Here is a 71103-nt window from a genome sequence, read left to right as displayed (position 1 = left end):
AGACATGAGTGGGGGCCTGGTGGAGGGTGCCCCTGCACTGCTGGGGGGGGTGGTGGGAGACATGAGTGGGGGCCTGGTGGAGGGTGCCCCTGGATGCTGGGGGATGGGGGTGCAGGGAGACATGAGTTGGACATGAGTGGGGGCCTGGTGGAAGGTGCCCCTGCACTGCTGGGGGGTGGGGTGATGGGAGACATGAGTGGGGGCCTGGTGGAGGGTGCCCCTGGATGCTGGGGCGTGGGGGTTCAGGGGGACATGAGTGGGGGCCTGGTGGAGGGTGCCCCTGCACTGCTGTGGGGTGGGGGTGGTGGGAGACATGAGTGGGGGCCTGGTGGAGGCTGCCCCTGCACTGCTGGGGGGTGGGGGTGATGGGAGACATGAGTGGGGGCCTGGTGGAGGCTGCCCCTGCACTGCTGGGGGTGGGGGTGATGGGAGACATGAGTGGTGGCCTGGTGGAGGGTGCCCTGCACTGCTGGGTGGTGGGGTTGATGGGAGACATGAGTGGGGGCCTGGTGGAGGCTGCCCCTGCACAGCTGGGGGTTGGGGTGGTGGGAGACATGAGTGGGGGCCTGGTGGAGGGTGCCCTGCACTGCTGGGGGGTGGGGGTGATGGGAGACATGAGTGGGGGCCTGGTGGCGGCTGCCCCTGCACTGCTGGGGGGTGGGGGTGGTGGGAGACATGGTTGGGGGCCTGGTGGAGGCTGCCCCTGCACTGCTGGGGGGTGGGGGTGATGGGAGACATGAGTGGGGGCCTGGTGCAAGGTGCCCCTGCACTGCTGGGGGGTGGGGGTGATGGGAGACATGAATGGGGGCCTGGTGGAGGGTGCCCGTGCACTGCTGGGGGGTGGGGTGATGGGAGACATGAGTTGGACATGAGTGGGGGCCTGGTGGAGGGTGCCCTTCACTGCTGGAGGGTGGGGGTGATGGGAGACATGAGTGGGGGCCTGGTGGAGGCTGCCCCTGCACTGCTGGGGGTGGAGGTGATGGGAGACATGAGTGGGGGCCTGGTGGAGGGTGCCCTGCACTGCTGGGGGGTGGGGGTGATCGGAGACCTGAGTGGGGGCCTGGTGGAGGCTGCCCCTGCACTGCTCGGGAGTGGGAGTGGTGGGAGACATGAGTGGGGGCCTGGTGGAGGGTGCCCTGCACTGCTGGGGGTTGGGGGTGCAGGGAGACATGAGTGGGGGCCTGGTGGAGGCTGCCCCTGCACTGCTGGGGGCGGGGGTGGTGGGAGACATGAGTGGGGGCCTGGTGAATGGTGCCCCTGCACTGCTGGGGCGTGGGGGTGGTGGGAGACATGAGTGGGGGCCTGGTGGAGGGTGCCCCTGAACTGCTGGGGGTGGGGGTGATGGGAGACATGAGTGGGAGCCTGGTGGAGGGTGCCCCTGCACTGCTGGGGGGTGGGGGTGATGGGAGACATGAGTTGGACATGAGTGGGGGCCTGGTGGAGGGTGCCCTGCACTGCTGGGGGGTCGGTGATCGGAGACATGAGTGGGGGCCTGGTGGAGGGTGCCCCTGCACTGCTGGGGGGTGGGGGTGGTGGGAGACATGAGTGGGGGCCTGGTGGAGGGTGCCCTGCACTGCTGGGGGGTGGGGGTGATGGGAGACATGAGTTGGACATGAATGGTGGCCTGGTGGAGGGTGCCCTGCACTGCTGGGGGTGGGGGTGAAGGGAGACATGAGTGGGTGCCTGGTGGAGGGTGCCCCTGCACTGCTGGAGGGTGCCCTGCACTGCTGGGGGGTGGGGGTGATGGGAGACATGAGTTGGACATGAGTGGGGGCCTGGTGGAGGGTGCCCTGTACTGCTGGGGGGTGGGGGTGATGGGAGACATGAGTGGGGGCCTGGTGGAAGGTGCCCCTGCACTGCTGGGGGGTGGGGGTGGTGGGAGACATGAGTGGGGGCCTGGTGGAGGGTGCCCTGCACTGCTGGGGGTGGGGGTGATGGGAAACATGAGTTGGACATGAGTGGTGGCCTGGTGGAGGGGGCCCTGCACTGCTGGGGGTGGGGGTGATGGGAGACATGAGTGGGGGCCTGGTGGAGGGTGCCCCTGCACTGCAGGGGGGTGGGGTGGCGGGAGACATGAGTGGGGGCCTGGTGGAGGGTGCCCTGCACTGCTGGGGGTTGGGGGTGCAGGGAGACATGAGTGGGGGCCTGGTGGAGGGTGCGCCTGGATGCTGGGGGTGGGGGTGGTGGGAGACATGAGTGGGGGCCTGGTGGAGGGTGCCCTGCACTACTGGGGGTTGGGGGTGCAGGGAGACATGAGTGGGGGCCTGGTGGAGGGTGCCCCTGGATGCTGGGGGGTGGGGGTGCAGGGAGACATGAGTTGGACATGAGTGGGGGCCTGGTGGAAGGTGCCCTGCACTGCTGGGGGGTGGGGGTGATGGGAGACATGAGTGGGGGCCTGGTGGGGGCTGCCCCTGCACTGCCGGGGGGTGGGGGTGGTGGGAGACATGAGTGGGGGCCTGGTGGAGGGTGCCCTGCACTGCTGGGGTGTGCGGGTGATGGGAGACATGAGTGGGGGACTGGTGGGGGCTGCCCCTGCACTGCCGGGGGGTGGGGGTGGTGGGAGACATGAGTGGGGGCCTGGTGGAGGGTGTCCTGCACTGCTGGGGTGTGCGGGTGATGGGAGACATGAGTGGGGGCCTGGTGGAGGGTGCCCCTGCACTGCTGGGGGTGGGGGTGGTGGGAGACATGAGTTGGACATGAATGGTGGCCTGGTGGAGGGTGCCCTGCACTGCTGGGGGTGGGGTGATGGGAGACATGAGTGGGTGCCTGGTGGAGGGTGCCCCTGCACTGCTGGAGGGTGCCCTGCACTGCTGGGGGGTGGGGGTGATGGGAGACATGAGTTGGACATGAGTGGGGGCCTGGTGGAGGGTGCCCTGCACTGCTGGGGGTGGGGGTGATGGGAGACATGAGTGGGGGCCTGGTGGAGGCTGCCCCTGCACTGCTCGCTCGGGAGTGGGGGTGGTGGGAGACATGAGTGGGGGCCTGGTGGAGGTGCCCTGCACTGCTGGGGGTTGGGGGTGCAGGGAGACATGAGTGGGGGGCCTGGTGGAGGCTGCCCCTGCACTGCTGGGGGCGGGGGGTGGTGGGAGACATGAGTGGGGGCCTGGTGGAGGGTGCCCCTGCACTGCTGGGGGTGGGGTGGTGGTGGGAGACATGAGTGGGGGCCTGGTGGAGGGTGCCCCTGCACTGCTGGGGGGTCGGGGTGATGGGAGACATGAGTTGACATGAGTGGGGGCCTGGTGGAGGGTGCCCTGCACTGCTGGGGGGTCGGTGATGGGAGACATGAGTGGGGCCTGGTGGAGGGTGCCCCTGCACTGCTGGGGGTGGGGGGTGGTGGGGAGACATGAGTGGGGGCCTGGTGGGAGGGTGCCCTGCACTGCTGGGGGGTGGGGGTGATGGGAGACATGAGTTGGACATGAGTGGTGGCCTGGTGGAGGGTGCCCTGCACTGCTGGGGGTGGGGGTGATGGGAGACATGAGTGGGGGCCTGGTGAGGGTGCCCCTGCACTGCAGGGGGGTGGGGTGGCGGGAGACATGAGTGGGGGCCTGGTGGGGGGTGCCCTGCACTGCTGGGGGTTGGGGGTGCAGGGAGACATGAGTGGGGGCCTGGTGGAGGGTGCGCCTGGATGCTGGGGGGTGGGGGTGGTGGGAGACATGAGTGGGGCCTGGTGGAGGGTGCCCTGCACTACTGGGGGTTGGGGGTGCAGGGAGACATGAGGTGCGGGCCTGGTGGAGGGTGCCCCTGGATGCTGGGGGGTGGGGTGCAGGGAGACATGAGTTGGACATGAGTGGGGGCCTGGTGGAAGGTGCCCTGCACTGCTGGGGGGTGGGGGTGATGGGAGACATGAGTGGGGGCCTGGTGGGGGCTGCCCCTGCACTGCCGGGGGGTGGGGGTGGTGGGAGACATGAGTGGGGGCCTGGTGGAGGGTGCCCTGCACTGCTGGGGTGTGCGGGTGATGGGAGACATGAGTGGGGACTGGTGGGGGCTGCCCCCTGCACTGCCGGGGGGTGGGGGTGGTGGGAGACATGAGTGGGGGCCTGGTGGAGGGTGCCCCTGCACTGCAGGGGGGTGGGGTGGCGGGAGACATGAGTGGGGGCCTGGTGGAGGGTGCCCTGCACTGCTGGGGGTTGGGGGTGCAGGGAGACATGAGTGGGGGCCTGGTGGAGGGTGCGCCTGGATGCTGGGGGGTGGGGGTGGTGGGAGACATGAGTGGGGGCCTGGTGGAGGGTGCCCTGCACTACTGGGGGTTGGGGGTGCAGGGAGACATGAGTGCGGGCCTGGTGGAGGGTGCCCCTGGATGCTGGGGGGTGGGGGTGCAGGGAGACATGAGTTGGACATGGAGTGGGGGCCTGGTGGAAGGTGCCCTGCACTGCTGGGGGGTGGGGGTGATGGGAGACATGAGTGGGGGCCTGGTGGGGGCTGCCCCTGCACTGCCGGGGGGTGGGGGTGGTGGGAGACATGAGTGGGGGCCTGGTGGAGGGTGCCCTGCACTGCTGGGGTGTGCGGGTGATGGGAGACATGAGTGGGGGACTGGTGGGGCTGCCCTGCACTGCCGGGGGGTGGGGGTGGTGGGAGACATGAGTGGGGCCTGGTGGAGGGTGCCCTGCACTGCTGGGGTGTGCGGGTGATGGGAGACATGAGTGGGGGCCTGGTGGAGGGTGCCCCTGCACTGCTGGGGGTGGGGGTGGTGGGAGACATGAGTTGGACATGAATGGTGGCCTGGTGGAGGGTGCCCTGCACTGCTGGGGGTGGGGGTGATGGGAGACATGAGTGGGTGCCTGGTGGAGGGTGCCCCTGCACTGCTGGAGGGTGCCCTGCACTGCTGGGGGGTGGGGGTGATGGGAGACATGAGTTGGACATGAGTGGGGGCCTGGTGGAGGGTGCCCTGCACTGCTGGGGGGTGGGGGTGATGGGAGACATGAGTGGGGGCCTGGTGGAGGCTGCCCCTGCACTGCTCGGGAGTGGGGGTGGTGGGAGACATGAGTGGGGGCCTGGTGGAGGGTGCCCTGCACTGCTGGGGGTTGGGGGTGCAGGGAGACATGAGTGGGGGCCTGGTGGAGGCTGCCCCTGCACTGCTGGGGGCGGGGGTGGTGGGAGACATGAGTGGGGGCCTGGTGGAGGGTGCCCCTGCACTGCTGGGGGGTGGGGGTGTTGGGAGACATGAGTGGGAGCCTGGTGGAGGGTGCCCCTGCACTGCTGGGGGTCGGGGGGATGGGAGACATGAGTTGGACATGAGTGGGGGCCTGGTGGAGGGTGCCCTGCACTGCTGGGGGGTCGGTGATGGGAGACATGAGTGGGGGCCTGGTGGAGGGTGCCCCTGCACTGCTGGGGGGTGGGGGTGGTGGAGACATGAGTGGGGGCCTGGTGGAGGGTGCCCTGCACTGCTGGGGGGTGCGGGTGATGGGAAAAATGAGTTGGACATGAATGGTGGCCTGGTGGAGGGTGCCCTGCACTGCTGGGGGTGGGGGTGATGGGAGACATGAGTGGGTGCCTGGTGGAGGCGCCCCTGCACTGCTGGAGGGTGCCCTGCACTGCTGGGGGGTGGGGGTGATGGGAGACATGAGTTGGACATGAGTGGGGGCCTGGTGGAGGGTGCCCTGTACTGCTGGGGGGTGGGGGTGATGGGAGACATGAGTGGGGGCCTGGTGGAGGGTGCCCCTGCACTGCTGGGGATGGGGGTGGTGGGAGACATGAGTGGGGGCCTGGTGGAGGGTGCCCTGCACTGCTGGGGGTGGAGGTGATGGGAGACATGAGTTGGACATGAGTGGTGGCCTGGTGGAGGGTGCCCTGCACTGCTGGGGGTGGGGGTGATGGGAGACATGAGTGGGGGCCTGGTGGAGGGTGCCCCTGCACTGCAGGGGGGTGGGGTGGTGGGAGACATGAGTGGGGGACTGGTGGAGGGTGCCCTGCACTGCTGGGGGTTGGGGGTGCAGGGAGACATGAGTGGGGGCCTGGTGGAGGGTGCGCCTGGATGCTGGGGGGTGGGGGTGGGGGGAGACATGAGTGGGGGCCTGGTGGAGGGTGCCCTGCACTACTGGGGGTTGGGGGTGCAGGGAGACATGAGTGGGGCCTGGTCGAGGGTGCCCCTGGATGCTGGGGGGTGGGGGTGCAGGGAGACATGAGTTGGACATGAGTGGGGGCCTGGTGGAAGGTGCCCTGCACTGCTGGGGGGTGGGGGTGATGGGAGACATGAGTGGGGGCCTGGTGGAGGCTGCCCCTGCACTGCCGGGGGGTGAGGGTGGTGGGAGACATGAGTGGGGGCCTGGTGGAGGGTGCCCTGCACTGCTGGGGTGTGCGGGTGATGGGAGACATGAGTGGGGGCCTGGTGGAGGGTGCCCCTGCACTGCTGGGGGTGGGGGTGGTGGGAGACATGAGTGGGGGCCTGGTGACGGGTGCCCCTGGATGCTGGGGGGTGGGAGTGCAGGGAGACATGAGTTGGACATGAGTGGGGGCCTGGGGAGGGTGCCCCTGGATGCTGGGGTGTGGGGGTGCAGGGGGACATGAGTGGGGGCCTGGTGGAGGGTGCCCTGCACTGCTGGGGTGTGCGGGTGATGGGAGACATGAGTGGGGGCCTGGTGGAGGGTGCCCCTGCACTGCTGGGGGTGGGGGTGGTGGGAGACATGAGTGGGGGCCTGGTGACGGGTGCCCCTGGATGCTGGGGGGTGGGAGTGCAGGGAGACATGAGTTGGACATGAGTGGGGGGCCTGGTGGAGGGTGCCCCTGGATGCTGGGGTGTGGGGGTGCAGGGGGACATGAGTGGGGGCCTGGTGGAGGGTGCCCCTGCACTGCTGGGGGTGGGGGTGGTGGGAGACATGAGTGGGGGCCTGGTGGAGGCTGCCCCCGCACTGCTGGGGGTGGGGGTGATGGGAGACATGAGTGGAGGCCTGGTGGAGGCTGCCCCACTGCTGGGGGGTGGGGGTGATGGGAGACATGAGTGGGGGCCTGGTGGAGGGTGCCCTGCACTGCTGGGGGTGGGGGTGATGGGAGACATGAGTGGGGTCCTGGTGGAGGCTGCCCCTGCACTGCTGGGGGGTGGGGGTGGTGGGAGACATGAGTGGGGGCCTGGTGGAGGGTGCCCCTGCACTGCTGGGGGTGGGGGTGATGGGAGACATGAGTGGGGGCCTGGTGGAGGCTGCCCTGCACTGCTGGGGAGTGGGGGTGATGGGAGACATGAGTGGGGGCCTGGTGGAGGCTGCCCCTGCACTGCTCGGGGGTGGGGGTGGTGGGAGACATGAGTGGGAGCCTGGTGGAGGGTGCCCTGCTGGGGGTTGGGGGTGCAGGGAGACGTGAGTGGGGGCCAGGTGGAGGCTGCCCCTGCACTGCTGGGGGGTGGGGGTGGTGGGAGACATGAGTGGGGGCCTGGTGGAGGGTGCCCTGCACTGCTGGGGGGTGGGGGTGGTGGGAGACATGAGTTGGACATGAGTGGGGGCCCTGGTGGAGGGTGCCCTGCACTGCTGGGGGGTGGGGGTGATGGGAGACATGAGTTGGACATGAGTGGGGGCCTGGTGGAGGGTGCCCTGCACTGCTGGGGGGTGGGGGTGATGGGAGACATGAGTGGGGGCCTGGTGGAGGCTGCCCCTGCACTTCTGGGGGGTGGGGTGATGGGAGACATGAGTGGGGGCCTGGTGGAGGGTGCCCTGCACTGCTGGGGGGGTGGGGGTGATGGGAGACATGAGTTGGACATGAGTGGGGGCCTGGTGGAGGGTGCCCTGCACTGCTGGGGGTGGGGTGATGGGAGACATGAGTGGGGGCTGGTGGAGGCTGCCCCTGCACTGCTGGGGGTGGGGGTGATGGGAGACATGAGTGGGGGCCTGGTGCAGGGTGCCCTGCACTGCTGGGGGTGGGGGTGATGGGAGACATGAGTGGGGGCCTGGTGGAGGCTGCCCTGCACTGCTGGGGGGTGGGTGATGGGAGACATGAGTGGGGGCCTGGTGGAGGCTGCCCCTGCACTGCCGGGGGGTGGGGGTGATGGGAGACATGAGTGGGAGCATGGTGGAGGGTGCCCTGCACTGCTGGGTGTGGGGGTGATGGGAGACATGAGTGGGGGCCTGGTGGAGGCTGCCCTGCACTGCTGGGGGTGGGGGTGATGGGAGACATGAGTGGGGGCCTGGTGCAGGGTGCCCTGCACTGCTGGGGGTGGGGGTGATGGGAGACATGAGTGGGGGCCTGGTGGAGGCTGCCCCTGCACTGCCGGGGGGTGGGGGTGATGGGAGACATGAGTGGGAGCATGGTGGAGGGTGCCCCTGCACTGCTGGGGGGTGGGGGTGATGGGAGACATGAGTTGGACATGAGTGGGGGCCTGGTGGAGGGTGCCCTGCACTGCTGGGGGGTGGGTGATGGGAGACATGAGGGGGGGCCTGGTGGAGGGTGCCCCTGCACTGCTGGAGGGTGGGGGTGGTGGGAGACATGAGTGGGGGCCTGGTGGAGGGTGCCCTGCACTGCTGGGGGGTGGGGGTGATGGGAGACATGAGTTGGACATGAATGGTGGCCTGGTGGAGGGTGCCCTGCACTGCTGGGGGTGGGGGTGATGGGAGACATGAGTGGGGGCCTGGTGGAGGGCGCCCCTGCACTGCTGGGGGGTGCGGGTGATGGGAGACATGAGTTGGACATGAGTGGGGGCCTGGTGGAGGGTGCCCTGTACTGCTGGGGGGTGGGGGTGATGGGAGACATGAGTGGGAGCCTGGTGGAGGGTGCCCCTGCACTGCTGGGGGGTGGGGGTGGTGGGAGACATGAGTGGGGCCTGGTGGAGGGTGCCCTGCACTGCTGGGGGTGGGGGTGATGGGAGACATGAGTTGGATATGAGTGGTGGCCTGGTGGAAGGTGCCCTGCACTGCTGGGGGTGGGGGTGATGGGAGACATGAGTGGGGGCCTGGTGGAGGGTGCCCCTGCACTGCTGGGGGTTGGGGGTGCAGGGAGACATGAGTGGGGGCCTGGTGGAGGGTGCGCCTGGATGCTGGGGGGTGGGGGTGGTGGGAGACATGAGTGGGGGCCTGATGGAGGGTGCCCTGCACTACTGGGGGTTGGGGGTGCAGGGAGACATGAGTGGGGGCCTGGTGGAGGGTGCCCCTGGATGCTGGGGGGTGGGGGTGCAGGGAGACATGAGTTGGACATGAGTGGGGGCCTGGTGGAAGGTGCCCTGCACTGCTGGGGGGTGGGGGTGTTGGGAGACATGAGTGGGGGCCTGGTGGAGGCTGCCCCTGCACTGCCGGGGGTGGGGGTGGTGGGAGACATGAGTGGGGGCCTGGTGGAGGGTGCCCTGCACTGCTGGGGTGTGCGGGTGATGGGAGACATGAGTGGGGGCCTGGTGGAGGGTGCCCCTGCACTGCTGGGGGTGGGGGTGGTGGGAGACATGAGTGGGGGCCTGGTGGCGGGTGCCCCTGGATGCTGGGGGGTGGGGGTGCAGGGAGACATGGGTTGGACATGAGTGGGGGCCTGGTGGAGGGTGCCCCTGCACTGCTGGGGGGTGGGGGTGCAGGGGGACATGAGTGGGGGTCTGGTGGAGGGTGCCCCTGCACTGCTGGGGGTGGGGGTGGTGGGAGACATGAATGGGGGCCTTGTGGAGGCTGCCCCCGCACTGCCGGGGGGTCGGGGTGATGGGAGACATGAGTGGAGGCCTGGTGTAGGCTGCCCCACTGCTGGGGTGTGGGGGTGATGGGAGACATGAGTGGGGGCCTGGTGGAGGGTGCCCTGCACTGCTGGGGGGTGGGGGTGATGGGAGACATGAGTGGGGTCCTGGTGGAGGCTGCCCCTGCACTGCTGGGGCGTGGGGGTGGTGGGAGACATGAGTGGGGGCCTGGTGGAGGGTGCCCTGCACTGCTGGGGGGTGGGGGTGATGGGAGACATGAGTGGGGGCCTGGTGGAGGGTGCCCTGCACTGCTGGAGGGTGGGGGTGGTGGGAGACATGAGTGGGGGCCTGGTGGAGGCTGCCCCTGCACTGCTGGGGGTGGGGGTGATGTGAGACATGAGTGGGGGCCTGGTGGAGGCTGCCCTGCACTGCTGGGGAGTGGGGGTGATGGGAGACATGAGTGGGGGCCTGGTGGAGGCTGCCCCTGCACTGCTCGGGGGTGGGGGTGGTGGGAGACATGAGTGGGGGCCTGGTGGAGGGTGCCCTGCACTACTGGGGGTTGGGGGTGCAGGGAGACATGAGTGGGGGCCTGGTGGAGGGTGCCCCTGGATGCTGGGGGGTGGGGGTGCAGGGAGACATGAGTTGGACATGAGTGGGGGCCTGGTGGAAGGTGCCCTGCACTGCTGGGGGGAGGGGTGATGGGAGACATGAGTGGGGGCCTGGTGGAGGCTGCCCCTGCACTGCCGGGGGGTGGGGGTGGTGGGAGACATGAGTGGGGGCCTGGTGGAGGGTGCACTGCACTGCTGGGGTGTGCGGGTGATGGGAGACATGAGTGGGGGCCTGGTGGAGGGTGCCCCTGCACTGCTGGGGGTGGGGGTGGTGGGAGACATGAGTGGGGGCCTGGTGACGGGTGCCCCTGGATGCTGGGGGGTGGGGGTGCAGGGAGACATGAGTTGGACATGAGTGGGGGCCTGGTGGAGGGTGCCCCTGCACTGCTGGGGGGTGGGGGTGGTGGGAGACATGAGTGGGGGCCTGGTGGAGGCTGCCCCCGCACTGCTGGGGGGTGGGGGTGATGGGAGACATGAGTGGAGGCCTGGTGGAGGCTGCCCCACTGCTGGGGGGTGGGGGTGATGGGAGACATGAGTGGGGGCCTGGTGGAGGGTGCCCTGCACTGCTGGGGGGTGGGGGTGATGGGAGACATGAGTGGGGTCCTGGTGGAGGCTGCCCCTGCACTGCTGGGGGGTGGGGGTGGTGGGAGACATGAGTGGGGGCCTGGTGGAGGGTGCCCTGCACTGCTGGGAGGTGGGGGTGATGGGAGACATGAGTGGGGGCCTGGTGGAGGGTGCCCTGCACTGCTGGAGGGTGGGGGTGGTGGGAGACATGAGTGGGGGCCTGGTGGAGGCTGCCCCTGCACTGCTGGGGTGGGGGGTGATGGGAGACATGAGTGGGGGCCTGGTGGAGGCTGCCCTGCACTGCTGGGGAGTGGGGGTGATGGGATACATGAGTGGGGGCCTGGTGGAGGCTGCCCCTGCACTGCTCGGGGGTGGGGGTGGTGGGAGACATGAGTGGGAGCCTGGTGGAGGGTGCCCTGCTGGGGGTTGGGGGTGCAGGGAGACATGAGTGGGGGCCTGGTGGAGGCTGCCCCTGCACTGCTGGGGGGTGGGGGTGGTGAGAGACATGAGTGGGGGCCTGGTGGAGGGTGCCCCTGCACTGCTGGGGGGTGGTGGGAACCATGAGTTGGACATGAGTGGGGGCCTGGTGGAGGGTGCCCTGCACTGCTGGGGGGTGGGGGTGATGGCAGACATGAGTTGGACATGAGTGGGGGCCTGGTGGAGTGTGCCCTGCACTGCTGGGGGGTGGGGTGATGGGAGACATGAGTGGGGGCCTGGTGGAGGCTGCCCCTGCACTGCTGGGGGGTGGGGGTGATGGGAGACATGAGTGGGGGTCTGGTGGAGGGTGCCCTGCACTGCTGGGGGGTGGGGGTGATGGGAGACATGAGTTGGACATGAGTGGGGGCCTGGTGGAGGGTGCCCTGCACTGCTGGGGGGTGGGGGTGATGGAGACATGAGTGGGGGCCTGGTGGAGGCTGCCCCTGCACTGCTGGGGGTGGGGGTGATGGGAGACATGAGTGGGGGCCTGGTGGAGGGTGCCCCTGCACTGCTGGGGGGTGGGGGTGGTGGGAGACATGAGTGGGGGCCTGGTGGAGGCTGCCCCCGCACTGCTGGGGGGTGGGGGTGATGGGAGACATGAGTGGAGGCCTGGTGGAGGCTGCCCCACTGCTGGGGGGTGGGGGTGATGGGAGACATGAGTGGGGGCCTGGTGGAGGGTGCCCTGCACTGCTGGGTTGTGGGGGTGATGGGAGACATGAGTGGGGTCCTGGTGGAGGCTGCCCCTGCACTGCTGGGGGGTGGGGGGTGGTGGGAGACATGAGTGGGGGCCTGGTGGAGGGTGCCCTGCACTGCTGGGAGGTGGGGGGTGATGGGAGACATGAGTGGGGGCCTGGTGGAGGGTGCCCTGCACTGCTGGAGGGTGGGGGTGGTGGGAGACATGAGTGGGGGCCTGGTGGAGGCTGCCCCTGCACTGCTGGGGGTGGGGGTGATGGGAGACATGAGTGGGGGCCTGGTGGAGGCTGCCCTGCACTGCTGGGGAGTGGGGGTGATGGGAGACATGAGTGGGGGCCTGGTGGAGGCTGCCCCTGCACTGCTCGGGGGTGGGGGTGGTGGGAGACATGAGTGGGAGCCTGGTGGAGGGTGCCCTGCTGGGGGTTGGGGGTGCAGGGAGACATGAGTGGGGGCCTGGTGGAGGCTGCCCCTGCACTGCTGGGGGGTGGGGGTGGTGAGAGACATGAGTGGGGGCCTGGTGGAGGGTGCCCCTGCACTGCTGGGGGGTGGTGGGAACCATGAGTTGGACATGAGTGGGGGCCTGGTGGAGGGTGCCCTGCACTGCTGGGGGGTGGGGGTGATGGGAGACATGAGTTGGACATGAGTGGGGGCCTGGTGGAGGGTGCCCTGCACTGCTGGGGGGTGGGGTGATGGGAGACATGAGTGGGGGCCTGGTGGAGGCTGCCCCTGCACTGCTGGGTGGGGGTGATGGGAGACATGAGTGGGGGTCTGGTGGAGGGTGCCCTGCACTGCTGGGGGTGGGGGTGATGGGAGACATGAGTTGGACATGAGTGGGGGCCTGGTGGAGGGTGCCCTGCACTGCTGGGGGGTGGGGGTGATGGGAGACATGAGTGGGGGCCTGGTGGAGGCTGCCCCTGCACTGCTGGGGGTGGGGGTGATGGGAGACATGAGTGGGGGCCTGGTGCAGGGTGCCCTGCACTGCTGGGGGGTGGGGGTGATGGGAGACATGAGTGGGGGCCTGGTGGAGGGTGCCCCTGCACTGCTGGGGGGTGTGGGTGATGGGAGACATGAGTTGGACATGAGTGGGGGCCTGGTGGAGGGTGCCCTGCACTGCTGGGGGGTGGGTGATGGGAGACATGAGTGGGGGCCTGGTGGAGGGTGCCCCTGCACTGCTGGAGGGTGGGGGTGGTGGGAGACATGAGTGGGGGCCTGGTGGTGGGTGCCCTGCACTGCTGGGGGGTGGGGGTGATGGGAGACATGAGTTGGACATGAATGGTGGCCTGGTGGAGGGTGCCCTGCACTGCTGGGGGTGGGGGTGATGGGAGACATGAGTGGAGGCCTGGTGGAGGGCGCCCCTGCACTGCTGGAGGGTGCCCTGCACTGCTGGGGGGTGGGGGTGATGGGAGACATGAGTTGGACATGAGTGGGGGCCTGGTGGAGGGTGCCCTGTACTGCTGGGGGGTGGGGGTGATGGGAGACATGAGTGGGAGCCTGGTGGAGGGTGCCCCTGCACTGCTGGGGGGTGGGGGTGGTGGGAGACATGAGTGGGGGCCTGGTGGAGGGTGCCCTGCACTGCTGGGGGTGGGGGTGATGGGAGACATGAGTTGGACATGAGTGGTGGCCTGGTGGAAGGTGCCCTGCACTGCTGGGGGTTGGGGGTGCAGGGAGACATGAGTGGGGGCCTGGTGGAGGGTGCGCCTGGATGCTGGGGGGTGGGGGTGGTGGGAGACATGAGTGAGGGCCTGGTGGAGGGTGCCCTGCACTACTGGGGGTTGGGGGTGCAGGGAGACATGAGTGGGGGCCTGGTGGAGGGTGCCCCTGGATGCTGGGGGGTGGGGGTGCAGGGAGACATGAGTTGGACATGAGTGGGGGCCTGGTGGAAGGTGCCCTGCACTGCTGGGGGGTGGGGGTGTTGGGAGACATGAGTGGGGGCCTGGTGGAGGCTGCCCCTGCACTGCCGGGGGTGGGGGTGGTGGGAGACATGAGTGGGGGCCTGGTGGAGGGTGCCCTGCACTGCTGGGGTGTGGGGGTGATGGGAGACATGAGTGGGGGCCTGGTGGAGGGTGCCCCTGCACTGCTGGGGGTGGGGGTGGTGGGAGACATGAGTGGGGGCCTGGTGGCGGGTGCCCCTGGATGCTGGGGGGTGGGGGTGCAGGGAGACATGAGTTGGACATGAGTGGGGGCCTGGTGGAGGGTGCCCCTGCACTGCTGGGGGGTGGGGGTGCAGGGGGACATGAGTGGGGGTCTGGTGGAGGGTGCCCCTGCACTGCTGGGGGGTGGGGGTGGTGGGAGACATGAATGGGGGCCTGGTGGAGGCTGCCCCCACACTGCTGGGGGGTGGGGGTGATGGGAGACATGAGTGGAGGCCTGGTGGAGGCTGCCCCACTGCTGGGGGGTGGGGGTGATGGGAGACATGAGTGGGGGCCTGGTGGAGGCTGCCCCTGCACTGCTGGGGCGTGGGGGTGGTGGGAGACATGAGTGGGGGCCTGGTGGAGGGTGCCCTGCACTGCTGGGGGATGGGGGTGATGGGAGACATGAGTGGGGGCCTGGTGGAGGGTGCCCTGCACTGCTGGAGGGTGGGGGTGGTGGGAGACATGAGTGGGGGCCTGGTGGAGGCTGCCCCTGCACTGCTGGGGGTGGGGGTGATGGGAGAAATGAGTGGGGGCCTGGTGGAGGCTTCCCTGCACTGCTGGGGAGTGGGGGTGATGGGAGACATGTGTGGGGGCCTGGTGGAGGCTGCCCCTGCACTGCTCGGGGGTGGGGTGGTGGGAGACATGAGTGGGGGCCTGGTGGAGGGTGCCCTGCTGGGGGTTGGGGGTGCAGGGAGACATGAGTGGGGGCCTGGTGGAGGCTGCCCCTGCACTGCTGGGGGGTTGGGGTGGTGTGAGACATGAGTGGTGGCCTGGTTGAGGGTGCCCCTGCACTGCTGGGGAGTGGGGGTGGTGGGAGACATGAGTTGGACATGAGTGGGGGCCTGGTGGAGGGTGCCCTGCACTGCTGGGGGGTGGGGTTGATGGGAGACATGAGTTGGACATGAGTGGGGGCCTGGTGAGGGTGCCCTGCACTGCTGGGGGGTGGGGGTGATGGGAGACATGAGTGGGGGCCTGGTGGAGGCTGCCCCTGCACTGCTGGGGGGTGGGGGTGATGGGAGACATGAGTGGGGGCCTGGTGGAGGGTGCCCTGCACTGCTGGGGGGTGGGGGTGATGGGAGACATGAGTTGGACATGAGTGGGGGCCTGGTGGAGGGTGCCCTGCACTGCTGGGGGATGGGGTGATGGGAGACATGAGTTGGGGCCTGGTGGAGGCTGCCCCTGCACTGCTGGGGGTTGGGGGTGATGGGAGACATGAGTGGGGGCCTGGTGGAGGGTGCCCTGCACTTCTGGGGGGTGGGAGTGATGGGAGACATGAGTTGGACATGAGTGGGGGCCTGGTGGAGGGTGCCCTGTACTGCTGGGGGGTGGGGGTGATGGGATACATGAGTGGGGGCCTGGTGGAGGCTGCCCCTGCACAGCCGGGGGGTGGGGGTGGTGGGAGACATGGGTGGGGGCCTGGCGGAGGGTGCCCTGCACTGCTGGGGGGTGGGGGTGATGGGAGACATGAGTGGGGGCCTGGTGGAGGGTGCCCCTGCACTGCTGGGGGGTGGGGGTGGTGGGAGACATGAGTGGGGGCCTGGTGGAGGGTGCCCCTGCACTGCTGGGGGGTGGGGGTGATGGGAGACATGAGTGGGGGCCTGGTGGAGGGTGCCCCTGCACTGCTGGGGGGTGGGGGTGATGGGAGACATGTGTTGGACATGAGTGGGGGCCTGGTGGAGGGTGCCCTGCACTGCTGGGGGGTGGGGGTGATGGGAGACATGAGTGGGGGCCTGGTGGAGGCTGCCCCTGCACTGCTGGGGGGTGGGGGTGATGGGAGACATGAGTGAGGGCCTGGTGGAGGGTACCCTGCACTGCTGGGGGGTGGGGGTGATGGGAGACATGAGTTGGACATGAATGTGGGCCTGGTGGAGGGTGCCCTGCACTGCTGGGGGGTGGGGGTGATGGGAGACATGAGTGGGGGCCTGGTGGAGGCTGCTCCTGCACTGCTGGGGGGTGGTGGGGGTGGGAGACATGAGTGGGTGCCTGGTGGAGGGTGCCCTGCACTGCTGGGGGTTGGGGGTGCAGGGAGACATGAGTGGGTGCCTGGTGGAGGCTGCCCCTGCACTGCTGGGGGGTGGGGGTGGTGGGAGACATGAGTGGGGGCCTGGTGGAGGGTTCCCCTGCACTGCTGGGGGGGTGGGGTGGTGGGACACATGAGTGGGGGCCTGGTGGAGGGTGCCCCTGCACTGCTGGGGGGTGGGGGTGATGGGAGACATGAGTGGGGGCCTGGTGGAGGGTGCCCCTGCACTGCTGGAGGGTGGGGGTGATGGGAGACATGAGTTGGACACGAGTGGGGGCCTGGTGAAGGGTGCCCTGCACTGCTGGGGGGTGGGGGTGATGGGAGACATGAGTGGGGGCCTGGTGGAGGCTGCCCCTGCACTGCTGGGGGGTGGTGGTGATGGGAGACATGAGCGGGGGCCTGGTGGAGGGTGCCCTGCACTGCTGGGGGGTGGGGGTGATGGGAGACATGAGTTGGACATGAGTGGGGGCCTGGTGGAGGGTGCCCTGCACTGCTGAGGGGTGGGGGTGATGGGAGACATGAGTGGGGGCCTGGTGGAGGCTGCCCCTGCACTGCTGGGGGGTGCGGGTGATGGGAGACATGAGTGGGGGCCTGGTGGAGGGTGCCCTGCACTGCTGGGGGGTGGGAGTGATGGGAGACATGAGTTGGACATGAGTGGGGGCCTGGTGGAGGGTGCCCTGCACTGCTGGGGGATGGGGGTGATGGGAGACATGAGTGGGGGCCTGGTGGAGGGTGCCCCTGCACTGCTGGGGGGTGGGGGTGGTGGGAGACATGAGTGGGGGCCTGGTGGAGGGTGCCCTGCACTGCTGGGGGTTGGGGGTGAAGGGAGACATGAGTGGGGGCCTGGTGGAGGGTGCCCCTGGATGCTGGGGGGTGGCGTGATGGGAGACATGAGTGGGGGCCTGGTGGAGGGTGCCCTGCACTGCTGGGGGTTGGGGGCGCAGGGAGACATGAGTGGGGGCCTGGTGGAGGGTGCCCCTGGATGCTGGGGGGTGGGGGTGCAGGGTGACATGAGTTGGACATGAGTGGGGGCCTGGTGGAGGGTGCCCTGCACTGCTGGGGGTGGGGGTGATGGGAGGCATGAGTGGGGGCCTGGTGGAGGCTGCCCCTGCACTGCTGGGGGGTGCGGGTGATGGGAGACATGAGTGGGGGCCTGGTGGAGGGTGCCCTGCACTGCTGGGGGGTGGGGGTGATGGGAGACATGAGTTGGACATGAGTGGGGGCGTGGTGGAGGGTGCCCTGCACTGCTGGGGGATGGGGGTGATGGGAGACATGAGTGGGGGCCTGGTGGAGGGTGCCCCTGCACTGCTGGGGGGTGGGGTGGTGGGAGACATGAGTGGGGGCCTGGTGGAGGGTGCCCTGCACTGCTGGGGGTTGGGGGTGAAGGGAGACATGAGTGGGGGCCTGGTGGAGGGTGCCCCTGGATGCTGGGGGGTGGGGGTGGTGGGAGACATGAGTGGGGGCCTGGTGGAGGGTGCCCTGCACTGCTGGGGGTTGGGGGTGCAGGGAGACATGAGTGGGGGCCTGGTGGAGGGTGCCCCTGGATGCTGGGGGTGGGGGTGCAGGGAGACATGAGTTGGACATGAGTGGGGGCCTGGTGGAGGGTGCCCTGCACTGCTGGGGGATGGGGGTGATGGGAGACATGAGTGGGGGCCTGGTGGAGGCTGCCCCTGCACTGCTGGGGGTTGGGGGTGATGGGAGACATGAGTGGGGGCCTGGTGGAGGGTGCCCTGCACTGCTGGGGGGTGGGGGTGATGGGAGACATGAGTTGGACATGAGTGGGGGCCTGGTGGAGGGTGCCCTGTACTGCTGGGGGGTGGGGGTGATGGGATACATGAGTGGGGGCCTGGTGGAGGCTGCCCCTGCACAGCCGGGGGGTGGGGGTGGTGTGAGACATGGGTGGGGGCCTGGTGGAGGGTGCCCTGCACTGCTGGGGGGTGGGGATGATGGGAGACATGAGTGGGGGCCTGGTGGAGGGTGCCCCTGCACTGCTGGGGGGTGGGGGTGGTGGGAGACATGAGTGGGGGCCTGGTGGAGGGTGCCCCTGCACTGCTGGGGGGTGGGGGTGATGGGAGACATGAGTGGGGGCCTGGTGGAGGGTGCCCCTGCACTGCTGGGGGGTGGGGGTGATGGGAGACATGAGTGGGGGCCTGGTGGAGGCTGCCCCTGCACTGCTGGGGGGTGGGGGTGATGGGAGACATGAGTGAGGGCCTGGTGGAGGGTACCCTGCACTGCTGGGGGGTGGGGGTGATGGGAGACATGAGTTGGACATGAATGTGGGCCTGGTGGAGGGTGCCCTGCACTGCTGGGGGGTGGGGGTGATGGGAGACATGAGTGGGGGCATGGTGGAGGCTGCCCCTGCACTGCTGGGGGTGGTGGGGGTGGGAGACATGAGTGGGTGCCTGGTGGAGGGTGCCCTGCACTGCTGGGGGTTGGGGGTGCAGGGAGACATGAGTGGGTGCCTGGTGGAGGCTGCCCCTGCACTGCTGGGGGGTGGGGGTGGTGGGAGACATGAGTGGGGGCCTGGTGGAGGGTGCCCCTGCACTGCTGGGGGGGTGGGGTGGTGGGACACATGAGTGGGGGCCTGGTGGAGGGTGCCCCTGCACTGCTGGGGGGTGGGGGTGATGGGAGACATGAGTGGGGGCCTGGTGGAGGGTGCCCTGCACTGCTGGGGGGTGGGGGTGATGGGAGACATGAGTGGGGGCCTGGTGGAGGCTGCCCCTGCACTGCTGGGGGGTGGTGGTGATGGGAGACATGAGCGGGGGCCTGGTAGAGGGTGCCCTGCACTGCTGTGGGGTGGGGGTGATGGGAGACATGAGTTTGACATGAGTGGGGGCCTGGTGGAGGGTGCCCTGCACTGCTGAGGGGTGGGGGTGATGGGAGACATGAGTTCGACATGAGTGGGGGCCTGGTGGAGGGTGCCCTGCACTGCTGAGGGGTGGGGGTGATGGGAGACATGAGTGGGGGCCTGGTGGAGGCTGCCCCTGCACTGCTGGGGGGTGCGGGTGATGGGAGACATGAGTGGGGGCCTGGTGGAGGGTGCCCTGCACTGCTGGGGGGTGGGAGTGATGGGAGACATGAGTTGGACATGAGTGGGGGCCTGGTGGAGGGTGCCCTGCACTGCTGGGGGATGGGGGTGATGGGAGACATGAGTGGGGGCCTGGTGGAGGGTGCCCCTGCACTGCTGGGGGGTGGGGGTGGTGGGAGACATGAGTGGGCACCTGGTGGAGGGTGCCCTGCACTGCTGGGGGTTGGGGGTGAAGGGAGACATGAGTGGGGGCCTGGTGGAGGGTGCCCCTGGATGCTGGGGGGTGGCGTGATGGGAGACATGAGTGGGGGCCTGGTGGAGGGTGCCCTGCACTGCTGGGGGTTGGGGGCGCAGGGAGACATGAGTGGGGGCCTGGTGGAGGGTGCCCCTGGATGCTGGGGGGTGGGGGTGCAGGGTGACATGAGTTGGACATGAGTGGGGGCCTGGTGGAGGGTGCCCTGCACTGCTGGGGGGTGGGGGTGATGGGAGGCATGAGTGGGGGCCTGGTGGAGGCTGCCCCTGCACTGCTGGGGGGTGCGGGTGATGGGAGACATGAGTGGGGGCCTGGTGGAGGGTGCCCTGCACTGCTGGGGGGTGGGGGTGATGGGAGACATGAGTTGGACATGAGTGGGGGCCTGGTGGAGGGTGCCCTGCACTGCTGGGGGATGGGGGTGATGGGAGACATGAGTGGGGGCCTGGTGGAGGGTGCCCCTGCACTGCTGGGGGGTGGGGGTGGTGGGAGACATGAGTGGGGGCCTGGTGGAGGGTGCCCTGCACTGCTGGGGGTTGGGGGTGAAGGGAGACATGAGTGGGGGCCTGGTGGAGGGTGCCCCTGGATGCTGGGGGGTGGGGGTGGTGGGAGACATGAGTGGGGGCCTGGTGGAGGGTGCCCTGCACTGCTGGGGGTTGGGGGTGCAGGGAGACATGAGTGGGGGCCTGGTGGAGGGTGCCCCTGGATGCTGGGGGGTGGGGGTGCAGGGAGACATGAGTTGGACATGAGTGGGGGCCTGGTGGAAGGTGCCCTGCACTGCTGGGGGGTGGGGGTGATGGGAGACATGAGTGGGGGCCTGGTGGAGGCTGCCCCTGCACTGCCGGGGGGTGGGGGTGGTGGGAGACATGAGTTGGACATGAATGGTGGCCTGGTGGAGGGTGCCCTGCACTGCTGGGGGTGGGGGTGATGGGAGACATGAGTGGGGGCCTGGTGGAGGGCGCCCCTGCACTGCTGGGGGGTGGGGGTGATGGGAGACATGAGTTGGACATGAGTGGGGGCCTGGTGGAGGGTGCCCTGTACTGCTGGGGGGTGGGGGTGATGGGAGACATGAGTGGGAGCCTGGTGGAGGGTGCCCCTGCACAGCTGGGGGGTGGGGGTGGTGGGAGACATGAGTGGGGGCCTGGTGGAGGGTGCCCTGCACTGCTGGGGGTGGGGGTGATGGGAGACATGAGTTGGATATGAGTGGTGGCCTGGTGGAAGGTGCCCTGCACTGCTGGGGGTGGGGGTGATGGGAGACATGAGTGGGGGCCTGGTGGAGGATGCCCCTGCACTGCTGGGGGTTGGGGGTGCAGGGAGACATGAGTGGGGGCCTGGTGGAGGGTGCGCCTGGATGCTGGGGGGTGGGGGTGGTGGGAGACATGAGTGGGGGCCTGGTGGAGGGTGCCCTGCACTACTGGGGGTTGGGGGTGCAGGGAGACATGAGTGGGGGCCTGGTGGAGGGTGCCCCTGGATGCTGGGGGGTGGGGGTGCAGGGAGACATGAGTTGGACATGAGTGGGGGCCTGGTGGAAGGTGCCCTGCACTGCTGGGGGGTGGGGGTGTTGGGAGACATGAGTGGGGGCCTGGTGGAGGCTGCCCCTGCACTGCCGGGGGTGGGGGTGGTGGGAGACATGAGTGGGGGCCTGGTGGAGGGTGCCCTGCACTGCTGGGGTGTGCGGGTGATGGGAGACATGAGTGGGGGCCTGGTGGAGGGTGCCCCTGCACTGCTGGGGGTGGGGGTGGTGGGAGACATGAGTGGGGGCCTGGTGGCGGGTGCCCCTGGATGCTGGGGGGTGGGGGTGCAGGGAGACATGGGTTGGACATGAGTGGGGGCCTGGTGGAGGGTGCCCCTGCACTGCTGGGGGGTGGGGGTGCAGGGGGACATGAGTGGGGGTCTGGTGGAGGGTGCCCCTGCACTGCTGGGGGGTGGGGGTGATGGGAGACATGAATGGGGGCCTTGTGGAGGCTGCCCCCGCACTGCCGGGGGGTCGGGGTGATGGGAGACATGAGTGGAGGCCTGGTGTAGGCTGCCCCACTGCTGGGGTGTGGGGGTGATGGGAGACATGAGTGGGGGCCTGGTGGAGGGTGCCCTGCACTGCTGGGGGGTGGGGGTGATGGGAGACATGAGTGGGGTCCTGGTGGAGGCTGCCCCTGCACTGCTGGGGCATGGGGGTGGTGGGAGACATGAGTGGGGGCCTGGTGGAGGGTGCCCTGCACTGCTGGGGGGTGGGGGTGATGGGAGACATGAGTGGGGGCCTGGTGGAGGGTGCCCTGCACTGCTGGAGGGTGGGGGTGGTGGGAGACATGAGTGGGGGCCTGGTGGAGGCTGCCCCTGCACTGCTGGGGGTGGGGGGGATGTGAGACATGAGTGGGGGCCTGGTGGAGGCTGCCCTGCACTGCTGGGGAGTGGGGGTGATGGGAGACATGAGTGGGGGCCTGGTGGAGGCTGCCCCTGCACTGCTCGGGGGTGGGGGTGGTGGGAGACATGAGTGGGGGCCTGGTGGAGGGTGCCCTGCACTACTGGGGGTTGGGGGTGCAGGGAGACATGAGTGGGGGCCTGGTGGAGGGTGCCCCTGGATGCTGGGGGGTGGGGGTGCAGGGAGACATGAGTTGGACATGAGTGGGGGCCTGGTGGAAGGTGCCCTGCACTGCTGGGGGGTGGGGGTGATGGGAGACATGAGTGGGGGCCTGGTGGAGGCTGCCCCTGCACTGCCGGGGGGTGGGGGTGGTGGGAGACATGAGTGGGGGCCTGGTGGAGGGTGCACTGCACTGCTGAGGTGTGCGGGTGATGGGAGACATGAGTGGGGGCCTGGTGGAGGGTGCCCCTGCACTGCTGGGGGTGGGGGTGGTGGGAGACATGAGTGGGGGCCTGGTGACGGGTGCCCCTGGATGCTGGGGGGTGGGGGTGCAGGGAGACATGAGTTGGACATGAGTGGGGGCCTGGTGGAGGGTGCCCCTGCACTGCTGGGGGGTGGGGTGGTGGGAGACATGAGTGGGGGCCTGGTGGAGGCTGCCCCCGCACTGCTGGGGGGTGGGGGTAATGGGAGACATGAGTGGAGGCCTGGTGGAGGCTGCCCCACTGCTGGGGGGTGGGGGTGATGGGAGACATGAGTGGGGGCCTGGTGGAGGGTGCCCTGCACTGCTGGGGGGTGGGGGTGAATGGAGACATGAGTGGGGTCCTGGTGGAGGCTGCCCCTGCACTGCTGGGGGGTGGGGGTTGTGGGAGACATGAGTGGGGGCCTGGTGGAGGGTGCCCTGCACTGCTGGGAGGTGGGGGTGATGGGAGACATGAGTGGGGGCCTGGTGGAGGGTGCCCTGCACTGCTGGAGGGTGGGGGTGGTGGGAGACATGAGTGGGGGCCTGGTGGAGGCTGACCCTGCACTGCTGGGGGTGGGGGTGATGGGAGACATGAGTGGGGGCCTGGTGGAGGCTGCCCTGCACTGCTGGGGAGTGGGGGTGATGGGAGACATGAGTGGGGGCCTGGTGGAGGCTGCCCCTGCACTGCTCGGGGGTGGGGGTGGTGGGAGACATGAGTGGGAGCCTGGTGGAGGGTGCCCTGCTGGGGGTTGGGGGTGCAGGGAGACATGAGTGGGGGCCTGGTGGAGGCTGCCCCTGCACTGCTGGGGGGTGGGGGTGGTGAGAGACATGAGTGGGGGCCTGGTGGAGGGTGCCCCTGCACTGCTGGGGGGTGGTGGGAACCATGAGTTGGACATGAGTGGGGGCCTGGTGGAGGGTGCCCTGCACTGCTGGGGGGTGGGGGTGATGGGAGACATGAGTTGGACATGAGTGGGGGCCTGGTGGAGGGTGCCCTGCACTGCTGGGGGGTGGGGTGATGGGAGACATGAGTGGGGGCCTGGTGGAGGCTGCCCCTGCACTGCTGGGGGGTGGGGGTGATGGGAGACATGAGTGGGGGCCTGGTGGAGGGTGCCCTGCACTGCTGGGGGGTGGGGGTGATGGGAGACATGAGTTGGACATGAGTGGGGGCCTGGTGGAGGGTGCCCTGCACTGCTGGGGGGTGGGGGTGATGGGAGACATGAGTGGGGGCCTGGTGGAGGCTGCCCCTGCACTGCTGGGGGTGGGGGTGATGGGAGACATGAGTGGGGGCCTGGTGCAGGGTGCCCTGCACTGCTGGGGGGTGGGGGTGATGGGAGACATGAGTGGGGGCCTGGTGGAGGGTGCCCCTGCACTGCTGGGGGGTGTGGGTGATGGGAGACATGAGTTGGACATGAGTGGGGGCCTGGTGGAGGGTGCCCTGCACTGCTGGGGGGTGGGTGATGGGAGACATGAGTGGGGGCCTGGTGGAGGGTGCCCCTGCACTGCTGGAGGGTGGGGGTGGTGGGAGACATGAGTGGGGGCCTGGTGGAGGGTGCCCTGCACTGCTGGGGGGTGGGGGTGATGGGAGACATGAGTTGGACATGAATGGTGGCCTGGTGGAGGGTGCCCTGCACTGCTGGGGGTGGGGGTGATGGGAGACATGAGTGGGGGCCTGGTGGAGGGCGCCCCTGCACTGCTGGAGGGTGCCCTGCACTGCTGGGGGGTGGGGGTGATGGGAGACATGAGTTGGACATGAGTGGGGGCCTGGTGGAGGGTGCCCTGTACTGCTGGGGGGTGGGGGTGATGGGAGACATGAGTGGGAGCCTGGTGGAGGGTGCCCCTGCACTGCTGGGGGGTGGGGGTGGTGGGAGACATGAGTGGGGGCCTGGTGGAGGGTGCCCTGCACTGCTGGGGGTGGGGGTGATGGGAGACATGAGTTGGACATGAGTGGTGGCCTGGTGGAAGGTGCCCTGCACTGCTGGGGGTTGGGGGTGCAGGGAGACATGAGTGGGGGCCTGGTGGAGGGTGCGCCTGGATGCTGGGGGGTGGGGGTGGTGGGAGACATGAGTGAGGGCCTGGTGGAGGGTGCCCTGCACTACTGGGGGTTGGGGGTGCAGGGAGACATGAGTGGGGGCCTGGTGGAGGGTGCCCCTGGATGCTGGGGGGTGGGGGTGCAGGGAGACATGAGTTGGACATGAGTGGGGGCCTGGTGGAAGGTGCCCTGCACTGCTGGGGGGTGGGGGTGTTGGGAGACATGAGTGGGGGCCTGGTGGAGGCTGCCCCTGCACTGCCGGGGGTGGGGGTGGTGGGAGACATGAGTGGGGGCCTGGTGGAGGGTGCCCTGCACTGCTGGGGTGTGGGGGTGATGGGAGACATGAGTGGGGGCCTGGTGGAGGGTGCCCCTGCACTGCTGGGGGTGGGGGTGGTGGGAGACATGAGTGGGGGCCTGGTGGCGGGTGCCCCTGGATGCTGGGGGGTGGGGGTGCAGGGAGACATGAGTTGGACATGAGTGGGGGCCTGGTGGAGGGTGCCCCTGCACTGCTGGGGGGTGGGGGTGCAGGGGGACATGAGTGGGGGTCTGGTGGAGGGTGCCCCTGCACTGCTGGGGGGTGGGGGTGGTGGGAGACATGAATGGGGGCCTGGTGGAGGCTGCCCCCACACTGCTGGGGGGTGGGGGTGATGGGAGACATGAGTGGAGACCTGGTGGAGGCTGCCCCACTGCTGGGGGGTGGGGGTGATGGGAGACATGAGTGGGGGCCTGGTGGAGGCTGCCCCTGCACTGCTGGGGCGTGGGGGTGGTGGGAGACATGAGTGGGGGCCTGGTGGAGGGTGCCCTGCACTGCTGGGGGGTGGGGGTGATGGGAGACATGAGTGGGGGCCTGGTGGAGGGTGCCCTGCACTGCTGGAGGGTGGGGGTGGTGGGAGACATGAGTGGGGGCCTGGTGGAGGCTGCCCCTGCACTGCTGGGGGTGGGGGTGATGGGAGAAATGAGTGGGGGCCTGGTGGAGGCTTCCCTGCACTGCTGGGGAGTGGGGGTGATGGGAGACATGAGTGGGGGCCTGGTGGAGGCTGCCCCTGCACTGCTCGGGGGTGGGGTGGTGGGAGACATGAGTGGGGGCCTGGTGGAGGGTGCCCTGCTGGGGGTTGGGGGTGCAGGGAGACATGAGTGGGGGCCTGGTGGAGGCTGCCCCTGCACTGCTGGGGGGTGGGGGTGGTGGGAGACATGAGTGGGGGCCTGGTGGAGGGTGCCCCTGCACTGCTGGGGAGTGGGGGTGGTGGGAGACATGAGTTGGACATGAGTGGGGGCCTGGTGGAGGGTGCCCTGCACTGCTGGGGGGTGGGAGTGATGGGAGACATGAGTTGGACATGAGTGGGGGCCTGGTGAGGGTGCCCTGCACTGCTGGGGGGTGGGGGTGATGGGAGACATGAGTGGGGGCCTGGTGGAGGCTGCCCCTGCACTGCTGGGGGGTGGGGGTGATGGGAGACATGGGTGGGGGCCTGGTGGAGGGTGCCCTGCACTGCTGGGGGGTGGGGGTGATGGGAGACATGAGTTGGACATGAGTGGGGGCCTGGTGGAGGGTGCCCTGCACTGCTGGGGGATGGGGTGATGGGAGACATGAGTGGGGGCCTGGTGGAGGCTGCCCCTGCACTGCTGGGGGTTGGGGGTGATGGGAGACATGAGTGGGGGCCTGGTGGAGGGTGCCCTGCACTGCTGGGGGGTGGGGGTGATGGGAGACATGAGTTGGACATGAGTGGGGGCCTGGTGGAGGGTGCCCTGTACTGCTGGGGGGTGGGGGTGATGGGATACATGAGTGGGGGCCTGGTGGAGGCTGCCCCTGCACAGCCGGGGGGTGGGGGTGGTGGGAGACATGGGTGGGAGCCTGGTGGAGGGTGCCCTGCACTGCTGGGGGGTGGGGGTGATGGGAGACATGAGTGGGGGCCTGGTGGAGGGTGCCCCTGCACTGCTGGGGGGTGGGGGTGGTGGGAGACATGAGTGGGGGCCTGGTGGAGGGTGCCCCTGCACTGCTGGGGGGTGGGGGTGATGGGAGACATGAGTGGGGGCCTGGTGGAGGGTGCCCCTGCACTGCTGGGGGGTGGGGGTGATGGGAGACATGTGTTGGACATGAGTGGGGGCCTGGTGGAGGGTGCCCTGCACTGCTGGGGGGTGGGGGTGATGGGAGACATGAGTGGGGGCCTGGTGGAGGCTGCCCCTGCACTGCTGGGGGGTGGGGGTGATGGGAGACATGAGTGAGGGCCTGGTGGAGGGTACCCTGCACTGCTGGGGGGTGGGGGTGATGGGAGACATGAGTTGGACATGAATGTGGGCCTGGTGGAGGGTGCCCTGCACTGCTGGGGGGTGGGGGTGATGGGAGACATGAGTGGGGGCCTGGTGGAGGCTGCTCCTGCACTGCTGGGGGGTGGTGGGGGTGGGAGACATGAGTGGGTGCCTGGTGGAGGGTGCCCTGCACTGCTGGGGTTTGGGGGTGCAGGGAGACATGAGTGGGTGCCTGGTGGAGGCTGCCCCTGCACTGCTGGGGGGTGGGGGTGGTGGGAGACATGAGTGGGGGCCTGGTGGAGGGTGCCCCTGCACTGCTGGGGGGGTGGGGTGGTGGGACACATGAGTGGGGGCCTGGTGGAGGGTGCCCCTGCACTGCTGGGGGGTGGGGGTGATGGGAGACATGAGTGGGGGCCTGGTGGAGGGTGCCCCTGCACTGCTGGAGGGTGGGGGTGATGGGAGACATGAGTTGGACACGAGTGGGGGCCTGGTGAAGGGTGCCCTGCACTGCTGGGGGGTGGGGGTGATGGGAGACATGAGTGGGGGCCTGGTGGAGGCTGCCCCTGCACTGCTGGGGGGTGGTGGTGATGGGAGACATGAGCGGGGGCCTGGTGGAGGGTGCCCTGCACTGCTGGGGGGTGGGGGTGATGGGAGACATGAGTTGGACATGAGTGGGGGCCTGGTGGAGGGTGCCCTGCACTGCTGAGGGGTGGGGGTGATGGGAGACATGAGTGGGGGCCTGGTGGAGGCTGCCCCTGCACTGCTGGGGGGTGCGGGTGATGGGAGACATGAGTGGGGGCCTGGTGGAGGGTGCCCTGCACTGCTGGGGGATGGGGGTGATGGGAGACATGAGTGGGGGCCTGGTGGAGGGTGCCCCTGCACTGCTGGGGGGTGGGGGTGGTGGGAGACATGAGTGGGGGCCTGGTGGAGGGTGCCCTGCACTGCTGGGGGTTGGGGGTGAAGGGAGACATGAGTGGGGGCCTGGTGGAGGGTGCCCCTGGATGCTGGGGGGTGGCGTGATGGGAGACATGAGTGGGGGCCTGGTGGAGGGTGCCCTGCACTGCTGGGGGTTGGGGGCGCAGGGAGACATGAGTGGGGGCCTGGTGGAGGGTGCCCCTGGATGCTGGGGGGTGGGGGTGCAGGGTGACATGAGTTGGACATGAGTGGGGGCCTGGTGGAGGGTGCCCTGCACTGCTGGGGGGTGGGGGTGATGGGAGGCATGAGTGGGGGCCTGGTGGAGGCTGCCCCTGCACTGCTGGGGGGTGCGGGTGATGGGAGACATGAGTGGGGGCCTGGTGGAGGGTGCCCTGCACTGCTGGGGGGTGGGGGTGATGGGAGACATGAGTTGGACATGAGTGGGGGCCTGGTGGAGGGTGCCCTGCACTGCTGGGGGATGGGGGTGATGGGAGACATGAGTGGGGGCCTGGTGGAGGGTGCCCCTGCACTGCTGGGGGGTGGGGGTGGTGGGAGACATGAGTGGGGGCCTGGTGGAGGGTGCCCTGCACTGCTGGGGGTTGGGGGTGAAGGGAGACATGAGTGGGGGCCTGGTGGAGGGTGCCCCTGGATGCTGGGGGGTGGGGGTGGTGGGAGACATGAGTGGGGGCCTGGTGGAGGGTGCCCTGCACTGCTGGGGGTTGGGGGTGCAGGGAGACATGAGTGGGGGCCTGGTGGAGGGTGCCCCTGGATGCTGGGGGGTGGGGGTGCAGGGAGACATGAGTTGGACATGAGTGGGGGCCTGGTGGAGGGTGCCCTGCACTGCTGGGGGATGGGGGTGATGGGAGACATGAGTGGGGGCCTGGTGGAGGCTGCCCCTGCACTGCTGGGGGTTGGGGGTGATGGGAGACATGAGTGGGGGCCTGGTGGAGGGTGCCCTGCACTGCTGGGGGGTGGGGGTGATGGGAGACATGAGTTGGACATGAGTGGGGGCCTGGTGGAGGGTGCCCTGTACTGCTGGGGGGTGGGGGTGATGGGATACATGAGTGGGGGCCTGGTGGAGGCTGCCCCTGCACAGCCGGGGGGTGGGGGTGGTGTGAGACATGGGTGGGGGCCTGGTGGAGGGTGCCCTGCACTGCTGGGGGGTGGGGGTGATGGGAGACATGAGTGGGGGCCTGGTGGAGGGTGCCCCTGCACTGCTGGGGGGTGGGGGTGGTGGGAGACATGAGTGGGGGCCTGGTGGAGGGTGCCCCTGCACTGCTGGGGGGTGGGGGTGATGGGAGACATGAGTGGGGGCCTGGTGGAGGGTGCCCCTGCACTGCTGGGGGGTGGGGGTGATGGGAGACATGTGTTGGACATGAGTGGGGGCCTGGTGGAGGGTGCCCTGCACTGCTGGGGGGTGGGGGTGAAGGAAGACATGAGTGGGGGCCTGGTGGAGGCTGCCCCTGCACTGCTGGGGGGTGGGGGTGATGGGAGACATGAGTGAGGGCCTGGTGGAGGGTACCCTGCACTGCTGGGGGGTGGGGGTGATGGGAGACATGAGTTGGACATGAATGTGGGCCTGGTGGAGGGTGCCCTGCACTGCTGGGGGGTGGGGGTGATGGGAGACATGAGTGGGGGCCTGGTGGAGGCTGCCCCTGCACTGCTGGGGGGTGGTGGGGGTGGGAGATGTTAGGGAGAATTCTCTGTTTAGGCTGAATTTCCTAACCTAGTGAGTCCCCCAGCAGCTTTGCTGGATTTCCGGGGTTTGTTTTTTCCATCCTGCCAAGAGTGTGACCCTTTTCCTCTCACTCTTGGACATGTATGTGTGGAATTCCTTTGAGGTGTCAATGTGTTCGATGGGCTATGGGGTCTTTTACTCCATAGGGTCTCATAAGTTTTTCTATGTGTGTCACTCTGCACCTTACGTGTCGTGACACGGGGGCGCCCTAGCAGGTCCCCCCACCATAGACTCCATACCCGGGGACTGACTACTGTCTCCCCGGGCATGTAAAGTCACCATTGGCTTTACTAGACCTAAATTTACTAACAGAACTAGTACCAACCATCTTATTGTGGACGTGCTAGTAGGGGTAATACGATTACTCCTGGATCTGTTACTCGAGGGGGCACTGTCCCGTCCCCCCTCGTCGAGTTTTGGCTGGTGGCAGTGGAAACTACTTGTTATGTTCGGCCCCGAGCATAACCCTATGGGATTCGTCCCATTGTTGAAGATTGATACTGTTTTTCGTTAATCTCCAACGTACCACCGATCTACTTATCTTAAATAAGTTTATCGAGTGGTATTTTCTGCCAGAACTCGGGTTGTAAAATGGCGTCTGTGTTTTTCTCTGTGACTCCTAAACCAAAGGTTGAGCCCTTTGTTCCACTTTTGGCGGGCCTCTGGACAGAGACCCGCGAAGGTGGCGCCATTCTGTCTGGGTTACCTCAGGGGTGTGGGAGGGGGTTTAGACACCCTGGACCGAGTTGCCTTGCCAACTCAGGTCGCACTCTGGAGTGATTGGCCCAGGTGGTGAGCCTTCCCGCTCACCACTTAGCATGTGTTGATTGACAAGCTAGGCTGAATGAATGGGGGACGTCTGCATAAAAGCAGGGCCTTTGGGACTGGATCTTCAGGAAGTCGCCACTGGACCTAAAGAATCCGACGAGGGTAACGCTGAGCCGACCTGCACGACAAAACCTCCGGTGGAGCCCTGCGGAATCGTCTCACAATCTCCCGACGACAGAAGAGATCTCCCTGCCGGAGAGGCTCTTTCCCTGGCTGGTGGGAACAACCAGTCTTCTTCTTCTTTGTGCTTTTTGATCGCCCAGGACGCAGTGGTCGAATTGCCCGTGCAGAGCACCCGGCAACCGGATAGCCACTACTCCTGCATCGTGATCGAAAGGTGGTGCCTTGTGATGAAGCACTCCGCGGCTGGTTTCTTCCCTGGTGGTGCACCGGACATCTTCTCTTCGACGACGAGAGCATCTCTTCTCTTGGCCAAGACCCGTCGTGCATCCACCACCAGGAACAACTGCCCCCGTCGGAGCTGTCTTCCCCAACAAGGTACCGTAACCGCCTGGCTTCCCTTTTCGATCGGTTCGTGTGAGGTATCTGATTCCTCTCCGTTCCGTTGGGTTGCCTCCAAGCTTTATTCACTCTTTGTTCTGAACTGGTTCAACCTGTCGCTAAACAATTTGCTAACCAAGACTTGAGTGCATCATCCGTAGAGACTTTCCAGGATATCGTGCCTTGCCTCTCACCGAGTGGGCCTGGCCGCCGAACTGTATGATCTAGTGTGATTAATGCTTTCTTGCCTTGCATTTTTACCCGCTTCAGTACGAACCGTGTTGACTTCATTACCTGCCTTTCTCTCCTCTCACTTCCTCACTAAAAATATTCGAGTGTCATCTGGGTTTAGGTATACACCTCTGTCTGAAAATAAGTGGTGCCGTAGAACCTAGAGTTGTCGATATTGTGTTTCGGGGGGTTGAGCTTTATTCCATTCTGCAGAGTAATTGTATTTTGATTTGTTTGCCGTGGTTCACTTTAGTATTTTTTCGTAGACATTCTGTTATTAATAAATAACTTACTATCTTTATACTAAAGCCTGCTTGCGTGTTTACTCGTTTTGCTGCGAAGAATTACCCTATCTTGTATACTCCCTATACTGACCAACTTTTCTTGAGAGAAGTCTGACTGCTCAGCCACAGCTACCAATTGGATCTGTGTGGTACAGACTGCTACCAAGCGGGTTCATCGCAACACCTGTAGTCCTAAATCTTTTGCAGTGGTCCCAGAGGGAACTGCACAGGTTTCCGCCTAACACTGGTGTACAGCGGTGGGATTAGTATCGAGTATACAGTTTAGAGTGTTTTTCGACGCTGTAGGACGACTAACCACAAAACGTTACAAAAGCAACTTTCAAAAAACATGTCTACAATGGAAATGTACAGCCAAGAGTCTTTGTCGGATAAAAATACTGAGAGTCTGCGAGCTCTCTGTAGACAAGAGAATCTTCCTGTAAAAGGCAAGAAGTTAGAACTGATAGAGAGATTGCTGGCGAACCAAAGTCTGGGTACTGGTTCAGAGGAACCAAACTCTCCAGCAACTGTAGATAACAGTAATGGTGTTGATCTGAATCGTAATTCTGATGATAGCGATGAAGAGGCTGACGAGGACGGCGAGGCTAACGAAACTGTCTCACCTGTTCCTCTACCTGCCTTACCAACTGTGCCTACGGGGCCAATACCAGGTCCCACAAGTAACCCTGCTTATTTTGAACTTGAAAAAATGAAGCTCGAATTAGAATATAAACGGTTCTTGGCTCAATCTGAACGAAACCAAGAGCTCGAGTTCAGACGAATGAATGCCCAGGCTGAGCAGAAACAAGCTGAGTTAAGACTCAGGGAAATAGAGCTTAATCATGAATTACAAATGAAAAAGTTGTCTATGGAAAATGCTTCTCTCTCCTCTGGTTCCTCTAGGAGCTCCAGTCCCAAAAGACCCCGGATGCCGAAGGAATTAGTGGGTATGTACGAACCGAGATTGGATGTGTTGGATTGGTTGAAACTGTTTGAATACAATCATGGGCTCCAGGACATCACCGGGAATGCGTTGCTTCCCTGGTTGTTCTCTAGGCTTCCTCCTGTTGCGGCTGATGTGGTAATGGAATTGGGGGAGGTGGATAAGACGGATTACGAAAGTGTGAAACTAGCTTTGATAGCTAGATTCGGGAAGACCCCTTCCCAGTATCTTAAGAGGTTTAGAACCCTCAAAAAGCATGATGGTACCCCTTGGGCTACCTGGGTGAGTGAAGGGTTGAAAAACTTAGAGGGATGGATTAAGGGTTACAAAGTTGACACTTACGAGGGTATGCGAAATCTTTTTATGTTGGAGTCGATTTATGATGCCTGTTCTCCTGAGCTCAGACAGCACTTGGCTGATTCGAAGGAATTAGATTCCAGGGCTCTAGCTAAGGCTGCTGACTTGTGGGTTGCCAACAGGGCTACTCACAAGGATTCTGGGGTAACTCAGAAAAAGGACGAGGGAAAACAGCCTAAAAAAGACTCAAAGGAGAATTCGAATAACTCACATTCCAAAGAGGGCCCCAAACAAAACCAGAAGGGTAAGCCACCGGGAAAACCACAGCAGAATAGTGTGTCTTCTGGTGCCAAACCGGAAGGAGGTCAGAACAAGCCACCATTCCAGAAAGCATTCGGGAAATGCTTTGTTTGTGGCTCGACTGATCACGTGAAAGGAGATCCCAGATGTAAGGGTAAACCTTCAGGGGTCCAGCTTGTCTCCTTAGCCTTCGCTCCAGAGGAGGAAGTCCAAATGGCAAGTGGAAACTTTCTACTGCTAGCTGACGAACCCATTGGAGTCTCAGCCAGCGTTTCTTTAGTATCTCTGGGGTTGTGGGAACAACAGAATTTAGACGTCTATAATTCTATCCCCGATAATACTAAAGAGTATTATAAGGACAGTGTCCAGGTGAATGGTCAGGAGACGCCTGCCATTAGGGACACTGGGGCCAGCATAACTGTGGTGGATAAATCGTTTTTTCAGGCTGAGGATGTTGCTAAGGCACCCAAACGCCTCACCAAGTTAGCTGGAGGGCCTGTGCAGATGCTTCCCCAATTACCAGTTCTCATCCAGTGTAACGACATGACTGTAAAGATACCTGTCAGCATACAGAGTGAGGTACCAGGACGCGTACTGTTGGGTAACGATTTGAAAACTCTCGGAGTTGTATCGCATACTCCCAGACCTCCTAGTAAACGGTTACAGGAGCTAACCAGACCTGCAAGAGAGAGGACCCTGCGCGGTACTCTCGGGGAGATGATGAAGAAATAAATCACTCCTGCTCCATTGGAAATGGCGGCCGCTGTCTCTAGGAACACAGAAGTCAAAGGGAAACCTAAAACTTCTAAACCGAAACCAACAGCCCACATTCCGATGCAGCCGACACGGACTTCCCCGCGGTTGTCCAATGTCACACCCGTAACTCCACCTCCAGCTGAGGCTGAGGGGGAAGTACAACCCTGTATGGTAGAATTAGACTCTGAAGAAGAGCTAATGGAAGGCCCGGAACTCATTGGAGATCTGGATCCTGTTGACCATCCTGAGCTGCAGTCGTTACTGGCAGAAGGTGGACCCAGCAGGGCAGACTTCAGTAAGGGACAGAGAGAATGTCCAACTCTGGAAGGTCTTCGCCGTCAGGCAGAAACTCAGGCTGAAGGGCAAGAGCCTGGGAAACATAGGTTGCACTGGGAAGATGGCCTCTTCTATAGTGAACCGACCGAGTCTGCACCTGGAGACTACAAACGCCTTGTAGTACCCCAAGAGAACAGACCACAGTTCTTGCAGTTAGCCCACGAGATTCCTTTGGCTGGTCACTTGAGTTTCAAGAAGACTAAGGAAAGGCTCTCACTCTACTTCTATTGGCCAAAAATGGGGGCCGAAGTAGAAAAGCACTGCAGAAGCTGCCATACCTGCCAGATCTCTGGTAAGGTTGGGTCCAAGAATGTGGCACCGTTAGTGCCTCTTCCCGTTGTGGGAGTCCCATTTGAGAGAGTAGGGATTGATATCGTTGGTCCCCTTGATCCTCCAACCTCCTCAGGCAACAGGTTTATACTTGTTGTAGTAGACCATGCTACTAGGTATCCTGAGGCAATTCCTATGAGGACTGTTACAGCTCCGGCTGTGGCTAAGGCCCTCCTTGGTATTTTTACTAGGGTCGGATTTCCTAAGGAAGTTATCTCAGACAGGGGGTCAAATTTTATGTCCCACTACATGAAAGCCATGTGGAAAACCTGCGGAGTAACTTACAAGTTCTCAACGGCTTACCACCCACAAACCAATGGGTTGGTAGAACGGTTCAACCGAACCATGAAGAGCATGATAGGTGCTCTAGAAGAACCCCTTAAGCGTAAGTGGGACCTTCTATTGCCATGCCTTCTTTTTGCTTATAGAGAAGTCCCTCAGGAGGGAGTAGGCTACTCTCCCTTCGAACTGCTCTATGGTCATCCCGTCAGAGGTCCATTGGCCCTGATTAAGGAGGGGTTGGAGAGTGCTCCTTCCCCCAAGCCAGTCAGAGTGACTGACTACGTGATAGGTCTCCGGAGGAGAATGTCGCACCTGATGACAGAAGCAAGCGATAACTTGAAAGCTGGACAAGCATTGGTCAAGCACTGGCACGATCAAAAGGCTAACATGGTTGAGTTCGCTCAAAACCAGCTTGTTCTTGTTATGATCCCCACAAGGCAGAGGGCCTTGCAAGATAAATGGATGGGACCCTACCGAGTAGTGGGTAAGCTCGGTGAGGTTAACTATCTGGTGGACTTGGGCAACCCCAAGGAGGCTCCGACAGTCTTTCACACCAACCGACTTAAAGCGTATGTCTCACGACCTGACGTAGGAGCGTTGCTTCTAGCATCGGTCGAGGAAGAAGAAGAGAGTGAAGCTCTTCCAGATCTCCTCAGAGGCTTACCGTTAGATGAAAAAATTGAAGGAGTAAATCTCTCCTCCAATCTGACACCCGAGCAACAAGAAGAGTGCAAGTCTATGTTGAATCAGTTTGCCTCCCTGTTCTCGCTCTCACCAGGCTTGACCCCTTGGGGCCAACACGAGATACTCACTGGTGACTGTCTGCCTGTCAAAAGCAGAGGATATCGCATGTCAGAAAACGTAAGAACCCACATCAAAGGTGAGGTCAGCAAGATGCTTGATCTCGGGGTAATAGAGCCCTCTACTAGTCCATGGTCTAGCCCAGTTGTGTTAGTACCAAAGGCCGGATCTAAAGAACTTAGATTCTGCGTGGATTATAGAGCTCTTAACGCAGTCACCACGACTGATGCCCATCCTTTGCCAAGAACAGATGAGTTGGTGGATAAACTTGGCGCCGCCAAGTTCCTCAGCACATTTGACTTGAGGTCAGGCTATTGGCAAATAGCCCTGACCAACCATGCCAAGGAGAAAACTGCATTTTCTACCCCCGTTGGTTTATACCAGTTTACGGTGATGCCTTTCGGACTAAAAAATGCACCTGCTACGTTTCAACGGATGGTAAACCAGGTTCTAACCGGGATGGAGGACTTCTGCATGGCATACTTGGATGACATAGCAGTGTTCAGCAATTCCTGGGACGAACATGTAACCCACCTGAGAGATGTTTTGCAGGCTCTTGGACGAGCCAATCTGACCATAAAGGCGAGTAAATGCCAAATTGGACAGAGTAAGGTAGTCTACCTTGGGCATGAGGTAGGCGGTGGAGAAATAAGGCCTTTGCTCAGTAAGATTGAAGCTGTGCAAAATTGGACAACACCGACTACTCAGACTCAGGTGAGAGCCTTCCTAGGCCTCACCGGGTATTACAGGAATTTCATAGAGAACTATGGGACCATAGCTTCTCCACTGAATGTCATCTCCTCGCCCAAATTCCCTAAAAAGGTTAAATGGAACGAGGAGTGCAATCAGGCGTTTGAAAACCTGAAAAAGGCTCTTTGCCAAGCCCCAGTACTCAGAGCTCCTGATTACCGCCAACACTTCATTGTGCAGACAGACGCTTCCAATGTAGGGATAGGTGCCGTACTCAGTCAACTGGATGGGAAAGGTAGGGAGCACCCCGTTTGCTACATCAGCCGTAAGCTGAAGGATCCTGAAACAAGGTGGGCAACAATCGAAAGAGAATGCTTTGCTATCGTGTGGGCTCTGAAGAAGTTTAGGCCGTACTTGTATGGTTCTACTTTTGTTATTCAGACTGACCACCAACCCTTGAGATGGTTAATGCAAATGAAAGGGGAAAACCCAAAACTACTGAGATGGTCGATCTGCCTGCAAGGGTTCGATTTCACCATTGAGCACAGGTCAGGGTGTCACCACCAAAATGCTGATGGTCTCTCTAGGATGTATATCATCGACTAGAGGTATGAGATTCATCCAGGAGTGGATTAAATCCTCCTGTCCCTTAGTCTGGGGGGGGCGAGTGTTAGGGAGAATTCTCTGTTTAGGCTGAATTTCCTAACCTAGTGAGTCCCCCAGCAGCTTTGCTGGATTTCCGGGGTTTGTTTTTTCCATCCTGCCAAGAGTGTGACCCTTTTCCTCTCACTCTTGGACATGTATGTGTGGAATTCCTTTGAGGTGTCAATGTGTTCGATGGGCTATGGGGTCTTTTACTCCATAGGGTCTCATAAGTTTTTCTATGTGTGTCACTCTGCACCTTACGTGTCGTGACACGGGGGCGCCCTAGCAGGTCCCCCCACCATAGACTCCATACCCGGGGACTGACTACTGTCTCCCCGGGCATGTAAAGTCACCATTGGCTTTACTAGACCTAAATTTACTAACAGAACTAGTACCAACCATCTTATTGTGGACGTGCTAGTAGGGGTAATACGATTACTCCTGGATCTGTTACTCGAGGGGGCACTGTCCCGTCCCCCCTCGTCGAGTTTTGGCTGGTGGCAGTGGAAACTACTTGTTATGTTCGGCCCCGAGCATAACCCTATGGGATTCGTCCCATTGTTGAAGATTGATACTGTTTTTCGTTAATCTCCAACGTACCACCGATCTACTTATCTTAAATAAGTTTATCGAGTGGTATTTTCTGCCAGAACTCGGGTTGTAAAATGGCGTCTGTGTTTTTCTCTGTGACTCCTAAACCAAAGGTTGAGCCCTTTGTTCCACTTTTGGCGGGCCTCTGGACAGAGACCCGCGAAGGTGGCGCCATTCTGTCTGGGTTACCTCAGGGGTGTGGGAGGGGGTTTAGACACCCTGGACCGAGTTGCCTTGCCAACTCAGGTCGCACTCTGGAGTGATTGGCCCAGGTGGTGAGCCTTCCCGCTCACCACTTAGCATGTGTTGATTGACAAGCTAGGCTGAATGAATGGGGGACGTCTGCATAAAAGCAGGGCCTTTGGGACTGGATCTTCAGGAAGTCGCCACTGGACCTAAAGAATCCGACGAGGGTAACGCTGAGCCGACCTGCACGACAAAACCTCCGGTGGAGCCCTGCGGAATCGTCTCACAATCTCCCGACGACAGAAGAGATCTCCCTGCCGGAGAGGCTCTTTCCCTGGCTGGTGGGAACAACCAGTCTTCTTCTTCTTTGTGCTTTTTGATCGCCCAGGACGCAGTGGTCGAATTGCCCGTGCAGAGCACCCGGCAACCGGATAGCCACTACTCCTGCATCGTGATCGAAAGGTGGTGCCTTGTGACGAAGCACTCCGCGGCTGGTTTCTTCCCTGGTGGTGCACCGGACATCTTCTCTTCGACGACGAGAGCATCTCTTCTCTTGGCCAAGACCCGTCGTGCATCCACCACCAGGAACAACTGCCCCCGTCGGAGCTGTCTTCCCCAACAAGGTACCGTAACCGCCTGGCTTCCCTTTTCGATCGGTTCGTGTGAGGTATCTAATTCCTCTCTGTTCCGTTGGGTTGCCTCCAAGCTTTATTCACTCTTTGTTCTGAACTGGTTCAACCTGTCGCTAAACAATTTGCTAACCAAGACTTGAGTGCATCATCCGTAGAGACTTTCCAGGATATCGTGCCTTGCCTCTCACCGAGTGGGCCTGGCCGCCGAACTGTATGATCTAGTGTGATTAATGCTTTCTTGCCTTGCATTTTTACCCGCTTCAGTACGAACCGTGTTGACTTCATTACCTGCCTTTCTCTCCTCTCACTTCCTCACTAAAAATATTCGAGTGTCATCTGGGTTTAGGTATACACCTCTGTCTGAAAATAAGTGGTGCCGTAGAACCTAGAGTTGTCGATATTGTGTTTCGGGGGGTTGAGCTTTATTCCATTCTGCAGAGTAATTGTATTTTGATTTGTTTGCCGTGGTTCACTTTAGTATTTTTTCGTAGACATTCTGTTATTAATAAATAACTTACTATCTTTATACTAAAGCCTGCTTGCGTGTTTACTCGTTTTGCTGCGAAGAATTACCCTATCTTGTATACTCCCTATACTGACCAACTTTTCTTGAGAGAAGTCTGACTGCTCAGCCACAGCTACCAATTGGATCTGTGTGGTACAGACTGCTACCAAGCGGGTTCATCGCAACACCTGTAGTCCTAAATCTTTTGCAGTGGTCCCAGAGGGAACTGCACAGGTTTCCGCCTAACACTGGTGTACAGCGGTGGGATTAGTATCGAGTATACAGTTTAGAGTGTTTTTCGACGCTGTAGGACGACTAACCACAAAACGTTACAAAAGCAACTTTCAAAAAACATGTCTACAATGGAAATGTACAGCCAAGAGTCTTTGTCGGATAAAAATACTGAGAGTCTGCGAGCTCTCTGTAGACAAGAGAATCTTCCTGTAAAAGGCAAGAAGTTAGAACTGATAGAGAGATTGCTGGCGAACCAAAGTCTGGGTACTGGTTCAGAGGAACCAAACTCTCCAGCAACTGTAGATAACAGTAATGGTGTTGATCTGAATCGTAATTCTGATGATAGCGATGAAGAGGCTGACGAGGACGGCGAGGCTAACGAAACTGTCTCACCTGTTCCTCTACCTGCCTTACCAACTGTGCCTACGGGGCCAATACCAGGTCCCACAAGTAACCCTGCTTATTTTGAACTTGAAAAAATGAAGCTCGAATTAGAATATAAACGGTTCTTGGCTCAATCTGAATGAAACCAAGAGCTCGAGTTCAGACGAATGAATGCCCAGGCTGAGCAGAAACAAGCTGAGTTAAGACTCAGGGAAATAGAGCTTAATCATGAATTACAAATGAAAAAGTTGTCTATGGAAAATGCTTCTCTCTCCTCTGGTTCCTCTAGGAGCTCCAGTCCCAAAAGACCCCGGATGCTGAAGGAATTAGTGGGTATGTACGAACCGAGATTGGATGTGTTGGATTGGTTGAAACTGTTTGAATACAATCATGGGCTCCAGGACATCACCGGGAATGCGTTGCTTCCCTGGTTGTTCTCTAGGCTTCCTCCTGTTGCGACTGATGTGGTAATGGAATTGGGGGAGGTGGATAAGACGGATTACGAAAGTGTGAAACTAGCTTTGATAGCTAGATTCGGGAAGACCCCTTCCCAGTATCTTAAGAGGTTTAGAACCCTCAAAAAGCATGATGGTACCCCTTGGGCTACCTGGGTGAGTGAAGGGTTGAAAAACTTAGAGGGATGGATTAAGGGTTACAAAGTTGACACTTACGAGGGTATACGAAATCTTTTTATGTTGGAGTCGATTTATGATGCCTGTTCTCCTGAGCTCAGACAGCACTTGGCTGATTCGAAGGAATTAGATTCCAGGGCTCTAGCTAAGGCTGCTGACTTGTGGGTTGCCAACAGGGCTACTCACAAGGATTCTGGGGTAACTCAGAAAAAGGACGAGGGAAAACAGCCTAAAAAAGACTCAAAGGAGAATTCGAATAACTCACATTCCAAAGAGGGCCCCAAACAAAACCAGAAGGGTAAGCCACCGGGAAAACCACAGCAGAATAGTGTGTCTTCTGGTGCCAAACCGGAAGGAGGTCAGAACAAGCCACCATTCCAGAAAGCATTCGGGAAATGCTTTGTTTGTGGCTCGACTGATCACGTGAAAGGAGATCCCAGATGTAAGGGTAAACCTTCAGGGGTCCAGCTTGTCTCCTTAGCCTTCGCTCCAGAGGAGGAAGTCCAAATGGCAAGTGGAAACTTTCTACTGCTAGCTGACGAACCCATTGGAGTCTCAGCCAGCGTTTCTTTAGTATCTCTGGGGTTGTGGGAACAACAGAATTTAGACGTCTATAATTCTATCCCCGATAATACTAAAGAGTATTATAAGGACAGTGTCCAGGTGAATGGTCAGGAGACGCCTGCCATTAGGGACACTGGGGCCAGCATAACTGTGGTGGATAAATCGTTTTTTCAGGCTGAGGATGTTGCTAAGGCACCCAAACGCCTCACCAAGTTAGCTGGAGGGCCTGTGCAGATGCTTCCCCAATTACCAGTTCTCATCCAGTGTAACGACATGACTGTAAAGATACCTGTCAGCATACAGAGTGAGGTACCAGGACGCGTACTGTTGGGTAACGATTTGAAAACTCTCGGAGTTGTATCGCATACTCCCAGACCTCCTAGTAAACGGTTACAGGAGCTAACCAGACCTGCAAGAGAGAGGACCCTGCGCGGTACTCTCGGGGAGATGATGAAGAAAGAAATCACTCCTGCTCCATTGGAAATGGCGGCCGCTGTCTCTAGGAACACAGAAGTCAAAGGGAAACCTAAAACTTCTAAACCGAAACCAACAGCCCACATTCCGATGCAGCCGACACGGACTTCCCCGCGGTTGTCCAATGTCACACCCGTAACTCCACCTCCAGCTGAGGCTGAGGGGGAAGTACAACCCTGTATGGTAGAATTAGACTCTGAAGAAGAGCTAATGGAAGGCCCGGAACTCATTGGAGATCTGGATCCTGTTGACCATCCTGAGCTGCAGTCGTTACTGGCAGAAGGTGGACCCAGCAGGGCAGACTTCAGTAAGGGACAGAGAGAATGTCCAACTCTGGAAGGTCTTCGCCGTCAGGCAGAAACTCAGGCTGAAGGGCAAGAGCCTGGGAAACATAGGTTGCACTGGGAAGATGGCCTCTTCTATAGTGAACCGACCGAGTCTGCACCTGGAGACTACAAACGCCTTGTAGTACCCCAAGAGAACAGACCACAGTTCTTGCAGTTAGCCCACGAGATTCCTTTGGCTGGTCACTTGAGTTTCAAGAAGACTAAGGAAAGGCTCTCACTCTACTTCTATTGGCCAAAAATGGGGGCCGAAGTAGAAAAGCACTGCAGAAGCTGCCATACCTGCCAGATCTCTGGTAAGGTTGGGTCCAAGAATGTGGCACCGTTAGTGCCTCTTCCCGTTGTGGGAGTCCCATTTGAGAGAGTAGGGATTGATATCGTTGGTCCCCTTGATCCTCCAACCTCCTCAGGCAACAGGTTTATACTTGTTGTAGTAGACCATGCTACTAGGTATCCTGAGGCAATTCCTATGAGGACTGTTACAGCTCCGGCTGTGGCTAAGGCCCTCCTTGGTATTTTTACTAGGGTCGGATTTCCTAAGGAAGTTATCTCAGACAGGGGGTCAAATTTTATGTCCCACTACATGAAAGCCATGTGGAAAACCTGCGGAGTAACTTACAAGTTCTCAACGGCTTACCACCCACAAACCAATGGGTTGGTAGAACGGTTCAACCGAACCATGAAGAGCATGATAGGTGCTCTAGAAGAACCCCTTAAGCGTAAGTGGGACCTTCTATTGCCATGCCTTCTTTTTGCTTATAGAGAAGTCCCTCAGGAGGGAGTAGGCTACTCTCCCTTCGAACTGCTCTATGGTCATCCCGTCAGAGGTCCATTGGCCCTGATTAAGGAGGGGTTGGAGAGTGCTCCTTCCCCCAAGCCAGTCAGAGTGACTGACTACGTGATAGGTCTCCGGAGGAGAATGTCGCACCTGATGACAGAAGCAAGCGATAACTTGAAAGCTGGACAAGCATTGGTCAAGCACTGGCACGATCAAAAGGCTAACATGGTTGAGTTCGCTCAAAACCAGCTTGTTCTTGTTATGATCCCCACAAGGCAGAGGGCCTTGCAAGATAAATGGATGGGACCCTACCGAGTAGTGGGTAAGCTCGGTGAGGTTAACTATCTGGTGGACTTGGGCAACCCCAAGGAGGCTCCGACAGTCTTTCACACCAACCGACTTAAAGCGTATGTCTCACGACCTGACGTAGGAGCGTTGCTTCTAGCATCGGTCGAGGAAGAAGAAGAGAGTGAAGCTCTTCCAGATCTCCTCAGAGGCTTACCGTTAGATGAAAAAATTGAAGGAGTAAATCTCTCCTCCAATCTGACACCCGAGCAACAAGAAGAGTGCAAGTCTATGTTGAATCAGTTTGCCTCCCTGTTCTCGCTCTCACCAGGCTTGACCCCTTGGGGCCAACACGAGATACTCACTGGTGACTGTCTGCCTGTCAAAAGCAGAGGATATCGCATGTCAGAAAACGTAAGAACCCACATCAAAGGTGAGGTCAGCAAGATGCTTGATCTCGGGGTAATAGAGCCCTCTACTAGTCCATGGTCTAGCCCAGTTGTGTTAGTACCAAAGGCCGGATCTAAAGAACTTAGATTCTGCGTGGATTATAGAGCTCTTAACGCAGTCACCACGACTGATGCCCATCCTTTGCCAAGAACAGATGAGTTGGTGGATAAACTTGGCGCCGCCAAGTTCCTCAGCACATTTGACTTGACGTCAGGCTATTGGCAAATAGCCCTGACCAACCATGCCAAGGAGAAAACTGCATTTTCTACCCCCGTTGGTTTATACCAGTTTACGGTGATGCCTTTCGGACTAAAAAATGCACCTGCTACGTTTCAACGGATGGTAAACCAGGTTCTAACCGGGATGGAGGACTTCTGCATGGCATACTTGGATGACATAGCAGTGTTCAGCAATTCCTGGGACGAACATGTAACCCACCTGAGAGATGTTTTGCAGGCTCTTGGACGAGCCAATCTGACCATAAAGGCGAGTAAATGCCAAATTGGACAGAGTAAGGTAGTCTACCTTGGGCATGAGGTAGGCGGTGGAGAAATAAGGCCTTTGCTCAGTAAGATTGAAGCTGTGCAAAATTGGACAACACCGACTACTCAGACTCAGGTGAGAGCCTTCCTAGGCCTCACCGGGTATTACAGGAATTTCATAGAGAACTATGGGACCATAGCTTCTCCACTGAATGTCATCTCCTCGCCCAAATTCCCTAAAAAGGTTAAATGGAACGAGGAGTGCAATCAGGCGTTTGAAAACCTGAAAAAGGCTCTTTGCCAAGCCCCAGTACTCAGAGCTCCTGATTACCGCCAACACTTCATTGTGCAGACAGACGCTTCCAATGTAGGGATAGGTGCCGTACTCAGTCAACTGGATGGGAAAGGTAGGGAGCACCCCGTTTGCTACATCAGCCGTAAGCTGAAGGATCCTGAAACAAGGTGGGCAACAATCGAAAGAGAATGCTTTGCTATCGTGTGGGCTCTGAAGAAGTTTAGGCCGTACTTGTATGGTTCTACTTTTGTTATTCAGACTGACCACCAACCCTTGAGATGGTTAATGCAAATGAAAGGGGAAAACCCAAAACTACTGAGATGGTCGATCTGCCTGCAAGGGTTCGATTTCACCATTGAGCACAGGTCAGGGTGTCACCACCAAAATGCTGATGGTCTCTCTAGGATGTATATCATCGACTAGAGGTATGAGATTCATCCAGGAGTGGATTAAATCCTCCTGTCCCTTAGTCTGGGGGGGGCGAGTGTTAGGGAGAATTCTCTGTTTAGGCTGAATTTCCTAACCTAGTGAGTCCCCCAGCAGCTTTGCTGGATTTCCGGGGTTTGTTTTTTCCATCCTGCCAAGAGTGTGACCCTTTTCCTCTCACTCTTGGACATGTATGTGTGGAATTCCTTTGAGGTGTCAATGTGTTCGATGGGCTATGGGGTCTTTTACTCCATAGGGTCTCATAAGTTTTTCTATGTGTGTCACTCTGCACCTTACGTGTCGTGACACGGGGGCGCCCTAGCAGGTCCCCCCACCATAGACTCCATACCCGGGGACTGACTACTGTTTCCCCGGGCATGTAAAGTCACCATTGGCTTTACTAGACCTAAATTTACTAACAGAACTAGTACCAACCATCTTATTGTGGACGTGCTAGTAGGGGTAATACGATTACTCCTGGATCTGTTACTCGAGGGGGCACTGTCCCGTCCCCCCTCGTCGAGTTTTGGCTGGTGGCAGTGGAAACTACTTGTTATGTTCGGCCCCGAGCATAACCCTATGGGATTCGTCCCATTGTTGAAGATTGATACTGTTTTTCGTTAATCTCCAACGTACCACCGATCTACTTATCTTAAATAAGTTTATCGAGTGGTATTTTCTGCCAGAACTCGGGTTGTAAAATGGCGTCTGTGTTTTTCTCTGTGACTCCTAAACCAAAGGTTGAGCCCTTTGTTCCACTTTTGGCGGGCCTCTGGACAGAGACCCGCGAAGGTGGCGCCATTCTGTCTGGGTTACCTCAGGGGTGTGGGAGGGGGTTTAGACACCCTGGACCGAGTTGCCTTGCCAACTCAGGTCGCACTCTGGAGTGATTGGCCCAGGTGGTGAGCCTTCCCGCTCACCACTTAGCATGTGTTGATTGACAAGCTAGGCTGAATGAATGGGGGACGTCTGCATAAAAGCAGGGCCTTTGGGACTGGATCTTCAGGAAGTCGCCACTGGACCTAAAGAATCCGACGAGGGTAACGCTGAGCCGACCTGCACGACAAAACCTCCGGTGGAGCCCTGCGGAATCGTCTCACAATCTCCCGACGACAGAAGAGATCTCCCTGCCGGAGAGGCTCTTTCCCTGGCTGGTGGGAACAACCAGTCTTCTTCTTCTTTGTGCTTTTTGATCGCCCAGGACGCAGTGGTCGAATTGCCCGTGCAGAGCACCCGGCAACCGGATAGCCACTACTCCTGCATCGTGATCGAAAGGTGGTGCCTTGTGACGAAGCACTCCGCGGCTGGTTTCTTCCCTGGTGGTACACCGGACATCTTCTCTTCGACGACGAGAGCATCTCTTCTCTTGGCCAAGACCCGTCGTGCATCCACCACCAGGAACAACTGCCCCCGTCGGAGCTGTCTTCCCCAACAAGGTACCGTAACCGCCTGGCTTCCCTTTTCGATCGGTTCGTGTGAGGTATCTGATTCCTCTCCGTTCCGTTGGGTTGCCTCCAAGCTTTATTCACTCTTTGTTCTGAACTGGTTCAACCTGTCGCTAAACAATTTGCTAACCAAGACTTGAGTGCATCATCCGTAGAGACTTTCCAGGATATCGTGCCTTGCCTCTCACCGAGTGGGCCTGGCCGCCGAACTGTATGATCTAGTGTGATTAATGCTTTCTTGCCTTGCATTTTTACCCGCTTCAGTACGAACCGTGTTGACTTCATTACCTGCCTTTCTCTCCTCTCACTTCCTCACTAAAAATATTCGAGTGTCATCTGGGTTTAGGTATACACCTCTGTCTGAAAATAAGTGGTGCCGTAGAACCTAGAGTTGTCGATATTGTGTTTCGGGGGGTTGAGCTTTATTCCATTCTGCAGAGTAATTGTATTTTGATTTGTTTGCCGTGGTTCACTTTAGTATTTTTTCGTAGACATTCTGTTATTAATAAATAACTTACTATCTTTATACTAAAGCCTGGTTGCGTGTTTACTCGTTTTGCTGCGAAGAATTACCCTATCTTGTATACTCCCTATACTGACCAACTTTTCTTGAGAGAAGTCTGACTGCTCAGCCACAGCTACCAATTGGATCTGTGTGGTACAGACTGCTACCAAGCGGGTTCATCGCAACACCTGTAGTCCTAAATCTTTTGCAGTGGTCCCAGAGGGAACTGCACAGGTTTCCGCCTAACAGGAGACATGAGTGGGTGCCTGGTGGAGGGTGCCCTGCACTGCTGGGGGTTGGGGGTGCAGGGAGACATGAGTGGGTGCCTGGTGGAGGCTGCCCCTGCACTGCTGGGGGGTGGGGGTGGTGGGAGACATGAGTGGGGGCCTGGTGGAGGGTGCCCTGCACTGCTGGGGGGGTGGGGTGGTGGGACACATGAGTGGGGGCCTGGTGGAGGGTGCCCCTGCACTGCTGGGGGGTGGGGGTGATGGGAGACATGAGTGGGGGCCTGGTGGAGGGTGCCCTGCACTGCTGGGGGGTGGGGGTGATGGGAGACATGAGTGGGGGCCTGGTGGAGGCTGCCCCTGCACTGCTGGGGGGTGGTGGTGATGGGAGACATGAGCGGGGGCCTGGTAGAGGGTGCCCTGCACTGCTGTGGGGTGGGGGTGATGGGAGACATGAGTTCGACATGAGTGGGGGCCTGGTGGAGGGTGCCCTGCACTGCTGAGGGGTGGGGGTGATGGGAGACATGAGTTCGACATGAGTGGGGGCCTGGTGGAGGGTGCCCTGCACTGCTGAGGGGTGGGGGTGATGGGAGACATGAGTGGGGGCCTGGTGGAGGCTGCCCCTGCACTGCTGGGGGGTGCGGGTGATGGGAGACATGAGTGGGGGCCTGGTGGAGGGTGCCCTGCACTGCTGGGGGGTGGGAGTGATGGGAGACATGAGTTGGACATGAGTGGGGGCCTGGTGGAGGGTGCCCTGCACTGCTGGGGGATGGGGGTGATGGGAGACATGAGTGGGGGCCTGGTGGAGGGTGCCCCTGCACTGCTGGGGGGTGGGGGTGGTGGGAGACATGAGTGGGGGCCTGGTGGAGGGTGCCCTGCACTGCTGGGGGTTGGGGGTGAAGGGAGACATGAGTGGGGGCCTGGTGGAGGGTGCCCCTGGATGCTGGGGGGTGGCGTGATGGGAGACATGAGTGGGGGCCTGGTGGAGGGTGCCCTGCACTGCTGGGGGTTGGGGGCGCAGGGAGACATGAGTGGGGGCCTGGTGGAGGGTGCCCCTGGATGCTGGGGGGTGGGGGTGCAGGGTGACATGAGTTGGACATGAGTGGGGGCCTGGTGGAGGGTGCCCTGCACTGCTGGGGGGCGGGGGTGATGGGAGGCATGAGTGGGGGCCTGGTGGAGGCTGCCCCTGCACTGCTGGGGGGTGCGGGTGATGGGAGACATGAGTGGGGGCCTGGTGGAGGGTGCCCTGCACTGCTGGGGGGTGGGGGTGATGGGAGACATGAGTTGGACATGAGTGGGGGCCTGGTGGAGGGTGCCCTGCACTGCTGGGGGATGGGGGTGATGGGAGACATGAGTGGGGGCCTGGTGGAGGGTGCCTCTGCACTGCTGGGGGGTGGGGGTGGTGGGAGACATGAGTGGGGGCCTGGTGGAGGGTGCCCTGCACTGCTGGGGGTTGGGGGTGAAGGGAGACATGAGTGGGGGCCTGGTGGAGGGTGCCCCTGGATGCTGGGGGGTGGGGGTGGTGGGAGACATGAGTGGGGGCCTGGTGGAGGGTGCCCTGCACTGCTGGGGGTTGGGGGTGCAGGGAGACATGAGTGGGGGCCTGGTGGAGGGTGCCCCTGGATGCTGGGGGGTGGGGTGCAGGGAGACATGAGTTGGACATGAGTGGGGGCCTGGTGGAGGGTGCCCTGCACTGCTGGGGGGTGGGGGTGATGGGAGACATGAGTGGGAGCCTGGTGGAGGGTGCCCCTGGATGCTGGGGGGTGGGGGTGCAGGGAGACATGAGTTGGACATGGTTGGGGCCTGGTGGAGGGTGCCCCTGCACTGCTGGGGGGTGGGGGTGATGGTAGACATGAGTGGGGGCCTGGTGGAGGGTGCCCTGCACTGCTGGGGGGTGGGGGTGGTGGGAGACATTAGTTGGACATGAGTGAGGGCCTGGTGGAGGGTGCCCCTGGGGGCTGGGGGTGCAGGGGGACATGCGTTGGTGGGCAGTAGTGCAAGGTGACATGTGGGTTGGCTGGGGGGCATGGGCATGGTGGATGGGCTGCCTGCGGGACATGTGCAGGGTAGGCCCCTGTGGTGTGGGCCGCCTGCAGGGGCCATGGAGGATGTAGAGGGAACACCTGGGAGGACCCACACGTGCAATTCACTTGTGGTGCTCCCTGCGCACCCCTGGAATACACGTACCCTTATGGAATCGCGTGTGATACTTCCTGCGCACCCCTGAAATACACGTACCCTGCTGCTTTTGCGTGTGATACTTCCCGCGCACCCCTGGAATACACGTACCCTGCTGCTTTTGCGTGTGATACTTCCCGCGCACCCCTGGAATACACGTACCCTGATGGAATCGCGTGTGATACTTCGTGCGCATCCCTGAAATACACGTACCCTGCTGCTTTTGCGTGTGATACTTCCCGCGCACCCCTGGAATACACGTACCCTGCTGCTTTTGCGTGTGATACTTCCCGCGCACCCCTGGAATACACGTACCCTGATGGAATCGCGTGTGATACTTCCCACGCACCCCTGAAATGCACATTCCCTGCTGTTTTTGCGTGTGATACTTCCCGCGCACCCCTGGAATACACGTGCCCTGATGGAATCGCGTGTGTTACTTCCCACGCACCCCTGATGTACACGTACCCAGGACAATCGCGTGTGAAACTTCCCGCGAACCACTGAAATACACGTTCCCCGCTTGGCGTTTGCTGTTTGGCAGTTCTGTGAACTGGTCCAGGGTTAGCGCAGCCCTTTGCGATGATTTGGGAATTTTGAAGGCTTTTCCTTGCGCAAGGGCGTTCTTGGGGGCGTAACTGGTGCTGCTGCAGGGTCGCTGCGCCACTCTGCGCCACGGCTGGTTTTGGAGGCTAAAATCCATGAATACGCTGTGCGATGAAAAGGATTTTTTCGCACGCGGCTGGCGCAGTGTATCGCACGGGGACACTGTGTGCCAGCCGCGTGCGCCACTTTTGTGCGAATTTCTATGAATTACACTGTAAATCTATATGGATACACTGTTCTCCCATTTGTAGCTAGTTTTACGCTGTATGTTCCCCCATTCCATACACATAACATCGAGCAATTTTCACCACCTGAAAGGTGAGTACATCGGAAAGCAATGCAGGCAGTAAGGGTAACGTAATGGGATATTTTAAATGTGTGGGGGATGGCCGTTGGTCAATAGAAAATGACTTACATTCACTTAGGCTTGAACCCAAAGCTCTCCACTAAAAGGTCATGGACCAAGACTCGTTTACATCAGTTTCGTTTACTTGGGCCTCCTCGGCTTATTTTGTGCAGCGGCCATGTTCTTGTCATGACGTAGATGCCATCCAGCAGCGGTGCTGCGTTATCAGTCCAGCGACCTGGCAATGCCTTGAGGTACCGCCCAGTCACGTTCCCCAATGTTCAGTGCACAGTTAAACACAGAACACGTGTTTGCAAGTGAGGTGCAAATGCTGAGTGTTTGTCGCATTTGGGCCTACTCTTCCTGTGAGGCATGTTTGAAGTCGTTATGCAATCAAGTACTCCATTTGTTCCTCCAGGAACTCTTTACAAGTTGCTAGAAAGCAGCAGGCTGTTTTGACAGCCTCATGTTGCTGTCTGAATAAGCTACAGTTTGACGCAGCGTCAGGTGTCTGGCACTGGCCCCAGGTGTAACTACAGCAGACTAATTATACACCACTTTAATAGAAGCTGTTCATTTTTAATGCGACAGATAGGGCTGCATTGTGCTGGGGATTCCCTCCTGGCGGAGGAGGGTCCAGGACAAAAGGCTTCTCTTAGAAAGACAATGCAGTGCGCAGGAGCTGCCCTTGGGACTCCTCGGGCGGGAGTCCCAGCTCCTACTGTGCACGCGGATAGACTCAGCCCACACAGCCATGCAGCCAGAACGCCGGCACAGGGTGGGCCTGTACCGCGCACGTGGGCTTGATGCAGGAGCCCCCATAACCAATATATATTTAATTGGAACCTTTTCAGGACCACGCTAAAGTATGAGGTTTTATAGGCTATATTCATTGCATTGTAACAATGTTACCATTACCCAAATCATTGGAGCTCATTTTATCAGCTGTGGGTAAAAGGCAGAAAGATCAGAAAGGTTCCACAAAGATCTCTCGAGACCAACGGACGTGAACCTATACAATTCTTAATTGTCCTCCCATCTGCAGCTCCCCTTGCTGTTCTATGTTCATTCCATTTTCGTTGAACAGGTCTTGGAGACATTAGGCTCCCCCTTTAACTTAGGTTGATGACAAACAGTTGATTAATTCATGGTCTTGCAAGTCAAGGAGCTCAGCATCCTGTTATAACAAAGCCCACCTAATTGACCTGACCAGCCTTCCAGAATGTCTAACTTTATAGAGAAAGGTCTGAGGAAACCTCTGACTAGGCCTTCCAGCACGCTTATCCGGCCTCCCACCAAACAGTGAGCCCGTTCATTCAGAATACAAGTCAATCTATAATGTTCATGTGCCGAAGTGACTTATGGTGGCTTGCTTCTGGTTAAGCATAACCTGGCGGAAGGCAGGGACCTCTTCCAGAGAAGTGCTTCGGTCTTGCCTCATCAGCTGAGAGACAATGTCCTCCACCCGCATGACGACTATCGTTCTCTTGTATAGTCCAGTTCAGGCCAGTATATTCTGCTTGGCTTAGGCCTACGGCCTTGCTCTACTACCCCTGTACGGCATGGAGCTGGTATCTTTAGTCGCTGTGTGTGGGTCCTTCAGTATGCGGCAAGAACCCTGCAAGGCAGCCTACAGCATTCCTGGTTCGTATGGGCATGAGGCATGCTGTGTCGTCTTCACTCAGGCCCTGAGCATGTCTTGGAGTGAGCATAAGTCACTTCTTACAGGGGCCAGCAGAGACGTTTTTATGGGAGGGCAAAAGATGCATTTGCCCCGGGTCCCCACCTTGGAGGGGTGGGGGGGGGGGGACAAGGCTGCCTGATCTATAGAAGTAAGATTCCATTATTCACCAGACTTAAATAGCACATGTCTGGATACCTATTGCCAGTCTGTTGTTGACAAGTACATTCTGTCTTGATCAATTCATCATGTAATGCTTCCTGTGTTCACTGTGGTATACATAGTTTGTGTCTTCCTTACCGCACAACTCCTGTAGCATTCTTCCCTTCATGTGGGAATTATGCTGATCGTGTGCAATAGCCAAAGTTGAAAAGCATATTGATAAATTGAGTGCCATAATGGTTCAGTAGTTAGCTCTGTGTGTTAAGCACTCATTTGCAAGATTAGTTTAGAATAGCACATTCCAGCAAGGCTGGCTGAGCCTTTTGTATGTCTGAAGTTTATAAACCTGCCTGCATATGTATTTGGTTTTGCAGCACAAAAGGTGTTATTATCAGCAATATGCCTGCACTGAATAGGGGTTGCTATAAAACCAAACTTGTCATCCGTATGGCAAAGGTCTAGAAATTGGTTTGTTCAGATGGGGTGTTGTCAAACCAAGGCAATCACCTTCAACGATGAGCAGAAACTGCGAGTCCAAGAGTTGAATAAGTTATCCAAATTCAAGACTACAGAACCAAATAGGATGTGCTTGTATCCTGGCTTTGCCAGCAGATGATGCAGTGATCTTGGTCAAATCATCTAATATATCTTATATTGCTGTGCTGTCTTCTGTGAGGTTTGCCTTCTCGCATGCTGGTGACATTGTTTAGCCCATTACTTGATCTTTCTTCATATGTAGGCTATTTGAGTGGAAGGGGTGTTAGAAGAGAGCAGACCAGATCTTGTAGGTCTCGGACAAGCATATTCTAGTGTCTGCTCTTTGACACAAAAAGGGTTTTCTGCACATTTATAAGTCAATGTTTTGGAAGTATTTAAAGCTTTGAAATACAAAAGACAAACCAAGATTAAGGGCCTCATTACACGGTAGGCGGTGGACCAAGGTGCTATAATTGACCTGACCAGGTGTATGCTATAAGCACCTTGGTCCATGCCGGTAAAATACTGGCACCGCCTTGGAGGAAAGGGGAATTACCGCCCTATTCCAAGGTTGGTGGGGCGGTAATTCCCCCTTCCCCATTCCCATTTTTGCCCCATAGGGCTCTATGGGAATGGGGAAGGTGCTAATTAGGGTGCCGCAAATTGCGGTACCGTAATTAGAACCCTGGTCCCTTTGCGGGTTGGGTTTTAACACCTGCTAAAAAGCAGGCGTTAAAGTACCAACCCGCAAAGGGACCTCGTAGTAAGGCGGTAAGGGTTTACCGGTAGCGGTGCCCTTACCGGTACCGGTAAACCTTTACCGCACTACGTGTAATGAGGCACTAAGTCTGTTAAATCACATTGATTGGTATGCTGGTACTTATATACTTCCCTTGATGATGGAGGAAATGAAACTAGAATCATTCCCATTTTGTGTAACACCCTTCTATAATATTTTGTTTCTAAAAATTGTCACTTTTTGTGATGTGATATGTGTTCTTTCAAGTCTGTTTTATAAAATTACATTATTTTAGTTCATGGTAAGAACTTTAAATGAAAGTGTTCAAATGCAGCAATTGCAGAGTTGGCACAAATCCCAGCTTCACCCCTTAATCAATGTGTGATCCTGGGCATCACATTTACAGGGTAATTCATAGAATTTCGCAGAAAAGTGTCGCAAGCGGCTGGCGCAGAGTGTCCGCGTGCGATTGTCTGCGCCAGGTGCGTGCGCTAAAACCGATTTCCGCGCACAGCGTATTCATGGATTTTAGGCTCCCAAACCAGCCGTGGCGCAGAGTATCGCAGCGACCCTGCAGCAGCGCCAGTAACGCCCCCAAGAACGCCCTTGCGCAAGGAAAAGCCATCAAAATCGCTAAATCATCGCAAAGGGCTGCGCTAACCCTGGACCAGTTTACAGGGCTGCCAAACAAGGAATGCAAAGCGGGTAACGTTTATATCAGGGGTAGGCGGGAAGTTTTACACGCGATTAGGCAGGGTACGTGTATTACAGGGGTACGCGGCAAGTTTCACACGCGATTAGCCAGGGTACGTGTATTACAGGGGTACGCGGGAATTATCACACGCGATTTGGCTGGGTACGTGTATTACAGGGGTGCGCGGGGATTATCACACGCGATTTGGCTGGGTACGTGTATTACAGGGGTGCGCGGGAATTATCACACGCAATTTGGCTGGGTACGTGTATTACAGGGGTGTGCAGGAATTATCACACGCAATTAGGCTGGGTGGATCCTCACAGGTGTTCCCTGTACACCCTCCACGGCCCCTGCAGGCAGCCCACAAAACAGGGGACTACCCTGCACACCTGCTCATGTCCCCCAGCACCCCCACCCACCAGCAGTCATGGGGCACCCTCCACCAGGCCCCCACTCATGTCCCCTTGCACCCCACCCCCCAGCAGTCATGGGGCACCCTCCACCAGGCCCCCACACATGTACCCCTGCACCCCCACCCCCCAGCAGTGCAGGGACACCCTCCACCAGGCCCCCACATATGTCCCCCTGCACCCCCACCCCCAAGCAGTCATGGGCACCCTCCACCAGGCCCCCACTCATGTTCCCTTGCACCTCCACCCCCAGCACTGTGGGGCACCTGCCAGCAGGCCGCCACACATTTCTCCCACCACCCCCACCCCCCAGCACTGTGGGCCACCCTCCACCAGGCCCCCACTCATGTCCCCTTGCACCCCCAGCCCCCAGCACTGCGGGCCAACCTCCACCAGGCCCACTCATGTCCCCTTGCACCGCCACCCCCAGCAGTCATGGGGCACCCTCCACCAGGCCCCCACACATGTCTCCCACCCACCCCACCCCCCAGCACTGTGGGGCACCCTCCACCAGGCCCCCACACATGTCCCCATGCACCCCCACCCCCAGCAGTCATGGGGCACCCTCCACCAGGCCCCCACACATGTTCCCCTGCACCCCCACCCCCCAACAGTCTGGGGCACCTGCCAGCAGGCCCCCACACATTTCTCCCACCACCCCCACCCCCCAGCACTGTGGGGCACCCTCCACCAGGCCCCCACTCATGTCTCCCACCCACCCCACCCCCAGCACTGTGGGGCACCTGCCAGCAGGCCCCCACACATTTCTCCCATCCCCCCCCACCCCCCCAGCACTGTGGGCCACCCTCCACCAGGCCCCCACTCATGTCCCCTTGCACCCCCAGCCCCCAGCACTGTGGGCCACCCTCCACCAGGCCCCCACTCATGTCCCCTTGCACCCCCACCCCCCAGCAGTCATGGGGCACCCTCCACCAGGCCCCCACTCATGTCTCCCACCCACCCCACCCCCCAGCACTGTGGGGCACCCTCCACCAGGCCCCCACTCATGTCCCCTTGCACCCCCACCCCCAGCAGTCATGGGGCACCCTCCACCAGGCCCCCACACATGTACCCCTGCACCCCCATCCCCCAGCAGTGCAGGGACACCCTCCACCAGGCTCCCACACATGTCCCCCTGCACCCCACCCCCCAGCACTGAGGGGCACCCTCCACCAGGCCCCCACTCATGTCCTCCTGCACCCCCACCCCCCAGCAGTCATGGGCACCCTCCACCAAGCCCCCACTCATGTTCCCCTGCGCCGCCACCCCCCAGCAGTCAGGGGCACCTGCCAGCAGGCCCCCATACATTTCTCCCACCACCCCCACCCCCCAGCACTGTGGGGCACCTGCCAGCAGGCCCCCACACATTTCTCCCACCACCCCCACCCCCCAGCACTGTGGGCCACCCTCCACCAGGCCCCCACTCATGTCCCCTTGCACCCCCAGCCCCCAGCACTGTGGGCCACCCTCCACCAGGCCCCCACTCATGTCCCCTTGCACCCCCACCCCCCAGCAGTTATGGGGCACCCTCCACCAGGCCCCAACTCATGTCTCCCACCCACCCCACCCCCCAGCACTGTGGGGCACCCTCCACCAGGCCCCCACTCATGTCCCCTTGCACCCCCACCCCCCAGCAGTCATGGGGCACCCTCCGCCAGGCCCCCACACATGTACCCCTGCACCCCCACCCCCCAGCAGTCAGGGGCACCTGCCAGCAGGCCCCCACACATTTATCCCACCACCCCCACCCCCCAGCACTGTGGGGCACCCTCCACCAGGCCCCCACTCATGTCTCCCACCCACCCCGCCCCCCAGCACTGTGGGGCACCCTCCACCAGGCCCCCACTCATGTCCCCTTGCACCCCCACCCCCCAGCAGTCATGGGGCACCCTCCGCCAGGCCCCCACACATGTACCCCTGCACCCCCACCCCCCAGCAGTCAGGGGCACCTGCCAGCAGGCCCCCACACATTTCTCCCACCCACCCCACCCCCCAGCACTGTGGGGCACCCTCCACCAGGCCCCCACTCATGTCCCCTTGCACCCCCACCCCCCAGCAGTCATGGGGCACCCTCCGCCAGGCCCCCACACATGTACCCCTGCACCCCCACCCCCAGCAGTCAGGGGCACCTGCCAGCAGGCCCCCACACATTTCTCCCACCACCCCCACCCCCCAGCACTGTGGGCCACCCTCCACCAGGCCCCCACTCATGTCCCCTTGCACCCCCAGCCCCCAGCACTGTGGGCCACCCTCCACCAGGCCCCCACTCATGTCCCCTTGCACCCCCACCCCCATCAGTCATGGGGCACCCTCCACCAGGCCCCCACTCATGTCTCCCACCCACCCCACCCCCCAGCACCGTGGGGCACCCTCCACCAGGCCCCCACTCATGACCCCTTGCACCCCCACCCCCCAGTAGTCATGGGGCACCCTCCACCAGGCCCCCACACATGTACGCCTGCACCCCCACCCCTCAGCAGTGCAGGGACACCCCCCACCAGGCCCCCACACATGTCCCCCTGCACCCCCATCCCCCAGCAGTCATGGGCACCCTCCACCAGGCCCCCACTCATGTTCCCCTGCACCCCCACCCCCCAGCAGTCAGGGGCACCTGCCAGCAGGCCCCCACACATTTCTCCCACCACCCCCACCCCCCAGCACTGTGGGGCACCCTCCACCAGGCCCCCACTCATGTCTCCCACCCACCCCACCCCCCAGCACTGTGGGGCACCTGCCAGCAGGCCCCCACACATTACTCCCACCACCCCACCCCCCAGCACTGTGGGCCACCCTCCACCAGGCCCCCACTCATGTCCCCTTGCACCCCCAGCCCCCAGCACTGTGGGCCACCCTCCACCAGGCCCCCACTCATGTCCCCTTGCACCCCCACCCCCCAGCAGTCATGGGGCACCCTCCAACAGGCCCCCACTCATGTCTTCCACCCACCCCACCCCCCAGCACTGTGGGACACCCTCCACCAGGCCCCCACTCATGTCCCCTTGCACCCCCACCCCCCAGCAGTCATGGGGCACCCTCCACCAGGCCCCCACACATGTACCCCTGCACCCCCACCCCCCAGCAGTCAGGGGCACCTGCCAGCAGGCCCCCACACATTTCTCCCACCACCCCCACCCCCAGCACTTTGGGGCGCCCTCCACCAGGCCTCCACTCATGTCCCCTTGCACCCCCACTCCCCAGCAGTCATGGGGCACCCTCCACCAGGCCCCCCCACATGTACCCCTGCACCCCACCCCCCAGCAGTGCAGGGACACCCTCCACCAGGCCCCCACTCATGTCCCCCTGCACCCCCACCCCCCAGCAGTAATGGGCACCCTCCACCAGGCCCCCACTCATGTTCCCCTGCACCCCCACCCCCCAGCAGTCAGGGGCACCTGCCAGCAGGCCCCCACACATTTCTCCCACCACCCCCACCCCCCAGCACTGTGGGGCACCTGCCAGCAGGCCCCCACACATTTCTCCCACCACCCCCACCCCACCCCCCAGCACTGTGGGCCACCCTCCAGCAGGCCCCCACTCATGTCCCCTTGCACCCCCACCCCCCAGCAGTCATGGGGCACCCTCCAACAGGCCCCCACTCATGTCTTCCACCCACCCCACCCCCCAGCACTGTGGGGCACCCTCCACCAGGCCCCCACTCATGTCCCCTTGCACCCCCACCCCCCAGCAGTCATGGGGCACCCTCCACCAGGCCCCCACACATGTACTCCTCCACCCCCACCCCCCAGCAGTCAGGGGCACCTGCCAGCAGGCCCCCACACATTTCTCCCACCACCCCCACCCCCCAGCACTGTGGGGCACCCTCCACCAGGCCCCCACTCATGTCCCCTTGCAGCCCCACCCCCCCAGCAGTCATGGGGCACCCTCCACCAGGCCCCCACACATGTACCCCTGCACCCCCACCCCCCAGCAGTGCAGGGACATCCTCCACCAGGCCCCCACTCATGTCCCCCTGCACCCCCACCTCCCAGCACTGAGGGGCACCCTCCACCAGGCCCCCACTCATGTCCTCCTGCACCCCCACCCCCCAGCAGTCATGGGCACCCTCCACCAAGCCCCCACTCATGTTCCCCTGCGCCGCCACCCCCCAGCAGTCAGGGGCACCTGCCAGCAGGCCCCCATACATTTCTCCCACCACCCCCACCCCCCAGCACTGTGGGGCACCTGCCAGCAGGCCCCCACACATTTCTCCCACCACCCCCACCCCCCAGCACTGTGGGCCACCCTCCACCAGGCCCCCACTCATGTCCCCTTGCACCCCCAGCCCCCAGCACTGTGGGCCACCCTCCACCAGGCCCCCACTCATGTCCCCTTGCACCCCCACCCCCCAGCAGTTATGGGGCACCCTCCACCAGGCCCCAACTCATGTCTCCCACCCACCCCACCCCCCAGCACTGTGGGGCACCCTCCACCAGGCCCCCACTCATGTCCCCTTGGACCCCCACCCCCCAGCAGTCATGGGGCACCCTCCGCCAGGCCCCCACACATGTACCCCTGCACCCCCACCCCCCAGCAGTCAGGGGCACCTGCCAGCAGGCCCCCACACATTTATCCCACCACCCCCACCCCCCAGCACTGTGGGGCACCCTCCACCAGGCCCCCACTCATGTCTCCCACCCACCCCGCCCCCCAGCACTGTGGGGCACCCTCCACCAGGCCCCCACTCATGTCCCCTTGCACCCCCACCCCCCAGCAGTCATGGGGCACCCTCCGCCAGGCCCCCACACATGTACCCCTGCACCCCCACCCCCCAGTAGTCAGGGGCACCTGCCAGCAGGCCCCCACACATTTCTCCCACCCACCCCACCCCCCAGCACTGTGGGGCACCCTCCACCAGGCCCCCACTCATGTCCCCTTGCACCCCCACCCCCCAGCAGTCATGGGGCACCCTCCGCCAGGCCCCCACACATGTACCCCTGCACCCCCACCCCCAGCAGTCAGGGGCACCTGCCAGCAGGCCCCCACACATTTCTCCCACCACCCCCACCCCCCAGCACTGTGGGCCACCCTCCACCAGGCCCCCACTCATGTCCCCTTGCACCCCCAGCCCCCAGCACTGTGGGCCACCCTCCACCAGGCCCCCACTCATGTCCCCTTGCACCCCCACCCCCATCAGTCATGGGGCACCCTCCACCAGGCCCCCACTCATGTCTCCCACCCACCCCACCCCCCAGCACCGTGGGGCACCCTCCACCAGGCCCCCACTCATGACCCCTTGCACCCCCACCCCCCAGTAGTCATGGGGCACCCTCCACCAGGCCCCCACACATGTACGCCTGCACCCCCACCCCCCAGCAGTGCAGGGACACCCCCCACCAGGCCCCCACACATGTCCCCCTGCACCCCCATCCCCCAGCAGTCATGGGCACCCTCCACCAAGCCCCCACTCATGTTCCCCTGCACCCCCACCCCCCAGCAGTCAGGGGCACCTGCCAGCAGGCCCCCACACATTTCTCCCACCACCCCCACCCCCCAGCACTGTGGGGCACCCTCCACCAGGCCCCCACTCATGTCTCCCACCCACCCCACCCCCCAGCACTGTGGGGCACCTGCCAGCAGGCCCCCACACATTACTCCCACCACCCTACCCCCCAGCACTGTGGGCCACCCTCCACCAGGCCCCCACTCATGTCCCCTTGCACCCCCAGCCCCCAGCACTGTGGGCCACCCTCCACCAGGCCCCCACTCATGTCCCCTTGCACCCCCACCCCCCAGCAGTCATGGGGCACCCTCCACCAGGCCCCCACACATGTACCCCTGCACCCCCACCCCCCAGCAGTCAGGGGCACCTGCCAGCAGGCCCCCACACATTTCTCCCACCACCCCCACCCCCAGCACTTTGGGGCGCCCTCCACCAGGCCTCCACTCATGTCCCCTTGCACCCCCACTCCCCAGCAGACATGGGGCACCCTCCACCAGGCCCCCCCACATGTACCCCTGCACCCCACCCCCCAGCAGTGCAGGGACACCCTCCACCAGGCCCCCACTCATGTCCCCCTGCACCCCCACCCCCCAGCAGTAATGGGCACCCTCCACCAGGCCCCCACTCATGTTCCCCTGCACCCCCACCCCCCAGCAGTCAGGGGCACCTGCCAGCAGGCCCCCACACATTTCTCCCACCACCCCCACCCCCCAGCACTGTGGGGCACCTGCCAGCAGGCCCCCACACATTTCTCCCACCACCCCCACCCCACCCCCCAGCACTGTGGGCCACCCTCCAGCAGGCCCCCACTCATGTCCCCTTGCACCCCCACCCCCCAGCAGTCATGGGACACCCTCCAACAGGCCCCCACTCATGTCTTCCACCCACCCCACCCCCCAGCACTGTGGGGCACCCTCCACCAGGCCCCCACTCATGTCCCCTTGCACCCCCACCCCCCAGCAGTCATGGGGCACCCTCCACCAGGCCCCCACACATGTACCCCTCCACCCCCACCCCCCAGCAGTCAGGGGCACCTGCCAGCAGGCCCCCACACATTTCTCCCACCACCCCCACCCCCCAGCACTGTGGGGCACCCTCCACCAGGCCCCCACTCATGTCCCCTTGCAGCCCCACCCCCCCAGCAGTCATGGGGCACCCTCCACCAGGCCCCCACACATGTACCCCTGCACCCCCACCCCCCAGCAGTGCAGGGACATCCTCCACCAGGCCCCCACTCATGTCCCCCTGCACCCCCACCCCCCAGCAGTAATGGGCACCCTCCACCAGGCCCCCACTCATGTTCCCCTGCACCCCCACCCCCCAGCAGTCAGGGGCACCTGCCAGCAGGCCCCCACACATTTCTCCCACCACCCCCACCCCCCAGCACTGTGGGGCACCTGCCAGCAGGCCCCCACACATTTCTCCCACCCCCCAGCACTGTGGGCCACCCTCCACCAGGCCCCCACTCATGTCCCCTTGCACCCCCACCCCCCAGCAGTCATGGGGCACCCTCCACCAGGCCCCCACACATGTACCCCTGCATCCCCACCCCCCAGCAGTGCAGGGACACCCTCCACCAGGCCCCCACACATGTCCCCCTGCACCCCCACCCCCCAGCACTGAGGGGCACCCTCCACCAGGCCCCCACTCATGTCTCCCTCCCACCCCACCGTCCAGCACTGTGAGGCACCCTCCACCAGGCCCCCACTCATGTCCCCTTGCACCCCCACCCCCCAGCAGTCATGGGGCACCCTCCACCAGGCCCCCATACATGTACCCCTGCACCCCACCCCCCAGCACTGAGGGGCACCCTCCACCTGGCCCCCACTCATGTCTCCCACCCACCCCACCCCTCAGCACTGTGGGGCACCCTCCACCAGGCCCCCACTCATGTCCCCTTGCACACCCACCCCCCAGCAGTCATGGGGCACCCTCCACCAGGCCCCCACACATGTCCCCTTGCATCCCCACCCCCCAGCACTGAGGGGCACCCTCCAACAGGCCCCCACTCATGTCCCCTTGCACCCCACCCCCCAGGAGTCATGGGGAACCCTCCACCAGGCCCCCACACATGTCCCCCTGCACCCCCACCCCCCAGCACTGTGGGGCACCCTCCACCAGGCCCCCACTCATGTCCCCTTGCAGCCCCACCCCCCCAGCAGTCATGGGGCACCCTCCACCAGGCCCCCACACATGTACCCCTGCACCCCCACCCCCCAGCAGTGCAGGGACATCCTCCACCAGGCCCCCACTCATGTCCCCCTGCACCCCCACCCCCCAGCAGTAATGGGCACCCTCCACCAGGCCCCCACTCATGTTCCCCTGCACCCCCACCCCCCAGCAGTCAGGGGCACCTGCCAGCAGGCCCCCACACATTTCTCCCACCACCCCCACCCCCCAGCACTGTGGGGCACCTGCCAGCAGGCCCCCACACATTTCTCCCACCCCCCAGCACTGTGGGCCACCCTCCACCAGGCCCCCACTCATGTCCCCTTGCACCCCCACCCCCCAGCAGTCATGGGGCACCCTCCACCAGGCCCCCACACATGTACCCCTGCATCCCCACCCCCCAGCAGTGCAGGGACACCCTCCACCAGGCCCCCACACATGTCCCCCTGCACCCCCACCCCCCAGCACTGAGGGGCACCCTCCACCAGGCCCCCACTCATGTCTCCCACCCACCCCACCGTCCAGCACTGTGAGGCACCCTCCACCAGGCCCCCACTCATGTCCCCTTGCACCCCCACCCCCCAGCAGTCATGGGGCACCCTCCACCAGGCCCCCATACATGTACCCCTGCACCCCACCCCCCAGCACTGAGGGGCACCCTCCACCAGGCCCCCACTCATGTCTCCCACCCACCCCACCCCTCAGCACTGTGGGGCACCCTCCACCAGGCCCCCACTCATGTCCCCTTGCACACCCACCCCCCAGCAGTCATGGGGCACCCTCCACCAGGCCCCCACACATGTCCCCTTGCATCCCCACCCCCCAGCACTGAGGGGCACCCTCCAACAGGCCCCCACTCATGTCCCCTTGCACCCCACCCCCCAGGAGTCATGGGGAACCCTCCACCAGGCCCCCACACATGTCCCCCTGCACCCCCACCCCCCAGCACTGTGGGGCACCCTCCACCAGGCCCCCACTCATGTTCCCCTGCACCCCCACCCCCCAGCACTGTGGGGCACCCTCCACCAGGCCCCCACTCATGTTCCCCTGCGCCCCCACCCCCCAGCAGTCAGGGGCACCTGCCAGCAGGCCCCCACACATTTCTCCCACCACCCCCACCCCCCAGCACTGCGGGGCACCTGCCAGCAGGCCCCCACACATTTCTCCCACCACCCACACCCCCAGCACTGTGGGCCACCCTCCACCAGGCCCCCACTCATGTCCCCTTGCACCCCCACCCCCAGCAGTCATGGGGCACCCTCCACCAGGCCCCCACACATGTACCCCTGCACCCCCACCCCCACCAGTGCAGGGACACCCTCCACCAGGCCCCCACACATGTCCCCCTGCACCCCCACCCCCCAGCACTGAGGGGCACCCTCCACCAGGCCCCCACTCATGTCCCCTTGCACCCCCACCCCCCAGCAGTCATGGGGCACCATCCACCAGGCCCCCACACATGTACCCCTGCACCCCCACCCTCCAGTAGTGCAGGGACACCCTCCACCAGGCCCCCACTCATGTCCCCTTGCACCCCCACCCCCAGCAGTCATGGGGCACCCTCCACCAGGCCCCCACACATGTCCCCCTGCACCCCCACCCCCCAGCACTGTGGGGCACCCTCCACCAGGCCCCCACTCATGTCCCCTTGCACCCCCACCCCCAGCAGTCATGGGGCACCCTCCACCAGGCCCCCACACATGTCCCCCTGCACCCCCACCCCCCAGCACTGAGGGGCACCCTCCACCAGGCCCCCACTCATGTCCTCTTGCACCCCCACCCCCCAGCAGTCATGGGGCACCCTCCACCAGGCCCCCACACATGTCCCCCTGCACCCCCACCCACCAGCACTGAGGGGCACCCTCCACCAGGCCCCCACTCATGTCCCCCTACACCCCCACCCCCCAGCACTGTGGGGCACCCTCCACCAGGCCCCCACTCATGTTCCCCTGCTCCCCACGCCCCCAGCAGTCAGGGGCACCTGCCAGCAGGCCCCCACACATTTTTCCCACCACCCCCACCCCCCAGCACTGTGGGGCACCTGCCAGCAGGCCCCCACACATTTCTCCCACCACCCCCACCCCCCAGCACTGCTGGCCACCCTCCACCAGGCCCCCACTCATGTTCCCTTGCACCCCCAACCCCCAGAAGTCATGGGGCACCCTCCACCAGGCCCCCACACATGTACCCCTGCACCCCCACCCCCAGCAGTGCAGGGACACCCTCCACCAGGCCCCCACACATGTCCCCCTGCACCCCCACCCCCCAGCACTGAGGGGCACCCTCCACCAGGCCCCCACTCATGTCCCCTTGCACCCCCACCCCCCAGCAAGCATGGGGCACCCTCCACCAGGCCCCCACACATGTACCCCTGCACCCCCACCCCCCAGCACTGAGGGGCACCCTCCACCAGGCCCCCACTCATGTCTCCCACCCATCCCACCCCCAGCACTGTGGGGCACCTGCCACCAGGCCCCCACACATGTCCCCCTGCCCACAGGCCCTGACAATCCTCAAGCATGGGCCTCATGGCCAGCCACCACAGCCCAAAGACACAACCAAGTATTACATGCGCCCATGATACTACTCCAATGGAAACAATGTAAATGAACACATGTGTCTCACACACACACAATGGTTGCAAGTGAACCTGAAAACCCATATCATGACATGCATGAAAACAATGAGATGAAACCACACATTGAAGAATGAAAAAATCAAAATAATGTATTAAAAACAACAGTAATGGCAATCAAAATTAAACAAAATACGCAAGGAAAAAAAAAGAAAATTAAGCTGGCTGTCCCTTTTCAAATTAAAATCAATAAATGATAATCCAAAAAAATGTCTCCCAAAGTTCCAGTCCATAAAAAGTAAATGAAGGGAAAAAAGAAATAGAAAACCATTGCTCCATGGAAAAAAATATTCATAGTCAAAAAAATATCCAAATGCAAAGTCAAACTACGTACAAAGTATTCAGGGTCCATCATCCCAACAGAAGAAATGAAACCTACAAAAAAACCTATCTAAAATGGAACTATATACAAAAGGTGGAGCAGTGTCCGTCGACTCCAAATCAAAATAAACAATAAAGGAAATCTATCACTAAATAACTATATACAATGGCGGCGGGCCAGTCCAGCGGCTCACTCAGTGGTGTTCCGGGCCAGGGCATCATCGAACTCCTCGTCTATGTCCCGGAGGCGGTCCTGTTCCATGGCCCCGAGGGTCCGCAGGGACGCCGACATGTTCACCTCCAACTCCCTGCGGATTGCCTCGAGGCACTCGGACCGCCTCAGGGCCCTCCGAATGGAGTTCTCCGCCCTGACCATCGTGAGCCGCGCCTCTTCCGCCCGCCGCCGCTCCGCGTCTATGGCGTGGCCCAACCGCTGCCACACGGAAGACACTTCCCGTCCTGGGTCCTCCTGCCCTCCGGCCGATGCCTGCTCCTCCGATGGTGAAGGCCCCGAGCTATCGTGCCTCCCACCTACAGCCTCCTGCTGCTGCAGCTGCTGCTGTCCATGTGCCCTGTCCGATGGTGCCTGCACATCCTCCTCCAGCTGGGGTGCAGTCGTTGATGTGGCCACCCCTGCTGGACGTCCGACTCCCGACTGTGGCAGGGATCTGTTGTCCACCAGCCTGGCCGCACGGTCAGAGGCAGCTCCACAGGGCACCCAGGTTACACATGGGTGGGAAGATGGCATGGAGGACGACTGGGGCATAGGGGGTACTGTGGAGGAGGGGGTCGAACAAGGTCCAGGAAACGGAGGAATCCAGCCCTGGTGAGCTGTCCCAGTGGGTCAACGCGGTCAACGAGCCATGCGAGAAGACGTGCAGAATCATCATGAAAAGACTGCAGGTCAGCTCGCATGGCCCGTTGATGCAACGCCACCCCACCCTGAACAGGTTCAACCTGGTGCAGGATAGCCACATCCGCAGGGAGAGGAAGGCCAGGTGTTGTAAGCCAATCCCCTCCCTGAGAACGGGTCTGGAGGTAGGGATCCCCGCTGGTGCAAGATGATGCAGTGACAGGAGCAGGGACAGGATTGCACACAGGCACCTCCGCGGCGGCCTGTGCTGCCTCCTGTCCCTGATCCTGCACTGCACCACTAGCACCAGTGGAATCCCCACCTCCAGAACCCGCCTCTGTCGCTTGCACGGCCTCCTCCTCCTCCAAGCCCCCCACCAACCTGGATGACTCCGTGCCATCTTCCTCCATTGGGCCCTGTGGGGTCCCAGCTGCCACTTCTGCTGCCAAGGAGTCCAACTCCAACCTCTGCCTCTTGGACCTCCCCTCAGCAGCTGCGGCCTGGGACACGGCACCGGACTCCTCACTCCCCGACGAGATCAGAACCTGGGAGGGGAGCCGGGCCTTGCGTCTCCGGCTAGTGTGCGACCTCTGCCGCTGTGCTCCACAGCACCTTCTCCGCCCTCTTCATCAGTTCACGCTGCAGTCAGGGAGAAAGAAAACACAGGCATCAGGACACTGTACAATGGACTCATACACACATGACAGTTATACATGAGTGGCATTGGTAAACCTCAGACATGGCATCACAATCCCCAACACACATGTCATTTCAACTTGCACACATGAGCCATACCACAGCCATATTGCAACAGCCAGCACCATCCATTCACATACAACAGCATGAGCAGCCAAAGGTCATCCACACATCACATGCAACATAGGGAGTGCACTACACATGCACACACACCACCAAACTTGCATGCATGTGTACACCTCCGCCAACTGTCACAGTGTTCCAATCGACATCCATGTCACACCTGACAATCACTCCTCCACATCCTGTGCCATGCAAGCCCACACACACAAGCACCATCCATGTGTCACACATGAGACCCCTCGCATGTGTCACCCTCACGGCCCTGTACACCCCCCCTACTTGCCCACATAAAAATACATGTTCAACCTGCACACTCCTGGCACACCACCACACACACAGCTTACAATCAGTATGCATGTACACTTACCGCTCGACTCCAGACGGGTCTGCCTTCCAAGGACCTGGACGTGGAGCGCTGGGGATATGCGTTCCAGGACCCTCATCTGGTCTTCCGACAAGTGGCCCCGGCGCCCCTTAGCATCCGCTGCCTTCAGGAGGCGCCGGGCCTTGTTGAGGTTCCTGGACCTGAAGTCCTCCCAGCGCTTCCTGACACGTTCGTAGTCACGGACTGCCACCTCCTCCGCGTTGATGGCAGTCACGATGTCCATCCAGATTAGAGTCCATCCTTCCTTGTCTGCGCGCAACCTTCCGAAGAGGGCATCATACTGCCCCAGGACATGCTCCACCAGGACACCAACTTCGGTGGCAGTGAATCTGGTGCCCCTCTGCCTCCTTGGCTGGGGGTTTCCACTGGTGCCAGATGTTGCAGTGCTCGACATGGCAACCCCAGAGGCAGGAGTGGGTGTGCAACTGGGTCCTGGGGCTGGGCTGTGGAGCGATGGAAAAGCAGTCGGGAGTCTTCGGTTCCAGCAGGGGTGGTCACAGCAACAGCACCCCTGGCTGATGTGCAGGCAGCAAATGGCAGGGCACGTGGGCAGCAGGCAGTCAGGCAGCAGCAGATGGCAGGTGGGAGCGTGCTCAGGGCTCTGGGGGGCAGTAATTCGGCCTTCTGGGCAGGAGCGTGGTCTTCCGTGTGTGAACGCGTAGCCAGCTTGATACGGAGTGATTTTGCATGTGAAAATCCAGCACGTCTGCATGTAATTCGAGGAAAGGCCCTTAGCGCGTAAGCACGTCAGCACACGTCTGTACATTCATTGGCCCAAATGCCACCAGCGTATGCGCGTCTATGAAGTCACGTGCACGTTGAATATGGCGCACGTTTGAAATGCTGCGTGTTAAAAAAATGAAAGACACGTCCGAGTGTCAAAGCGTGTAATTTGTGGAAATGGCCTTAGCGCGTACACGCGGAAGTGACAAAGCGTGTAATTGGTGGAAATGGCCCTAGCGCGTACACGCGGAAGTGACAAAGCGTGTAATTGGTGGAAATGGCCCTAGTCTGTACACGCAGAAGTGACAAAGCGTGTAATTGGTGGAAATGGCCCTAGCGCGTACACGCGGAAGTGACGCTGGACGTGTGGGCCTGGATAAAAGGTACGTGTAGAACACCATTTCCTTGTACATGCTTTTCGTGGAGAGCGAGTTGGTGAAATCTGTACTTCTTGTCGTTTCACACGCGATTTACTTCATGGCGTTTCAAGTTCGTACTCCCTGTTACCTCTGACAGCTTTTTCTCTTTTTTCTCTTTTTCTGGTTTTCCTGGGCCTGTTCCCTCAAACAGCGTTCCCTTCTACTGTTGTCCTGTCTCCTCAGACAGCGTACAATTCTTCTTTTGGCGGGGATGTTGCCAACGCGCACACGCGCTTCTTTTTCACGCTCTTTTTCCTGGCAGACGGTGAGTCACGCACGTATCTAACATCTGTGCTTGCCCCGTGTGTAGCCTACCCCTTCAGATGTCATTCTAGGCTGCGTGTGACACGCATACGTTCATTCCTGTGTTACTGGGTGAGACAGCGTAGTGCAGGTTTATTTTCCCGCACACGTGGTCTAGGAGGGGTTGCGTGCACGTTATCTCCCTTTTTTGGGCTTCCTGTGCGTGGCGTGACCCGTCATCTTTCCCCGGGGGTCACATTCAGCCTTGCGAGAGCACTAGGGTACGATTCCCATCTGGTACCCAACCCCTTTGACCCCCAATTGCCCAGGACAATAGTTTACAGCCACTCCCATACGCACATTAACATCAGTGCCATGGTTGGGAGGCGAGGAATCCGTAAGGGTGGCAAAGGTGGACGAGCCACAAGTGGTGGCCGTGGTGGATCCGGTAGGGGACGTGGTTGTTACTTGCAGGGTGACCCTGTCCCCCCATGTGTGGAGGACCAGTCAAGGGCACCCATAATCCCCCCCCCACCCTCCCTGGTTGAGGGTGATGTGGCTGACACCATCCATGCTCAGCCCTGTTGGACCAGCCCATTGTGGCACCAGACCTGGCTGACTCCATGGCTAACTTCCAGGTCAGCAGGCCTATGACACGTGCGCTGGTGCACGTTGATGTCATCAGGCCACGTGGATCAGGGGCAGCAAGGTCATCTGCTGCCCCAAGTAGGCAGGGTGGAGAGGCTGCAGGGGCAGCTGCGGCTCCATCCACCCCAGCTCTCACACACCCAGCCAGGACAGTGTCGCTCCTAGTCCATCCTGCTGACATTCCCCCTGACACCATTACACTTGAGCCAATGCCTGCACCAACTCCCATGCTGAGTGTGCAATCCCACACTCCTGATACAGAGTCCACCAGGGCTCCTGCCCCTAGTGTCCAGAGCGGCGTAGGACACTCAGGATCCCCACCACCTTCCAAGCGGAAGAGGAAGAGTGCTCGACCGGCACAGGCTGATGCCCCAGACACGGATACACAGTCCGGCCCGTCGAGGAAGCCCAGTGTCAGGGATGCCGAACTGAATGCACTTGTCGAGTTTGTGTCCGCACATGATAACGAAATGGCCATTGTTGCAGGATCCAAGACCACACCTGCACAACGCCAGGCACACTGGCAGACCGTTGCGGACATCGTAAGTGGTCTTGGAATCGTGAGGCGCACAGCCAATGATTGCTATAAGCGCTGGAATGACCTAAAGCGCAGGGCAAAGAATAAGCTGGCCTCAAGTCATGCCGCAACTCTAGTGACTGGAGGTGGGTCTCCAGTAGAAGACATGGAACTCACTCCACATGAGTCAGTCGCTGGGACCTACGTCACGGAGAAACAGATCCAAGGCGTGGGAGATCTGCCAGATTATGAGGCATTGTCCGGTGAGTGCACATGCATGTGTGTGTCATCCATGTGCATGGTGCATGGTGTGTGTGTGAGGGCTTCTGTTTGTGTGCCAGGTGAGGGTGTGTGTGCCTGAGTTGTTTGGGTCACCCATGTGCTTCATCCAATACATTCTGCGCAGCAGCATTTGGCCATAGCAGTATCCCTTCTGCCAACAGTAGACATCTAGCCCAACACCACGCCAGTTGCCCTTGAAGTGTCACCTTGCCACAACATTGTTGCTTATTTTTCTCTGTTCATTCAGGCAGATTGTTTGCATTCCACCACTTTTACTAGGCATTTCTCAGTCCTCTAGTCACATGTCTGACATGGCTATGTTAAAGTGGAGTGACTTTGTTACCTGGATATCATTTGTTTAGACATGTCCATGTGCAATAGGACCATTTTGGACTGGCAGCTCCAGGTGAGAAATCAGACCTGTTTGAATTAGAAAAGCTATTACATGAGGGAACTGGACTGAATGAATACGTGCTGCCCTCCTCTCCATCTTCACTCAATAGCAATGGTACATGCCATCTGTGTGATGGCATGTGTATTTCACCTGGCAATCACAGGCCAATGTGTGATGCCACTGCTAGGCAGCATGCAGCAAATGTGTTGATCTTCCATCTTGGTGTAATCAATGTGTGCCATTTGCCTCCCCTTCATACGCAGTGAGGGTGCATGCATGGGAGGGTTTTAGTCATGTGGGACATGTGTCAATCAAGTACTGGTTCTGTTGCTTCTCAGCCCTAATTGTGTGCCATAGTGCTAATGCCTGTTTCCATTTCTTTTCTTTCATGTCTTTGCAGGGGATGACGCACTTGATACAGCTGGAGTTGTGGAGAAGGTGCAGACCCAGGAGGGGTCTCAGGCCCGACCGACCACCAGTGAGGGACGTGGTGTTGTGGTGGGTGAAAACCCACAACTGCTGCAGGTCGTGCTCTCAAGGGGTGTCTCTGGGTGCACCTCCCCCGAGCTGTATTCAGGTGTCGATTCGGATGATGAGACCTATGTGGCATCGCAGGTGAGTGTTCCTGGGAGGGATTCTCTTCTGTCAGACCCACCTGCACCAGGGGTAGTACCCTCAATGGGGATGTCAGTGTTGGCAGGTCCGCCTTCGGTGGTTACGGATGCAGGGTCACACTCCGCAACATCTGATCCTGTTCCTGGGCCAGCAGATCAGAGGGGGAATGCAGTCCTGCAGCCTCAGGCAGTGCCGGCACAGCAAGGCGCAGTTCGCCTTGCCCCAGACAGGTGTGGTGCCCGCCGACGTGGCGGCCGTATGCCACCTGGCAATACCGCATGGGAGCAATCCATATACGGTATGGCTACCCAACAGGCAGCTTCATCAGAGATGATGGCTCAGGCCATGGATAGGGTGGCCACTTCCATTGTCCCCCCAGAAAGGCTGATGGAGCGACTGCAGCAGGCAACAGACTCCATCTGCCAGTCACACAGGGAGGACATGTTGGCGTCCAACAGGGACAGGCGGGCGGCACTGGCGACTCTGCAGGATGCCCTTTCCATAGAGTCCCAGGGCCACAGGGAAGCCCTGAGGGTGGAACTCAGTCAGATCAGGATGACCCTTGTTGAGCTTGAGGCTTCAACACACAGAAGGACAGAAGAGCAGCTGGAGCGTCTCACACGTACGCTCTCAGCTGAGATGCAGGCAACTCGGGCGGAGGTCCGGTCATCCCGTGAGTTGTTGCATGGGGACCTCCGCACGATTATCCTCCAGAACCAGACCTTCCACACTCGCATGCTTGCTGCCATGGAGGAGCAGACTAGGGCTTTGCGTGGGCTGCCTCCCATAGTGCCACCACCTCCTGATGCAGCTGCAGAGTCTGAGGAGAGCGACCACAGTGATTCTCTCACAATAGGGTAGCCGTGTCGGCCACGAGCCCATGGAGGTGTTTTTTTTTCCAGAATCCACACAGGTGGGTTCTGGTGTGCATCCTGACCTCGGACCTCCTGCGTGGCCTCCCCCACCCCACCTGGCCCATTCATGGGCATTTTTGATTTTTTTTTTTTTTAATTTTTAAACATTTTTTTTTTTAACAGTGTGTTGCCTTGTGTGGCTCCCGTGGGCATCCGCTGTATTGTGGCTGGGCACGAGCAGGCTTGTCCTGATTTTGGGTTAGATGCTTGGGTTTGTGAGACACACACTTCTCCTGCTTCCCGTTTCCATGGGCTTGCAAAGGGTGTCCCCAAGTGACATTGACTTACACGGTGACGTTGGACTCCCACTACATGTGTGGGTAGTCTAGTCAACACTGTGTATACATTCCTAGTGCATGTTGCTGTTGTGTTGTACACTGCATGTTGTATAGATGTGTAACTCATCATCCATGTCTACCTCCTAATTTGCAGGTCCTTTCCTCATGTCTACACAAGGCCCTCTACTTTGGAGATGGAGTCCATGTTGGCAGCAGTGCACCTACAACTCTACATGGTGGCAACACTGTACAGTTGGACGTGTTGGGAGTGCAGGCATTTCCAGGTGGTGAGACTACTAATTTCTTACATTCGTAATGTCATGTTAATGGTAGTTTTGAGGGTCAGTAGCTGATAAGTGTTATTGCTAAATACCTGTTCAAGTGTGTTGTTGGTCCTGCATTACTGTGAGCAT

This window comes from Ambystoma mexicanum, chromosome 4p, assembly GCF_040938575.1.
Source record: "Ambystoma mexicanum isolate Mex_15411 chromosome 4p, UKY_AmexF1_1, whole genome shotgun sequence".
In the NCBI taxonomy this organism is placed as follows: Eukaryota; Metazoa; Chordata; class Amphibia; order Caudata; family Ambystomatidae; genus Ambystoma; species Ambystoma mexicanum.
Note: the sequence above shows the minus strand (reverse complement) of the source record.